At 35.3% G+C, this 72,089-nt stretch overlaps 1 protein-coding gene across 1 annotated transcript; it reads left to right on the top strand.

Moving 5' to 3' along the window:
- Positions 1–48,821: 48,821 nt before the first annotated feature.
- Positions 48,822–49,439, top strand: LOC131597940 (uncharacterized). The gene has a single exon (XM_058870596.1). The coding sequence runs from the start codon at positions 48,822–48,824 to the stop codon at positions 49,437–49,439; it is 618 nt and encodes a 205-aa protein (XP_058726579.1).
- Positions 49,440–72,089: the final 22,650 nt, after the last annotated feature.

Genomic DNA, 72,089 nt, shown 5'->3' with positions numbered 1-72,089 from the left:
CAGATTCTTAACCTTATCAGAGGCGGACACAAAATAGTTTTTAGCTCTATTTTAGCACTACTTGAAGAAGAATGATTTGAGGGTTTCTTTTGAAGCAGGCTTATTGCTCTTACTAACTCCATAGATCATGGGAGCAATTTTAGTTCTCTCAAGACATGTTGTTATAAAGCATTGAAGAGCCACCTCATGCTCATCCGCTGTTTTATCTGAAGCTTTATCAAAGAGAGCCTTATGATCTTTTTCAAGAGATTCAAATTTGTTTTGAGACAATTTTAATTTTTCTTTCAAAAGATCATGATATCTTTTTAAGATTTTCACTTTTCTTTCTTTGTCTTTGTAACGATTCATGATGTATTGAATGAAGGAAATAAGATCAAAATGAGATAATTTAGAAAATACCTCAACTTCTTTGTCTGATTCTGAACTAGAGCAAGATTCAGATTCTACGTCAGATGATGTGACAACCATTAACGCCAAATTTTCTTCTCCTTCATCTTTGTTAGAACTTCCTTCATTATCAAGTTCATCCCATGTTTCCATGAGACTTTTCTTGAATCTATTTCTGAAGATGTCATTTTAGAAGCTTCCTTTACTTAACTCGTCCTTCTGTAGATCAGGACAATCAGATCTGAAGTGACCAGGCTTATTGCAGTTGTAGCAGGTGTTTTGGTCATCTTCCTTGCCTTTAGAACTAGAGAATCTCTCGTTCATTTTGGCCAAATGTTGAAATATTTTAATTGTTAGTGCTTTTGAGGATTGGCTTTATGTTTGGTAAAGCTAATTTAGCAGCAATAGGATAAATAGAATTACAACTTGTAAGAGAAAACAGGTGGAAGTTCTATTTAATGGAAAAACATGTTGTGTTGAAATGTTTCAACATCTGGAACAACATGTCGAAGAAGATGTCGTAACATTGTATTTGAGCTAATAGTTTGGATTCTGTTATAACAGAAACAGAATATTCCTAAAACATTGAATCCTATGTGGAGCTATATCTAAGGAGATCAAGGAGCACATTTAGGAAACTAAATGTGGAAAGATTTTATTGGAGAATCTGTTGCAAAAGTGTAACAACTTATTGTTGTTACTTGGAGCATATTTTATGGAGATATTTGTGGAGAATATCTTGGAGCTTATATTGTGGAGAAATTTTAGCAACAGTTAGTTATGTCAGTTTGTTACGACTTAAAGGTCAAAAGAATCAAGACAGAATATTGAAGATCATATAGTTTCTAATTATGAAGACAATTTAGGAAACTTATGATTAAAGACCTTTATTTTAGCAGAAGAATTTTGCTGATTTGTAACAGCAAATATAGCTATGATTGTAAGCCCAAGTCAAGTTGGGATTAGGTTATAAATAGAAGCTTTGTAACCTAATAAGTAAGCTAGCCTATTCTATTCGAAGATGTAACCATTAGGGTTAGCCATGTAAGTGAACCACCCGGATTGTGGGATGGTAACTGATTTGTGCCTCGAAGCCTGTAGGCAAGAGGTTTATTTTACTCACTCAGAAGCTGCGAAGCAATGAGTGCAGTATTGTTTATGGAGGAAGATTTGAAGCAACTCCAAGTTGTATTTATTTGAGTGCTTTGAATGTTGGAAATTAGGCCGTCGATGCAGTGGCTGAGGTGTTGACTGCTAGACATCATTGCTATGATTGGAAGGGAAATGGAGATATTCCATATCTAGGGAAGACCTAGGTAGAAGGTGTAAACGGTGGAGTTTAACTTTGAACTGATACTGCTAATGGTGGACTGCATCCTTGGCTTGGTAGCCCCCAGAGTAGGTATTGTTGCATACTGAACTAGGTGAACAATTTTGCGTGTTATTTATTTTCTGCACTGTTATTTGTTTTCTTATCTTGTCTGTTTTTATAATGTCAGATCAGATGTCATGACATCCGTACATGACATCTGAGTCTGTTGTCACCAGAATTTCATTAATGATAAATGCCATTTCCTCATTATCAAAGTTATCATCTGAAACTCCTTCATCAGAAGCTTCTTCTGATTTGCTGACTCTTGAGGATCTCGAAGCTTTACCACTAAATTTTGAGCAGCAAATTTTAAAGCCAGTGAGTTGGACATCTTCACAAGCTCAACTCTATTGAGTTCCATTTCATGGCTCTGAAGGTTTTTCACCAGACTTTAAAGATTTAGAGTATTCAGGTCTTTAACATCTTGATAGCTATAATTTTAGGTCTGAATCTCACAGGAAGACTTCTTAAAATCTTCTTAACATGATCTTGTTCAAAACATGAGAGCCTGATACAAGAACTTGAAACTTAGAGAACATGGTTTCAATGCCTTCATCACCTTCATTTTGAAGAGTTCATACTAGTAAACTAGAAGGTTGACCTTAGCTTTTTGTTTCACCTGCTAGTTACCTTTATAGGTAGCACATAATAATTGAAAGATAGTCTTAGCAGTTTACTTATCTATAATTTTTATGTACTCAGAGTGAGGTAAAACATCAACAATAATACCTCTTACTCTATGGTGTTTTAGGTACACTATTTTTTGAGCTAGTGTGAGAAATTTTCTATCAGTAACCATTCCTACACCATTCACTTGAATATCAATGCCATCCTCAAGGATGTCCCATAGCTCATCATCAATCCCAATAATGTATGTGTACATTTTGCTCTTCCATCATTCAAAGTAAGTAGAATCACCACTGGATGAAGGTGGTTTAGCATAATAGTGACTCTTTTCAGGAGCACTATAATCATGTGGAATACTAGTGCCAATAACACGACTATCACCAATATCTCTCATTTAGTATACTTTTCTCTTCAGGATCTTTTTATGTACCACTGTTAAGTATTAAGCACAAACCAACTAAAGGTGGGAAAAATACATAAGAAGTGGGGTTTGAATTGTGATCTGATAACTTTTACTTTTCTAAAATCAACAGCTTCTGAATCTAAAGAAGTTCAAATTCTCAGCTACAATAAACAGCAGCGGAATAGTTTAAAGTGTAGAAGCAATAAGTAAATAACACACAACAATTATCCTGGTTTCTTTATAATGAGAGTAGTCCATTCCCGTAGTCACACAAGAGCTTTTTTCTATAATCAGAACCTGATTACAACTTTCTTAGACACAACAGTCTAAGACTTCCTGCCCAATCACACTAGAAATAGGCTTCCTTGCCTAAACACACTCGTTCAGGACTTCCTTGCTCAATTAACCTGAAAGAAACTTCCTTTTCCTAAACTCACAGCTCGGGACTTCCTTCCTCAATCTAACCAGAAAGAGACTTCCTTGCCTAAGCTCACAGCTTAAGACTTCCTTGCTCAATGTAACCGGAAAGAGATTTCATTGCTCAATCACTCAACCTGAGACTTCCTTGCACAAACACACTATTTGAGACTTTTAATAATTCTAAAGAAACTGTTTGGGACTAAAACAATATGTACCTGATATATAATCAGAGGTACCAATAATACAGCACAAGAAAAGATCTTGTTACTTGAGATTTCTTGGATATACAAGTGTAAGAAACTTTCAAGTCTATGTACAAAACAACAACTATGTATGAAAGCTTAGAGTTAGAAACAGTTTCTTGTTGTTACTTCTTTTGAATCTTCAGTTCCTTATATAGACAGGGAACAAAAGAGATGTTAGAAGCCTTCTTGCACATGTATCTTTGCTGAAGAAACAGTTTCCAAGAGAGAGACGTTGGAGTAGGTACGACAAGGATCTTCATCTTCTGAATAATCTCTTTATCCACTGTGTATTTCTCAAGTAAGGCATTCATAGGCATGTTGGATTAGATTGACGAAATCGTGTCATACATCCTTAAGCCTTGCGCTAAAACCTCATGTTGTATTAGATTGACGTAATCTTTTGCACAGATTACGGACCAAAAGGAGTTGTACTACGTTTCTAGCTTATTAGAGGCTGAGTCAAAATGGCGATAAGGTTTCATTTGAAAATCAAATTCTTGTCCAATAGAATATGAATTTACATGCGTTTTCTTTACAAGTAATTTAATTGGGTCAAAACCTAGTTAGTTACTGTCTTAATGATCCTGAACACTTAAACAAATGTTTGTATACCCTATTGTTCTTTAAGTACTTTGTTCCAACTCATGAAATTCTTGTTGAGCCAATTTTAATACATCATTATGACCTTTTGATTAGTTCCAAAATATCGTTATTTTGAGTATATATTTATGGCACTTATCGATTATATTCTTTCCGTTTTTATAATAAAATCCCAACTTTTTTGTAAATATTCGTATACTTGAGTTTTGATTCGTTTTATGTACCATTTTACCATTTTCATTCATTTTGTAGATATTGATGCATATCGGTGCCTCGAGCAATAAAGTGTCGAAGGCAGCCTGCTTAGCGAGGCCTACTGAATTTTGTGTTTATATTATTCATTTTTCACATTTCTAGGGTTATGGTTTGGGGGTTTTTATCCCAATTTCATCAATTTCATTCTTAGGTTAGGATTAGCTTAGAAAACAACATTAGATCGTGAACATGGATGACCGGAGGTGGATTATTCATCAATCAGGGCTGACAACCCGCAAGATGTTTGGTTTATCTCTTCTCCTATTTGCGTGTTTCCTTTGTGTTATGTATGTATGTATGTATATTTACTCGAATCTTATTTATATTTATTGATCATGGCATTGTATAAAATCTGCCTTACAAATCGTTATTGTTATCTTCCCTAATGTTTTTACAATTATGTTTTGGATTTGTGTTGTTATAGAGATATACCTCACAAATTCTGGTTAGGGATAGATTTTTGTTAGTTTCTAGACTCTAGAGATGGATTTAGAGCTAACAATCACTTGTGTGTTAAAGCATAATGCTTCAATGTTTGAATTTCACGCGAGAAATCGCCGACGCGAGAATACGGATGTTCTCGCAACTTTGCGTTAGAGATAACCTCAGTTATGTTACGTCTCATTTGTGCTTCAGAGTTGAACATTGATGTGAGAGACACGTGATGATAATGACGAGTATTGTAGGTTGAGTGCAACTGATCGATAGGTTTAAGTTTGCGACGAGTGAGTGTATTTGCATGCATGATAAGTTAATCTCCCTAAGAATGTATTTAATTTTCTATTTATACCTTTTTACTTTCCATTCATTTAAACCTAAGCTCGAAAATAGAGAAACTATTGAACGACATTCTAACCAACCACTCTCTGTGGACACGATAATTCCCGTAGTAATACTTCCAAATATTTGGTTGCTTACCGCTATACAACTTCAACAAAATGGCGTTGTTGTCGGGGAATGGTTTTGTGTTGGACTTGCTTCACAATAATTTTCTTGGTTTCGAGCTTTGTATATATTCTATATGTTCACTTGTATACTTTGTTGATGAATGTTGGCTAAACAAGTTGAAATTGGACCAGTGCTTTATTTCGAATCTTCCCTTTTTAAATGATAATAGTTGTATTTTTTTCCATACTTGTATATTTGTATCTTTATTTTATGTTTGTGCAAGTGTTGTATATATTTGTACCCGTAATATTTGTTAAGTGTTTTGGTTAGGACACTTTCTTTAGGTTTGTGCGATGAGACATCACCATGGCATAACAAGAGGAGGTTACTTGCCAAGCACCAAAACAATAAAGGCGTCGCGTTAACTACATAAAACGAGCGCTTGTTGGGAGGTACCCTAACGATTGTAAGTTTTGTTTATTTTTGTGTTTTCTGAGGTATTTAGGTGAAGTGGAGAGTGGGTGGAATATTATACTTTGTTCTGGTTTTTCTGAGTTTTTCTGCTACCGCTAAGCGAGGTCCGTGCTCGCTTAGGACAATTCAGCTTCTTTGCTTTGTGCCACTGGATTCACTTGGACCTCAATTTTCCCACTTTCACCAAGGTTATATAGTAGTAGATAATAATATTTATTTTTCTGATTCTTCTGTGTTTGTTTGTCATCAATTTTGTTCCGATAAGTTGAGGAATTTCTGAGGTGATTTCCCAAGGTTGAGTGTATCAACTTGCGGTTGTGTGGTAATTATGTTTTTGAAGTTATAACATTCAAGACACTCATTTATCGCTTTCTATAGCATAACATGTTTAGGAAACTTTTCATTTGTACAAGTACCATGTCATTCATTCTTTCGCATTACTTGCTTGTTGATTGAATCACTTTAGTTCCCAAATCCCAAATGTGAGGAAGCTTTCCATTGTTTATATATGATGGAGGCCACAATCTTTGTTTACTGGATTTTATTATGATTAATCTTTTATTTGTGTTGATTGTATGAAAGCATGAAAAAGATCAAGGCATTTTGTTTCATTTTGAGCACAACCACCGTACCCAAATAGTCAAATCACCTTGTGAGTGTGTGATTATTTGTTAACCCTCTTTGAGCTTTTTGTCAATTTCCATGTTGCTTTTGAACTTCATGCTTGTCTATGAGTATTTTGTACTCCTTTTTTGCATGGATTTTGATCTTTGTTTTCTTGAACCCTCAACCATGATTTTTAGTTTGAATTTTTACCTTGCCTTAGAAAGTATGGAGTATTCTCACTTTGATGTTGGTTGAATTCAAGTTGAGGAGAGAAATGTTTGCTACTTATTTGGTTGTTGCTATGAGGTTGAAAAGAAGAAAAAAAAGTGAAAATGGAAAAAAAAAGAAAAAGAATGAAAATTGAAAAAAAATTTGAAAAGGAAAAAGAATAAGAAGTATGGAATAGTTGTGCTAAATAAGTAGTATGATTGGTTTAAAAAATTAGGAATAAATAAGAAGTTTGATCGAGATTTTGTTGCTTGAAACTTTGTGGATTGATCACTCCCTTAGATTTAGGAAAGTTTTTGTTTTGATTAGGTTTAGGAATCATCCCTTGTTTGTTAACCAAGATACACTACAATCTTGAAAAGCCCTTGTAATTCTCGCTTTTGTATTTTCAATATGATTTTTGGATGAATGCATAATTTAATATTTTGTTGGCAAGATTGTTGGATGAGTGTCAAAGTCCTTAATTTTTATGTTTTTTTCACCCCTTGATGAATTTTTCTAGGTGTGATTCATGATGTGAGCTTGTATTGTTTTAGAATGTTTTGTATGATTTTTTACTTAGGATTCATTTTGTTTAGATGTTGTTGTTGTAGGATAGTGGTAAGTATTACTTTGTTTATATGTTTTTGTGTTGAGCCATACATTTGTTTTTTATTTTGAAACTTGTTGATTCACGATTATTTGGTTTATTACTTTTGATAAGTTTGATAAACAAAGATTTAAGTTGGGGAAAGTTTAATAAGTTCTAAAATGTCGTTATTTTGAGTATATATTTGTGACACTTATTGATTCTATTCTTTCTGTTTTTATAATAAAATCTCAACTTTTATGTAAATATTCGTATACTTGGGTTTCGATCCATCATTTTCATTCTTAGGTTAGCATTAGCTTAGAAAACAACATTGGATCGTGCACTTGGATGATCGGAGGTGGATTCTTCATCAATTGTAGTTGATAACCCGCAATATGTTTGGTTTATCTCTTCTCCTCTTTGTGTGTTTCCTTTGTGTTGGGTTTGTACGTATATTTACTCGAATCTTATGTATATTTATCGCTTATGGTGTTGTATAAAATTTGCTTTACAAATTGTTATTATTATCTTCCCTAATCTTTTTGCATTTATGTTTTGGATTTGTGTTGATTTAGAAAGATACCTCACAAATTCTAGTTAGGGATAGATTTCTGTTAATTTCTAGACTCTAGAGATAGATTTAGAGCTACCAATCACTTGTGTGTCGAAGTTTAATGGTTTCGTATTTGATTTTCGTGCGAGAGATCGCCAACGCGAAAATACGGATATTCTCCCAACTTTGCGTTAGAGATAACCTCGGTTGTGATACGTCTCGTTGGTGCTTTAGAGATGAACACTGATGTAAGAGACACTTGATGATAATGATGAGTATTGTAGGTTGAATGCAACTGATCGATATTCTCTCCTAAGCATGTATTTATTTTCTTGTTTATACCTTTTTACTTTCCGTTCATTTAAACCCAAGCTCGAAAACATAAAAACTGTTGAACGGAATTCTAACCAACCATTCTCTGTGGACACGATAATTCCCGGAGTAAACTTCCAAATATTTTGTTTCTTGCCGCTATACAACTTAAACAGCTTTTCCAACTTGGTCCCTTTTCTCCAAGAATTTAATCACGTCCACCTAAGCATTATCATCCTCCCCTCTTTTTACCCCAAATGTAACTGCCTTTTCCCATATTTTGCTTGGAACTTCAATATTTTTTCCTCCTAAAATCTTTTATTTCCTTGTAACATATTAGAATTTATGGTTAATTTTCATCACATGACCGATCCTCCATATAATCTATTTGAATTCAAATTTTCATGTTTTAATAATGATGATTTTGCTAAGTATTTTGGTTTACTTGTTTGGGTGGTTTGAGGGAAGAAAAGAAAGAAGTTTTGAATACTTCTAACTCTTTTCTCATTCCATCATTCTGAGAATCTTGACCAATTGTGTTTTGGGCTTTTAGGATTGAAATATGGGCATTTAACTCCGACCCAGAATTAAACATTTGAAGGCCCACTTCTTTGGATTGTGACCTTCTTGAAGCATGATTGTTTCTCCAAGGCTTCCCTACACATGGAACACATATGAACATTACTCCATGTTGCTATACCTCTTACTCATATGTTTCCCTACCCTAAATTTTAAATGCCCTTATCTTCCCCATTTTAATTTTCTTTTGTTTCACAAATCACATCACACGTTAACTCTATATGTCTCTTCTTTTCCTTATCGTCGCCTTTTAACTTTTTGTTGTTTCCCAAATATATAGAATGTACACATTGTCTCCTCTTATTCTTTTCTTAATTATATTTGTCTCCTACATTCATCATCTACTCTGTTCTCATTATCATCACAACAACAACCACTCTCCTTTGTTCATTGTGCTTATGGTAATTATTCTTCAAATTCACTTTACTTCCATTAGTAACATGTTTTTCATTCAATTAATAAGTTAGTAGTTATGGATTTGCCACACTCGCACATAATCAATCACTTACCCTGGAAGACATCGGTACCATGGTAGTAAATTAGTAGAAGTATGGTAACAACAAGTTCTGTTAATATTTTTTATTTTTTATAGAAAAAATATTAGCAAACACAAGTGCTTTTTTTTGTTATTGATGCAAGATGTGTTTTTATTTTTAAAAAAGAAAAATGCAAAATATATGTGTGTTTTTAAAGGAAAAAAAATAATGAAACATAGTGTCATAGTTTTGATTGAAAAGTGTAGATATTTTTTTAAGATTGAATCTCCGTGAATCTCTGTGGGATATGTGGGAATGAGGATGAGAAAATATTCTCCCGTAGCAAAGATTGGGGACGGGGATAGAGAATAAATTTGGGAACAGGGCGAGGAGCCGGAAAGCATTCTCCGAACATTCTCCGCCCCATTGACATTTCTACTTCTCTGATTAGATTTTGATATGTTTTGTAATTTTCCTCCATTGTTTTCCCTTCTTGTTCCATGTTTCCTCTGATCACCAAGATCTTGTCTTCTTGGAACCTTGCCGGATTAAAAAAAATCTTATAATTGCTTAAAAATATATTGTCTAGTTTGGTCGCGAACAATCTTACATCGTTAATCTCAAACCATCTTACAAAATCATAATTGCTCCTCTTATCTTTGTTCATCTGCATCCATTTAGTGATAGTTAAAAGGTTGAGTTGGGTCTAGTCCAATTATATAAAAATAAGAGTTAAATATGATTTTAGTCCCTATAAAATTACTCAAAATACCTTTTTAGTCATTATAAAAAAATATTGACTTTTAGTCCTTATAAAATTACTTTTATACTGAGTTTTAGTCTCTGCAGAGAGACCAAAAGTGAGTGCAAAAGTAATTTTATAGGGACTAAAAGTCAATATATTTTTTATAGGAACTAAAAGCCAAAATTAAGATATTTATAGGAACCGAAAACATATTTAACCCTAAAAATAAACTATATGGAATTAAGTCGAATCAATAGATATAAAAGTTAATATAATTGATAAGAAGTTGACTCATATATCGTAAAACGGTCAATCTTGTATTTTTTTTAATAGATAATCTATAAACATCTTATAAACACATTTTGAGCATTCAATGAGATAAACTTATTTTAAACAAAAATAACTAAATCTCAAATTTAATGTTTTTTCTTCAATTTCTATCCGACCTAATCCGTGTGAACATGAGTGCGAATATTTAGAACCTTCTAAACGAGAACTATTGAATAATATTTTTGCAGAATAAGAACAACCAATAAACCATCAACTTTATGGAATCATGATTTTCTTTTGGGAGCAAGCAATTGGAATTAAACAAAGCACTTACCTATCTATAGCTAGCTAGCACGTATAAACTTTGTAATCCACTCAATCCCTTAAAAAATTTAGGAATCATTGCAAAGTAAAGAAATTGCTTGAATCTTCTATATATCTTGATTAAAAAAATGGTTTCTTTTTTCCAAACGTATTTACACACGTTTCTTCTTCATTATAGTAATAATAGTAAATAAAACAATACAAAATGTTAATATAAAAATACTAACAGAAAAATTCGAAGATTCACGTGGTGAATGAACATTTTATTTCTTTTTAGGGTTTTTAATAATGATATGGAAAGAAGCTCCTTTGATTGGTCATGTTTAACAATGGTGCTTATTACTCCAATTGTACTGTTTTATTTTTATTTCAAATTGTGGGAATAGTTGGGTATTAATAAATAGAGAAAATGGATGATATATACTATCAATTAAATACGAATATTAGACTGTAATTTTTATATGATTAATTTTTAAATTATTTATATTATATAGTAAAGTGATATATGTTCATTGAATGATAAGTATACAACATTTTTTAATAGACCTCTAATAAATATATTAATATGATTGTATAAATAAAATTATCATATAATGAACATTTCAACTTACTTTTGTTCGCCAATTCAACGATTATCTTATATTAGTTAAATACATGAAAAGTGATTAGTTTAACATATTTTATGCTTCAACTACATCAGAAATACTTAATTATTTTATTTTAATGTTGTATAAACAATTCAAAATCTAAAAGATTTTAAGAAAAGTGATGGTCGAATCATGGGGAAAATAGATCATAGTTTTCTATTAAACCACATTGAATTGTGGCGGAGTCAGGAATTTTAGGTAGTCTGGGCAAAAAATTTAACTACATATTACATGTGACATAATATATAAATAGTCATAAAATATGCTACATAAAAGAGATGAAACCTAACATGCGAATATTGTGCTAAATAAAATTAGGAGGTAATGCCCTCTGCAAGACCTCTTTGCGGTGAATGTTCGAATAATAACAACATCTTTAATTGACTTGAATATCTCCCGCTCGGTGTAACATATCATCAAGTCATTGAACCACATATTGTTGATCTTGTTGAGCAAATTAGATTTGATAATCCTCATTGCTGAAAAAGCTCTTTCAACGGATGTTGTCGACACCGGTAATATCAAAGTCAACTCAATGAATTTGTAGACTAATAGAGTACTTAAGGAGAGACTGATGCAGTTGAAATGCATGTGAACTTGAACTCTGAGAAGATTCTGAGTTATTTAATTTATGAATGAATTTAATTGTCTTATGTTTAATAATAAACTTAACTAAGAAAGAATTTAAGGAGAGCTTACAAACCTTACTTTAATGGACTGTTTAACTTAGGAGGAGCTTACAAACCTCATATCCTTAGTAAACTGTTCTATAAATTAATTTATATAGGGTATATAAAACTATTAGAAATTAAGTAATTAAAAAAAAAAGAAACAAACAGTAGCAAAACAAAATTAATAAAAAATTTATTGAATAATAAAAACCTAATCAAATAAAATTACATGTTTTCTATTTTTTTAATAAAATAAATAATCTAATAATAATAAAAGAAAACATTTTTTAGTGTTTACTAAAATATTTTTTAACACTAAAATAAATTAAATAAAATAGACAAAAGACTAAATAAATTAATTCTAATAAACTAAAAGGGACTTGTTTTTGCTTTTATTTATTTCGATTTAAGTACATGCATTAAATATCTTTTGGGCTTTTTTTATATATATATTTTAACGAAGTAATACATTCATTTTATAGAATTATCATATATGTTTTGTACTGTTTGTCATTTAAATATATTAACTTACTACTTAGCCTTATTTTTATGATAGTCATGACTAATGATAAAAAATAATACTGAAGTTTAGGAATATATAAGACAAGTGTTATATATTTCTTTTAGGGAAATGTTAACCAGTGCTTCAAGAGCACTCTTTAAGTAATTAAAATGGTAAGTTTTTTCAAAAATGTGTGTATTTAATCCATTAAAAATGTATTAGAAATTAAAATATTGACTTTTATAAAAAAATATTTTCTTTATTGAGTATGCATGCTTAACGATTGTCCTGAGGACACTCGTTAGCAAGAACCTTGTTAGACGCTAGACTTAAGGATCTAGAGGGGGGGTGAATAGATGCCTCAGAATTTTTCGGATTTATTTCAAGTTTAGGCGAAAGCGTTTCGGGATCGACTCGCGTCTATTCCGAACCACTATTGAAAGGATCGGATATGTGATGAAACCACAAAATAGTTAAGAGTTAACAATGAAAAGACCACTTAGAGAATCAATCAGTTAAGCTAATGTAAATCGTTTAACTACTTGCTTGATTAACTTTGTTTGCAATGACTTGAAAATGGTTGAAGCAATATATCAAACACTTGGTAATAATGTCCAAATTGATTATGATTCAATGTGTGGTGACTTGTGATGTTTGTGCAGAATCTTATCACACAAGTTTAACACTTGAACCTTTGATCAATTTGCAATTATAACCAGAATTAAGCGAAACGTAAATGAAAAGATAAAAGCGATAAGAACACGATATTTGTTCAGGCAGTTCGTCGATCGTCCTCGCTACGTCTACATCTGCCCCCAATTTCAAACGGGAATTGGGATGTCTTTCATTATGATTGAAAACAGTTTATACAAAGAAGATAACAAAGCGATAACGATAAACCGAATATGTTGATCCTTTGAATCTTCTTCCCCTTGATCTTGAGCCAGATCAAGTATCTTCCAAGAGCTTCACTTTGATTCCCTTTCTGCAGTGTTTTGAATTGCTCGAACCCTTGTTCTTCAATCTTCACACTCAGCTGAATCTTTGATGAAGTCTCTTGATAAAACCCCCAAAATTCACCAATCTTGGAGGACAAAATCCGCAGATTTTATTCACCAAAAACCCCACAAATCTTCACCCACTAGGAATCTTCAATTCCGTTCCATGGACGTTATCGATCTTGATCGCAAACCCTCAACGCAAAAATGATTGTGTGTAGTTGTGTTGGAGTTGAGAAGAAGAACAAAGAAGAGAAGCCTTTGTGTCTCTTTCAGTTGTTGGTGTTCGAAATGAATAATTAACAGAAAAAGGTATATATAGGAGCTGGTTTGTTGATGCACAACAAACATCAATTTGGCAATTTTTGAGGAGATAGGTTGACCTACTTCATTGATTAGGTCGACCTAAATGGAGCAGATTAAGCCAAGTTGTAATTGTTGCCAGTTGGGTCGACCTGTTGGGGGTTTGGGTCGACCTAAGATCAGTTGAAACACGTTCTTGGGATTTTTCTTCAGTTTAGGTCGACCTAGGAACGTGGGTGAGTCGACCTAACAGTAACATGAGTGAATATCTTCAGTTTAGGTCGACCTAGGAACGTGGGTGAGTCGACCTAACAGTAACATGAGTGAATCTTCTTTGTTTGCTTTAATTTGAGTCGACCTAATGATTAGCTGGGTCGACCTAACTAATGCAAAACCATATGCTGAGTAACTGGAGCTTTACAGGTTGACCTGGGCACATGGTAGGTCGACCTACATTGTCTTAGATAGCCAAAACTTGCTTTCCCTTGAGTCATTCACTTGTGCTTTTGTATTTGTTCACTTATGATGTTTGCCATGAATCGAAAACTCCTTGGTGAGTATAGGCTTGTACTTACATACTCCCCCTTTTTGATGATGGCAAACATTTGATTAAATGACAAAAGCTTCCCCGGACTTGTATGCGTAAGCTCCCCCGTACTCTCAACTCATCTCCCCCTTTGACAACATCAAAAGATAGACAACAGGAGAATAGTAGAAGAGAATAACATAATAATCTTAACAAAACGATATCTTACATAACATAATAGTAGAGCAGTAGAACATAATATCCAAACATATTTAAAAGTACAAACCAAGCTTAAGTTCAAGTAATAAAAGTAAGCAATAACATAATAGAAATGAAATGCAATGCAATGAGATGACCTAATGAGATGCAATGCTCTCTAACGTTTGCCTCGCCTTCCTCTTCCTCGTTGGAAACTTTGAGGTCGATCCTCTTCAACTTGCTCAAGCAGGTCAAGGACGGATCTGTTGAGAATGTTGAAGCTTTGACTTAGACTAGCATGCCGATTAGTTGCTGTTTCTTCAAAGCGGTTCTGTCGTTCAGTCAAGTTTGAGGAAAAAGTCTCAAAATCACTCTTATGCTCTTGAGCTAAGCGAAGCATATTTGCATATTGAAGTTGATGTTCATTGTAACGATCTTATTGAAGTTGCTGCATGTTCTGAAATTGGAGCTGCTGAGCTTCAAAATTTTGTTGTTGAAGAAGTTGCATGTTCTCTAGCATTGAAATGATGTTGGATTGATCCGGCTGAGGTGGAGCTGTGTATCCCCAATGAATATCCTCTTCTTAAGAAGGTGGATATTGCCAATTTGAGTCCGCATTATGAGGGACATCTTCCATAGTGTGATCATCATCAATAGGGATATCAAGATCATGTTCTTCTTCTTCTTCCTCATTTCCTCCGATATGACCGAATTCAGCAGGGTCATCGTAATTGTAAATAATTATTCTAGTACCTTTTTGGATGAGATAGTAGGCCTGCCTATTTGGATCCCAGTGATACCCCATGAGAGTCAAAGTTGTTTGAGAAAACTCTTGAGGGTGTTTGATCCTGATGTAGGTCATTCCATCAATTTTCATACCAAAATGATTTACAATTGTCTGAATGATCGATCCATAACACAGAGCTGTAGTTTTCTGCTTGACTTCATAGAACTTGGTGGCTAGAAAATTAGGCTAGTGCACACGAGTTCTGTTTTCCAGTAAGTACATCAACACAATCTCATGGCGTTCAATTCTAGAATATCCACCTGATCGTGGCTGAATGATTCTAGAGACGATCCAATGCAATAGTTTCGGATTTCTCTTTAGGTGCCCTGTTGTGATTGTTTCATTTGGTTTATCAAGAACAGAAGGGTCCTTGAGAATTGAATTCATGTAGGCCAAGTTATCCTAGTGTGCCGGAACATCTCCATCTTCTATGCAAAGTTCATCACCATCAAGGGTAAGGCTAAAAGTGCTGGCCCAAACCTCATTATTCACAAAGTGATAGCGAGACCCCATTTTAAACCGGAAATAACAACCTTCACCTTTTTGTAACCCAGCATAAAATGCCCGAACAGCATCTTTACTATATGGAGTGTCGCATTGCAACAGAGGATGAATATTTTGATGAATAATAAGATTGGTAATTTCTGGAATATTCATTTTATCGTCTACCTTAGGGTTATAAACATATTGCCTAATAACTTTCCGCTTCATCTGCCATTTTTCAAAGTCCCCTTTACAATCGGGATGAACGAGAGCTAGAGCACTTACCAGTTGAGATGAAGAGACGGACGCAATTTCTTTCCCTTTTTTAGATTTTGGAGCCATTGTTGAAGACGAGTTGCGTGAAAGTGATGAGTTTTGGAGGGATTTGATCTTGGAGGATTAGGGTTAGCCGTAGAGAGAGTGTTTGAGATGGAGCAAGAATGGAAGTGTATGCATAAGTATGTAGAAGAATGGGCTGGGTCGACCTAAAAACCCAATTTTTGTCATTTATTACTCAGTAGGTCGACCTACTCTAAGTCAGCGTCGACCTAACAGAAGCATTGAGAAAATAATTCAGAATAGGTCGACCTAAAACAGGTCTAGGTCGACGTAACTGAACGTGTTTTTGTTATTTAAGAAAAGAGCTTCAGTAGGTCGACTCAAAGGCATAGGAGGTCAACCAAAAATGCTTCAAATGCTTGAAATGCAGTGGAGTGACTTATGAATGTAAGATGTATGCTTGTTCTACTATTGGCATGCCCAAACATGATATATTATGAGTAATGATGAGCAATATATACATGTAAATGAGATATATGGAGAGGCATATATGAAGTCACTATAAACATGTCAATTGATAGCATATTATAGCATCAATAATATTTTTGGAAGTGAACAACAAACATGTTACCATTTTCTCAACTTTCAGATATCTTGTCATCATGACGTAACGTGAAGTATATTCCTCTTGTCAATGTAGCACGATCCTTGATTGATTGCGTACTACCTTCATACTAAGAGAAATGTTAGCTTGAGCATAATCAATGTAGAGAGTTAAAAATAATTAAATAAACAAAAGAAGCATGTTTAGCACAAATTAGAGATATCTAATATCCCTAATTCTCTTCGAATGTTGAAGAACGGCTCGGTTGCAAGAGGTTTGGTAAAGATATCAGCTAGTTGTTTCATGCTCTCTACATGTTCAAATATGACTTCCCCTTTTTCTACATGATCTCTTAGGAAGTGATGCCTTATTTTGATATGTTTGATTCGTGAGTGTAGAAAAGGATTCTTGCTTAAGTTTATGGCGCTTGTGTTGTCACACATGATAGGTATTCGATCAAGCTTAATGCCAAAGTCAATAAGCTGCGGCTTGAGCCACAATATATGAGCACAGCAACTTCCGGCAGCTACATATTCTGCCTCAGCTGTAGATAATGCAATTGATACTTGTTTCTTGCTATGCCAACTTATTAATGAATTTGAGAATAAATGACATGTCCCACTGGTGCTCTTTCTGTCAGATTTGCATCCAGCAAAGTCGGAGTCGGAGAATCCCACCAAATAACATTCATTTCCCTTAGGATACCATAGGCCATATGTAGTAGTTCCACGGAGATATCGTAGAATTCTTTTTACAGCTTTTAGGTGTGATTCCTTTGGGCATGATTGGTATCTCACGCACATACATACACTAAACATAATATCCGGTCTTGAAGCTGTGAGATACAATAGTGAGCCTATCATAACTCGGTACAATTTCACATCAACTTCTTTAATTTTTTTTTCATCCATGTCTAGGTTGCTATTGGTTGCCATAGGTGTGTCAATCTCCTTTGCCTCACTCATTCCAAATCTCTTAAGCAATTCCATGCAATACTTGGTTTGACTAACGAAGGTTCCATGACTAACTTGCTTGATTTGTAGACCAAGGAAGAGGTTCAATTCTCCCATGAGGCTCATCTCAAATTCACTCTGCATAAGCTTAGAAAATTCTTCCTCTTGATTGTAGCCTTGAGCTACCAATCTAGCTTTGTTTCTAGTAATAACTCCGTTTTCATCAAGTTTGTTACAAAAAACCCATCTAGTACCAATTACTTGATGTTCTCCCGGATGAGGGACAAGGTCCCAAACATCATTCCGTTTAAATTGGTTTAATTCTTCTTGCATGGCCATTAGCCAATGCTCATCAAGTAATGCGTCCTTTGCGTTTTTCGGCTCAACTTGTGAAACAAAAGCAAAATGATGACAAAGGTTACTTATCTTGGAGCCTACATTTCCTTTACCAAGTATAGCTCCCCGATTGTTGTCTCCATAGGTGACATACCCCTTTTTCTTTGCGTGGAACTCAACAAAAAGTGATATGTCTCCCGTCATGTGTCTTGAACATCCACTATCAAGGAACCACAACCTTTCGGCAATGTCAAGACACTTTTCCTGCAAAATTAATTTAGAGTGGAAGGTCCCCAATCTTCATTGGGTCCTTGGTACTGAGTACATAAATTGTTGCACTTCGGCAACTGTTATACCCCAAAATTTGCCCACATATTTTTCAAGAAAACTCCAATCTGAAAATTAAGAGTCTCATATAATTATGGATTATTTCAACAAATATCCTGACATATGAAATACTTAGTTTTTAGAATTTTTCTTATACAGTAATTTGGCTTGCAGTTGAATTTATTCTTACGCAAACGCCAAATACTGTTTATTACTTCACACATGCTATTTATTTATTTACAGATAAATAGTACTGACACAATTGGTACAGAGTTAAATCTTTTTGCAGGCGCGGAATCAGGAAACTCAGACTGTACTGGTAACAAGTAGATTATTATTATCTTTTGTTTCCCACTAATTTTTGTACTATATTCCATTATTTTCAAAAAATCTTTTCAAATCTCTTTTTCAAAAATCAAATCTCTCTTTTTCCCAACACTATCTCCACTTTCTTTCAAATCTTACTTCCACTCAAATTTTCCTTTTGTACGGAATCACATCATTCCCCAACGTCTCTATCCTTCTTTCCATTCTATAAATACCTCTCATTTTCTTCCATAAAATCTCACATCAAATTCTAACTCATCTTTCAAATTCCTACCTCATATCTATTTTCTCTTCTTCCCTGACAAGAATGGCAAAGTGGATAGAGACACTGTTTCTTACAGTCATCACCATTGCTACGGTGATCATGACTTTCTTCTGCCTGCATAGTCCTGAAGAGTGTGGACCTGCAATGGTTGCACTCCCAATCATCTACATGTTATTGTTCATAGCATGGGTCATTAATCGTCATTCTTAAAATTTGCCGTATTTCTTATTTCTTAAATGTACCGTTTATTCGTCGTACTGTTCAATATAGTATGTAATATTTGTACTGTCAGTATTAAATATTGTACTACTTGTCATAATATTGCTTAATTACTAAGATAATATTTTGTGTGTTTTCTGCCAGTCAAATATTCCTATTTCTGTGCATTAAATGATTTTTAGGGTTATTATCGGTAATTTTGCCCGCATACCGTAAATATTAGTTATTTATTATGTCTATGTTTTTTTAACAAGTCATGTAAATAAACTTTCATTTTTCACATAAAACATAAAACAAAAACAACAAAAAAGAAAATTAACTTTGACTGTTGATTCTTCACTCTAACTGCTACGTCAATACCTGAACAGTCATTTGACAGCCAAACTGCTGGCAGTACAATTCTCAGTGTTTTGTACCATCAATCAAATCAATCTTTCACAATTCAAAATTCCAAGATTTTTGTTCTAGAAGTCTTCTGAATATCACGCGATTAGCAGAGACTCAACACTGCACAAAAATCAGGTACGCTTAACTGTCTCCTACACAAACAGTCCCTAATCAGGGTTTTTCTTGTTTTTACAGGGGCAACAAGTTTTTGAGAGCTCAATTGGATTTCATACACATCCATATATCTCAAAGTACCATCATACAAATTTTCAAACTTCAATTCACTCAGACGCACCGTCAGCAGCTCAAACAGTCAACAGACGACCCGTTTGACCAAAAAAGTCAACAGACAGTCAAAAATGAATTTTTTTGTCAAAGTCCATATTTTGTCAAAGGATTCATCATTTGATCATTGGATGATCATAATTCATCAAGGAAAGATCAAAAATCAACAAAACTCTAAGATTCAAAATTAGGGTTTTTGCCTGAAAAGTCAACTCAACTTTGACTGATCATAACTCTCCCATCCTTCATCCAAAAAATTCAAACCAAAGCTTGTTTTGAAGGAAATTCAATTATCTTTCAAATGCCATTGATCCCATGGTCATTGGATTCACCATTTGAAAAATATGATCAAAGACATTACAGGTCATTTTCAAAGTCAACAAAAAGACACTTTTTTCAAAAGGACACACAAGGAGCTTCAAAAATCATTTTGACATGAGACCAAAGGCATTGGTTAGAGGACTCTTTTAGGTTTCCAAAAAGTGCAAAATCTCCTTCATATGACAAAAATTGAAGGATTTACACCTTGTTGAAGTTGGCTAAATTTTGGGAAAATACATGAAATCAACATTGCTCAAAAATGCATTTTTTCCAAATGGGGCCAAGTTTTCAGCATTCAAACATCATTCCCATGATGATATGGGCCTCCCACGACCAAGACAAAGCCCACATCATTTTTCTCCATTTTTTGATTTAATTTTATCATTTAAGATTAAATTAAAAAGGAAAAAAGGAAGGATAAATCATAGCTTATTTTCTAAGCTAAAAGCTCACACATGTGGCTTAATTATGCAGCAAGAAAGCTGCAAGGAAAGGCTAAGGAAAGAGCAAGCCAAGGTTGCTTGAGTTCCAAGCTTGAAAGTCAAAATTCAACAAAAGCAATCATTGCTTTTAGCTTCAAATTTAAGCACTCCAAGGCCTATAAATGAAGCTGCATATTTCACAAACAAAGAGGAGCCAACATACCCACGAAATTATAGCTCAAGCATAGCATAGAAACATCATAATCCTCACAAAAATTTCCAAACTTTGTAATTTTCAATTTCAATATTCCAATCAATATTAATACAAACAAACACTTTCAATCATCTTCTAAGATCATATAAAGTAAGAACAAACTCTTTGTGTGGTCCCATGAGAGTCGTATCACGTGCATAAGCGTTCTTCATATTCATACATGAACAATTTTCGTTTTCCTATATTTACTTAACCTCAATATAAACTAATCATTCTAATGAGTTCATAAGGCCTCATAGGGTAGATCTGGGCTCTAACATGAGAGTTTCCACGTGAGAATAACTCTATGCCATTAACAAGTGTTCTTACATGCTTAAGCTTCAACCTCTTCGAATCCCTAGATACAGCGCCCAAATAACAAAACTAACACCACCATCGTGTTCAGGAGGTGATTTTAAGTAGATCTGGGTCATTTATTTTTATTCATAACGCTTATTTTTGCAGGTGTGGGAAGCTATCAAAAGTTGCGTTTCTGACGTACAAATAGGGGAGGTTTAAAACCCCCGCTATTTGTTTTAAAAATAATGCAGACGGGGGTTGAAGACGACCACGCGTCCAAGCGTGGTTCGTCCGTCAAAAAATTGACCATTCTATCTGCATGCGTGGCAGATTCCTTTCTCTTCATTAGTTGGTCAGCCAGTGTGGGTCCCAGCGTGGACTTTGAATATCTGACTAATCATATGCACTGATTTCCATATGGCTATCATGTTCCCTCATAATCTGAGCCATATGATCAATCTCAAAAGCCAATCCAACGCATCATACAAGCAGTCCATACCATGCACTTTCCAGCCCATCACACCTGATAAGTATCCCTTTTATTTCTATTTTTATTTTCTATTTTATTTTAATTTCTTTGTTAAATTAATTAAAAATAGTTTTAAAAATCCAAAAAATACACAAAAAATATTTTTAGACTTCTAAAATAATATATTATTTTCTGAAATAAAAATATTTTATTTTTCTTCAAAATTTTAATATTTTGCATAATTAATTGTTCTTTATATAAAAAATTGTTCTTTATATAAAATATTGTTTATATATTATAAACTAATTTTGTACATATTTTGAATAATTTTCTCTCTAAGTTTTAATTATTTGTATAATTATTTGTATAATTATGTATTAATTAGCTTAATCAATTTTCAAATCAATTTCAAAAAATTCCAAAAAAAATAGTTTTGTTTTAAAATTAATTGACAAATATTTTGTACATATTTTAAACTTAATTTCTAGGTTTAAATCTATTTTCATCTTTTTCTTCATTTTAAATTAATTAATTATGCATTAATTATAATTAAAATCAATCATAAAAAAATCCAAAAACATGCCTTTTATTTTTCTTGCAATTTAAATTCCTAGATAAATGTATAGGATGTCAAATTCATGTAAATAGGCTAGTTTACATTTCCCGCACAATCGATGTAATAGCGTAGATTTACTTTCCGCACTTTACATTTCCGCACTTTAATTTCCAGCAAATATAAACTGCGTGTATGTCAAAGATAAAATTGAACCGTTAGATCACTAACTTCAAAGATAAATATCTGAATACAAACACAATCACACTTGCACCTCTTAAGGTAATCCCTTCTCATTCTTTTCAAAATCAAAGTCAAAATTCCACTGTTTTGAGTACAAAATCGAACCTTGCGTTTATATCCGGTGAAAGGATAGATTTTTAAAGGAAATAGGATAAAGACCTTACAACTCAAGGTAGACCTTCTAGTTTGCTTGCTCAAATCAAAACAAACAAAATTCTCATACACTGTTGTTTTTCAAAACAAAACTTTCCAAAAAGACAATACTTTGTATACATCCAAACACGGGTTATTACAAAGTTAACGTTCTTTTCAAAATATCTTTCGAAAGATAAACAAGCATTTTGTATACATCCACACACGGATCATTACAAAATTCAATTTACAAAAGTATTTGAAACCACATATGAGCAATTTCAGAGCAATTGAAAAGTGATCGAAAAACAAGTGAGCTAAGCAAACTTAAGAGCCCATGGATAACCATGGATACAAAGGGTGCTAACACCTTCCCTTTGTATAACCTACCCCCTTACCCAGAATTTCTTAAAGGTCTTTTTTCTGTTTCTTTTATAAACCTTTCCTTAATTGGATAAAATAAAAGGTCGGTGGCGACTCTGTGAATTTTCAAAGAAATGCGAAAGCATTAAGCGATAAAAAAGAGTCAGTTCACGTATCTCTACAGAAGAGAGGTATGGCCCGGAATTAAAAAATCGGAGGTCCACAGAACTGGCGACTCTGCTGGGGAAATACTTTCAAAAACAAAATGTTTTCAAAAGGGATTACCTTAAGAGAATAGATCACTTCGATGTTTTCAATTGATTGACTTGATTGCTCTATTTTTCAAAGGTTTGTTTGGGTATTTTGCTTGTGTGAAAGATTCTAACCCGAATCTCGAGATACCTTAAGTATATGACAATAGACCAAGGAAACTGTACGGCATGTACCGATACGGTTGATCTGGTAGTCATCGTTAGTGCGATACTTTGGTTTATACTGATGTCCCTTGAAAACGATCAAGGAGTATATTAGGCTTCTGAAATGTCATTAAACACTAATTTGTCTTAGAACCTTTTTAGTTGAACTTGACTTGTGGCCTATTAAGTGGCTAGCTTTGAAATTGATCGAAGTTAGTTATCCTCGAGGAATATTTTGATCGGCCGCTCGAGCGCCGTATTGAGATGTTACTTCCAAGGATCATAGAACCCGAATGCTATTCTAGGACAGGTTTTAACCAACTCGACTTCAGTGGGGAGGGTATCACCTATCAGCTCCATGCAAGCCTTTAAACCTAAGGCTATTGTTTGATTTGTCTTTGTGTGCCACATGTTTGCATCATAAGCATATCATTTTTGCACCAAACACTTCAAGGATCAAAGAGTTTACCTTTGTTTTTTGCAGGTAATGGCTCCCGCCACCAAAGATTACATCCGAATCAACATCTCAACGGTACCATCTGAGCTAAAAGACTTAGTGTCAGAATTCCCCAGGAATGTTCAATTCACTGAAAGGCATGGTCACCTACTCCATTTGGTTACCTCAAAATTTGAAGAAGACATGATACGGGTCCTGTTTCAGTTCTTTGACCCTGAACATCATTGCTTTACCTTTCCTGATTACCAGTTGGTACCCACTTTGGAAGAATTCTCTGAACTAATGGGATTGCCTGTTCGAAATCAATTACCTTTCACTGGTTTAGAAAGGATTCCAAAACCTGAAGTCATTGCTGCTGCTTTACATCTGCGGAAATCAGAAATCGAGTCCAATTGGGAAACAAAGAGTGGAGTTAAGGGTTTGCTTACCAAGTTCTTATTGGAAAAGGCTCGACTACTGCTAGAAAACAAAAGTTATCCAGCTTTTGAGGAAATTATGGCACTTTTAATCTATGGGTTGGTTTTATTCCCAAATCCCGACCATTTCATAAGTGTACACATCATCAACCTTTTCCTAATCCGTAACCCGGTACCAACATTGCTGGGAGACATTCTACATTCTTTACACACTCGTACCATGAAGAAACGAGGAACTCTCATGTGCTGTATACCACTACTGGCTAGATGGTTTACATTTCATCTTCCCCGATCAGTGTTGAGAAATGAACAAAGAATGCAATGGTCTCGTAGGATTATGTCTTTGTCTCATTCAGATATCCGGTGGAACAACTTCTTTCAAAGAGACATTACTATCATTGATCATTGTGGAGAATACCCTAATGTGCCACTCCTTGGCATCAAAGGAGGCATCACTTACAATCCCTCTTTAGCTCTACGCCAATTCGGATATGCAAGGAGCAACGGTCCTCATGACATGATTATCCGTGGCATTGTGTTTGGTTACGAGAATGATTCTCATAGACACCGACGAAGGTTCATACAGGCATGGGGCAGTGTCTATAGAATAGAAAGCAAAACTTTGGGGCAATGGAATTCTATTCCTATGGAACCCTACCTCAGATGGGTCCGCACTCATGCTCAGAAACTCCTTATGCCATATCCTGCTGTTCTACCTGTGACTATTGAACCAGAGGTCGAAGGATATGAACCTCAAGTTATTCTACACCCGGACATGCCAACTGACCTAGAAGAGTTGCAAAAATCTTGGGTTCAACTCAAAGAGGAAAGAGACACCTTCAAATCATACTGTCAAGACTATGAGAGAAGGATATTGGAGCTCACCGGACAGCTTCAAGAAGAACAGCAGATCAACACATTCCTGGGGGCAAAGAGAAAGCGTCCACGGGAGACCTGAAGGATCATATTATTTTATTTCTGTCTTGTAAGCCCAAATGAGGCAAAGAAAAAAGAAGCAAAAAAAAAAGAATTAAATTGATTAACTAACGTTTGTTTCTTCTTTAACAAATCTAAACTCTAAGATCCTTGAAACATTGCACACACATTTCACTTCATGCATTGCATATACATACATTGCATTCATATACATTGCACATACATTTCATACATTGCATACACATGGCATCCAGTCATACACATTGCATAACAGGTTCACATGACGGATTTCTCATCTCCTCGCTGTTTATTTCAGTCAGAAGAGATGGAATCCGAGACAAGCATCAAGAACCTCGAAGCACAGAATGCCCAAGTTCAAGTGGCAATTCTGGAACTGGCAAAGGGGCAACAAGAACTGAAAGCCCTGATAATCAAGAAGAAAAAGAAGCCCAAAGGATCTGTAGGCGTGAGTCACCTGAAAAGGAAGATCAAAATCCCAGTCAAAAAGTTCAAAAAGCCACCGATCCCTGAAACAGTCGGTGATGGTGAACAAGAAGACAATCAAAGCAACCAGGGTTCTGCTAAACCCTCTCTCTCTTCAAATGAAGAAAATGATCATTCTGGGGACGAACCGGATGATGAAAAATACCAACAGCTGGAAGACCGTATGAAAGCTATGGAGATACAAAAAATACCTGGCTTAGATTTCAATGATCTAGGGCTCATCTCGGATGTTGTTATCCCTCCAAAATTCAAAGTTCCTGTCTTTGCAAAATATGATGGAGTTTCTTGCCCGAAATTACATCTGAGATCCTATGTGAGGAAGATACAACCTCATACAACGAATAACAAATTGTGGATTCACTTCTTCCAAGAAAGTCTGTCGGGTACACAACTCAAGTGGTACTATCAGCTGGAAAATACCAAGGTTCATACTTGGGAAGAATTAGCTGCTGCTTTTTACAAACAGTACCAATACAATGCTGATCTTGCACCAACCCGTACTCAACTAAGGGGCATGTCTATGGGACCAAAAGAAAGTTTCAAAGGATATGCACAAAAGTGGAGAGATATGGCTGGAAGGGTTCAACCACCCTTATCTGATCGCGAACTAGTTGACATGTTCATGGGCACTTTAACTGGCCCTTTCTATAGCCATTTGCTGGGAAGCTCATCATCAGGTTTCACTGACCTGATACTGACCGGAGAACGTGTCGAAAGTGGCATTCAAAATGGAAAAATTCAAATAGGTTCCTCCTCTGGTACTACAAAAAGGCCCATCAGCGGGAGAAATGAGGTCAATGCAACACAAATTCAGAAAAGTCGCAAAAGTGAGCAGCATCAATCTGTAGGGGCAGTTCTGATCTCCGCATCTGCACCTCAAAAAGATCAACAGCCAAAATATACGCATCGACCAGATGCACCAAGAAGAAATTTCACCAGAATCAACATGCCAATCTCTCAGGCATTGCAGCAATTGCTAAAAGCAGATCTGATCACCTTAAGAGGTCCTCCAAAGAATGTCAACACTTCCTCTCCGAATTATCGCCCTGATGCGACATGTGCCTACCACTCAAACTGTCCAGGACATGACACAGATCACTGCTGGGCCTTGAAAAATAAAATACAAGATATGATAGATGCTGGTGAAATTGAGTTCGATCCTCCAGAAACTCCAAATGTCATCACTGCACCTAAGCCAAAGCATGACAAAACTGTCAACGCTATCCTGGACACTGTTTACATCTATGATGTGAACGAATTATCAACTCCACTCTGCGAAGTCAAAGGAAAGCTAATCCGAGCTGGTTACTTTCCAGGGTGTGACCCCGACTGCTTTTATTGCTCATGCCTGCCCAATGGTTGTGAAAATCTGAGGATGGGAATTCAAAAATGGATGGATCGCCGTATCATTATGTTTGAGAGGCTCCCTTCTATGGACGTACTGTGCGAAGTCTTTGCAAACGGGATAAGAATAGAGGATGTCTCAGTGATCTCCAGCTTACCATTCAAAATCTCTGCCAAAGCTCCATTCAAAATTTTTGCTACACTCAAAGTGGCATCAGTAGTCATTGCTAGTCCAACTCCATTTCCCTACTCCTCAGACAAAGCTGTCCCATGGGGATATGACACTAATGTTTACATTCATGGAGTTAAGCAGGGTACCTCGACTAAAGAGACCGCAAAGTTAACTACTCCAACTGTGGGTAATATTGTGGGTACCAGCAAGATCACGAGAAGTGGAAGAATCTTTTCACCAGAAATTTCTCCAAATGTTGCTGCTGGTCCAGTCCGAGTCCCAGTTCCTAATCAAAATGTCAACGCTCGAGGCAAAGAGCCACAAGTTGAACAAATTCAAACCCCGGTGGAGATCACTGCTGAGGATCCGTCAAAACAAGAAATGGAGGAAATATTGAAAATCATCTGCAAGAGTGATTACAATATTGTTGAGCAACTGGGGCACACCGCTTCAAAAATCTCAATGCTATCTCTGCTAAAATATTCAGAAGCTCATGCCAAAGCTCTGATGAGGTTCCTCAAAGCTGCGCATGTGCCTCAAGAGATCTCAGTCGACCAATTTGAGAATTGTGTTGCCAATCTAACCGTGAGCAATGGTCTCGGTTTCTCTGATGTGGATCTAACCCCTGCTGGAAAAAATCACAACAAAGCCTTACATATCTCCATTGAATGTAATGGCACCACTCTATCTCATGTGCTAGTAGATAACGGTTCTTCTCTGAACGTGTTACCTAAAACAGTACTAGAAAAGCTTGACTTCGAAGGAATTGTGTTACAACCAAGTGATGTTGTGGTAAGAGCCTTTGACGGGTCAACCAGAACGGTATACGGAAAAAGTGAATCTCCCAATCAGAGTGGGTTCTCAGATCTTTGATTCTATCTTTTACGTAATGGAAATTCACCCAGCCTACTCCTGTTTACTTGGACGCCCTTGGATACATGGGGCAAACGCTGTAACTTCTACCCTGCATCAGAAGTTAAAATATCCAGTAAAAGGAAAGATTGTCACAGTCTATGGCGAAGAGGAATATGTGGTTAGTCACCTAAGCAATTCCAAATATGTCGAGTTGGAGGACGAATTCATCGAAACTCCATGCCAATCATTTGAGGTGGTCTCTCCAGATGTCTCTACCACCAAGCATATTCCTGCTACTCCAACTACAGCTATGGCTTCTCTCAAAGATGCCAAAGCCATGATTGAACAGGGTGATTGCACAGTATGGGGACAGCTTCCCGATATACCCTACAAGTCTGACAAACTAGGTCTGGGCTATGATAGTGAAAATCAAAAGAATGATCAAAGTCCTCGTTCTGAAGGATTAATGTCACACTTCGTCAGCCAAGAAGTAAACGCTATTGAAGATGAAGGAGTGTTCTTGAACCATATCATTCAGCCATATCCAGATGAAATTCCACCTATTTCCATGGGAATGTGGGATGCTGTGGGAGAACCAAACGGCGGGTATAATTATCAGTATGCCGAACCTCAGAATTCCTATATTGCTATGGAAGACCTTACCCCGACTGGATGGGGTGATCAAATTGGAAATGATCGAATTTTCACAAGTCCCGTCACTGAGCAATATCAAAATCCACCCAAAGAAGTATGGGACACGCTAGGAGAACCCAGCGGCAAATATGACTATATGGTGAAATATTCCGCTCCTCCAAGCTCACAAATTGCTATGAAGGACATTATCCCAACTGGATGGGATGAACAGTACGATGACAATTTCGCTCTTGAAAAAGCCAGGGAAATACCAAATAACGAGGGTTGCTTTCTGTCAGCATACACTCCTCATCAGGATGCACAAGTCTCTATTCAAAACATCATCCCGACTGCATGGGACGGCCTTATCGAGCATCTCGCTCAGCCAACAGAGATATCTCAGCCTGGGCTCTCGTATCCAGCAGAGTATATCCCTTATCCCGAAGGATCACCGGCTCATTTTCCCACTAATGAAATCAATGCTGTGGAAGATGAAAAAGACAACTGCAACTGGAACAGCTGGATACTCCCTGCTCACAACAGTGGATTGAACAACTGGAAAGCTGAGGATGTGATCTCCTTTGACCAGGAGTAAATGCCATTTCCTGTTTTCTTTGTGTATATTGTGCAAAGATAAAAGTGGTTCCTGAACAATCGAACCATGAGCTTGAAAGCCGTGTGCCTTAGCACACTGGTCCTTCTATAAGGGCTTATCATATCATGATCATGTGCATTCAATAAAATCATGGGACGCTTGCATATTTAAATTTTGTGATCCTTTTTCCTTCTTTCTTCGCTTTCTAATAGCTATGTTTTTTTTTTCTTCACACATACTCACATAATTAACATGTAGATTCACATACACTCTGGATCCAGTCAACAACGATTCTGCTATTGCCCGTCATGACTTTGAAAATCCGATCTACCAAACTGAGGACGAAAGTGAGGAAGATTGTGAAGTGCCAAGAGAACTTGCAAGGCTGCTAGAACAAGAAGACAAGGCCATACAGCCTCACGAGGAGCCAATTGAGGTCATCAACTTGGGCAGCAAAGAAAAGAAAGAAGTCAAAATAGGGGCTGATTTAGAACACAGCGTCAAGCAAAGACTGATTCAAATGCTGCGAGACTACGTCGAGATATTCGCCTGGTCCTATGAGGATATGCCAGGCCTTGACACGGACATTGTAGTTCATCGCCTGCCAATCAAAGAAGGTAGCACTCCGGTCAAACAGAAACTACGAAGGAGTAAGCCTGATATGTCAAAAAAGATCAAAGACGAGGTTGAAAAACAGTTCAATGCCGGATTCCTAAAAGTTGTGAGTTATCCTCCTTGGATAGCTAACATCGTGCCTGTACCCAAAAAAGACGGGAAAATCAGAATGTGCATGGACTACAGAGATCTGAACCGGGCAAGCCCCAAAGATGATTTCCCTTTACCACACATCGATGTACTGGTTGACAATACCGCACAATGCAAGGTATTCTCCTTTATGGACGGATTCTCAGGGTACAATCAAATCAAGATGGCACCCGAAGACATGGAAAAAACAACCTTCACAACACCCTGGGGAACCTTTTGTTACAAAGTAATGCCCTTTGGTCTGAAAAACGCAGGAGCAACCTATCAACGTGCAATGGTAGCACTATTTCATGATATGATTCATCAAGAAATAGAGGTGTATGTCGATGACATGATTGCAAAATCCAACACCGAGGAAGAACATTTGGGTCATTTACACAAGTTGTTTGACAGACTCAAGAAATACAAGTTGCGACTGAACCCAAATAAGTGTACCTTTGGAGTAAGATCCGGCAAACTCTTAGGTTTCATCGTCAGCAGCAAAGGTATTGAGGTTGATCCCGCCAAGGTTAAAGCCATTCAAGAAATGCCTATACCTCGTACTGAGAAACAAGTCAGAGGATTCTTGGGACGTCTAAATTACATCGCCCGATTTATTGCCCACATGACTACTACTTGTGTGCCGATCTTCAAACTGTTGAAGAAAGATCAAGTGGAAAGGTGGAATGACAAATGCCCGTTAGCCTTTGACAAAATCAAAGAATATCTCCAAAAACCTCCAATCTTGTTGCCACCTGTGGAAGGCAGACCTCTGATAATGTACCTAACTGTGTTAGAAGACTCAATGGGGTGTGTACTAGGACAACATGACGAATCCGGCCGAAAGGAGCACGCAATCTACTATCTTAGCAAAAAGTTTACCGATTGTGAAACAAGATACTCACTACTCGAAAAAACTTGTTGTGCCTTAGCTTGGGCAGCTCGCCGGCTAAGACAGTACATGCTAAATCACACCACTTTCCTAATCTCCAAGATGGATCCCATCAAATACGTGTTCGAAAAACCTGCTCTCACTGGAAGAATAGCAAGATGGCAAATGATCTTAACAGAATATGACATTCAATACACTTCACAAAAAGCAATCAAAGGAAGTGTGGTAGCTGATCATCTGGCTCATCAAGCAGTAGATGATTATCAAGCATTGAACTTTGACTTCCCAGACGAAGACATTATGCTAGTCAATGACTACAAACAATCAGGACCAGAAGAGGGACCCGAGCCAGGATCCCGGTGGACTATGGTTTTTGACGGAGCTTCTAATGCACTTGGCAACGGCATCGGAGCTGTGATCATTTCCCCCACAGGAAGTTACACACCGTTCACTGCCAGATTATGCTTCAATTGCACTAACAATATAGCCGAATACGAAGCATGTATCCTGGGTCTCAAAGCTGCAATCGATCTAAGAATCAAATTCCTGGAAGTCTACGGAGACTCGGCCTTGGTAATCTACCAAGTCAAAGGGGAATGGGACACGAAGCACCCGAATCTAATTCCTTACAAAGAATATGTGCTGAGTTTGATTCCTTACTTCGAAGAAATCACTTTCGAACACATCCCACGCGAGGAAAATCAACTAGCTGATGCTTTAGCTACCATGTCATCCATGTTCAAAGTCAGGTGGGACAACGAGGCGCCTATGATCACCATTTACAGGCAAGATGAACCATCCTATTGCAATGAGATCAATACCGAAGGAACCGAGGAAAAACCATGGTTCCATGAAGTAAAAAGATATCTCGAAGCTCAGGAGTACCCTGAAGGGGCATCCATTAACGACAGAAAGTTTCTAAGGAGATTTGCTGCCAAATTCTTTCTAAGCAATGGAACCCTATACAAACGCAACCATGACTCGACTTTACTTCGCCGTGTAAACAAGAAGGAAGCAGAACAGATCATGGAAGAAATGCACAATGGTGCCTTCGGTACTCATTCCAGTGGACATACGATGGCTAAAAAGATCCTGAGAGCAGGTTATTACTGGTCTACCATGGAAACAGATTGCCATCATCACTCCCGAACATGTCACAAATGCCAGATATACGCTGACAAAGTACATGTACCTCCAGTTCCATTAAGCGTCCTGACGGCTCCTTGGCCTTTTGCAATGTGGGGTATTGATATGATTGGAGAAATCAAACCTACTGCCTCCAACGGACATCGCTTTATCCTGGTCGCTATTGACTACTTCACAAAGTGGGTAGAAGCAGCTTCATTTGCTTCTGTTACCAAGAATGTGGTGGCCCGGTTCATCAAATACAATCTCATTTGTCGGTACGGCATCCCTGAATGGATTATCACGGACAATGGCACAAATCTAAACAACAAAATGATTACTGAACTTTGCACACGGTTCAAGATCAAGCATCATAATTCCTCTCCATATCGACCAAAGATGAACGGCGCGGTGGAAGCTGCCAACAAGAACATCAAGAAAATCATACAAAAAATGACAGTAACCTACAAAGACTGGCATGAGATGTTGCCTTTTGCTCTTCATGGTTATCGCACATCTGCGCGTACTTCAACAGGGGCAACTCCATTCTCCTTAGTCTATGGTATGGAGGCAGTTCTTCCAATTGAAATTCAGATTCCTTCCCTAAGGATTATGAAAGAAGCCAATCTAGACGAAGACGATTGGATTCAAACACGGTTGGACCAGATAAACTTGATTGATGAGAAAAGGCTCGCAGCTATTTGTCATGGTCAGCTATACCAAAAGCGTATGATCAAAGCCTTCAACAAAAAAGTCAAAAGTCAAGCATACCAAACTGGTGGCTTGGTTGTCAAACGCATCATCTTACCACAAGGTGATCCCAGAGGCAAATGGACTCCCACCTACGAGGGACCATTCATAATCAAGAAAATATTCTCCGGCGGCGCCATGTTGCTTACCACCATGGATGGCGAGGATTTCCCACATCCTGTGAATGTTGACATAGTCAAAAAATACTTCTCTTAAAAAAAAAACAGCTCGCTAAGTTGAAAACCTGAAAGGGCAACTTAGGCAAAAATGAGCGTCTCGGTGGATTGAAAACCCGAAAGGGCGGTCCAGGCAAAAATTAGAGACTAAACAAATACTATCCCGGTAGGCTGAAAACCTGAAAGGGCAGCCTAGGCAAAAGTTAGGGAATGAAGCATACAACTGTGTTCCGTTCAGCTGCCTACTCACCATCAAGATTCAATACCTCAAAGACACCGATCAGTCCAATCACTTTCTTCCAACAAGTGAGGGATGAGATGCTCAAAGACAGATTGGCAATAGCAGAGTTGAAACTTGACTGGATTGTTTTCACATAGCTATTTATCTTCATAAATATTTTCCAAAACTTTCTGACAATTTCCTACTTCTAGGATTGTTGTCTCCCTGTGCTAACCAGCCTATCATGGCTCTTTTTCAAAAATCAATGCAGCTTAGGCTCAAAAATCACTATTTTCACTTTTTCTGTTTAAATACGTAAGCGTCCCAATGATGATTTTGAATGAACATGTGCATTTGAATATGATTGATGTTTACCAGGAAAAACAGGAATAGCATTCAGGAAATGTCCCAATTATCTGGACATCATTCCATCAGAAGAAAATCCCCAAGAGAAACATTTCTCAGCAAATTCTTCAAAAAGATTTTCTCTTCAAAAGAAGTCTTATCCCCCAGCAGGGTTGTTCCAGATTACTATCTTCAGAAGGTGTGATCCCCGCGCCCGGACTTGGTCAGATAGTGCATCGGAGGATTATGCATCTTCCTCATTCCCATTTGAAAGGGCATCAGAACTTCCAGCTACCTTTCATTCCCAAGAGATATTCAAAGATCCTTCAACAGAATACCAGGATTCTCAAAGAAATTCCCCAGCCGAGGGTACTCAAACAAGACAAAAGATCATCAACGATCACAATATAGTCATGTCCAGATGACTAGTGGGAATTTATTTTTCCAACTAGAAGCTCGACATCTCACATTCATACATCACATATTCACATTCATCTCACATTCATACATCACATATTCACATTCATCTCACATTCATACATCACATATTCACATTCATACATCACATTCATATTCTCATTCATACATCATGCATCATGCGCATATTCATACGCATATTCATACACAACATAACATGCATATTTCTCCGGGAATATCTCACATTTACATGCATCATAAACATTGCATATCACTAACTTGATTTTTCAGGTAGACGGATATCTTCAACAAAGATGTTCTCAATCACATGCAGTGTTCACCTGAATTCCATGAACGGTTCTCTCAGATATAATCAAGCCGAAGATTCATTCTAATCACTTATCAACTCAAAAACAAACATCACAGATCTAAAGCGATACCTCAGACGGTTCCAAAACGATCTAGCATCACAGATCTAAAGCGATACCTCAGACGGTTCCAAAACGATCTAGCATCACAGATCTAAAGCGACACCTCAGATGGTTCCAGAACGATCTAGCATCACAGATCTAAAGCGATACCTCAGACGGTTCCAAAATGATCTAGCATCACAGATCTAAAGCGATACCTCAGAAGGTTCCAAAACGATCTAGCATCACAGATCTAAAGCGACACCTCAGACGGTTCCAGAACGATCTAGCATCACAGATCTAAAGCGATACCTCAAACGGTTCCAAAACGATCTAGCATCACAGATCTAAAGCGATACCTCAGACGGTTCCAGAACGATCTAGCATCACAGATCTAAAGCGATACCTCAGACGGTTCCAAAACGATCTAGCATCACAGATCTAAAGCGATACCTCAGACGGTTCCAGAACGATCTAGCATCACAGATCTAAAGCGATACCTCAGACGGTTCCAGAACGATCTAGCATCACAGATCTAAAGCGATACCTCAGACGGTTCCAGAATGATCTAGCATCACAGATCTAAAGCGATACCTCAGACGGTTCCAAAACGATCTAACATTGCAGATCAAAGCGATACCTCAGACGGTTCCAGAACGATTTAACATTGCAGATCTAAAGCGATACCTCAGACGGTTCCACAATGATCAACTTTCGAAATCTAAAGCAGAAAAAAAAAACTTTGGACAAGTTCCGTAACGATTGTCTTCCAAGACTTAAAGCGGTAACCTTGGACGATTCCGAAACAGTCAACACAAAGACTTTCAAATCCTTCATCAAGATATAATCTATGGATTCATTCTGATGAACAAACCCTCAACCCATTTACCGGGTGGCATCTGAAAGCCCATCTCAGGTAATGTTCCAATTTGCCAACAACATTTCGCAGACGACATTCAAATGCAACTTCCAGCATCTCTTCTGATCAAGGTAAGTGCAAATTTTCAGGGCATCTAAATATTCAATCATCTTCTACCTTCAGATTTCAGACAATCTCTTCAGGTTTAAGAAGATTGAATAGGGGCAACTGTTATACCCCAAAATTTGCCCACATATTTTTCAAGAAAACTCCAATCTGAAAATTAAGAGTCTCATATAATTATGGATTATTTCAACAAATATCCTGACATATGAAATACTTAGTTTTTAGAATTTTTCTTATACAGTAATTTGGCTTGCAGTTGAATTTATTCTTACGCAAACGCCAAATACTGTTTATTACTTCACACGTGCTATTTATTTATTTACAGATAAATAGTACTGACACAATTGGTACAGAGTTAAATCTTTTTGCAGGCGCAGAATCAGGAAACTCAGACTGTACTGGTAACAAGTAGATTATTATTATCTTTTGTTTCCCACTAATTTTTGTACTATATTCCATTATTTTCAAAAAATCTTTTCAAATCTCTTTTTCAAAAATCAAATCTCTCTTTTTCCCAACACTATCTCCACTTTCTTTCAAATCTTACTTCCACTCAAATTTTCCTTTTGTACGGAATCACATCATTCCCCAACGCCTCTATCCTTCTTTCCATTCTATAAATACCTCTCATTTTCTTCCATAAAATCTCACATCAAATTCTAACTCATCTTTCAAATTCCTACCTCATATCTATTTTCTCTTCTTCCCTGACAAGAATGGCAAAGTGGATAGAGACACTGTTTCTTACAGTCATCACCATTGCTACGGTGATCATGACTTTCTTCTGCCTGCATAGTCCTGAAGAGTGTGGACCTGCAATGGTTTCACTCCCAATCATCTACATGTTATTGTTCATAGCATGGGTCATTAATCGTCATTCTTAAAATTTGCCGTATTTCTTATTTCTTAAATGTACCGTTTATTCGTCGTACTGTTCAATATAGTATGTAATATTTGTACTGTCAGTATTAAATATTGTACTACTTGTCATAATATTGCTTAATTACTAAGATAATATTTTGTGTGTTTTCTGCCAGTCAAATATTCCTATTTCTGTGCATTAAATGATTTTCAGGGTTATTATCGGTAATTTTGCCCGCATACCGTAAATATTAGTTATTTATTATGTCTATGTTTTTTTAACAAGTCATGTAAATAAACTTTCATTTTTCACATAAAACATAAAACAAAAACAACAAAAAAGAAAATTAACTTTGACTGTTGATTCTTCACTCTAACTGCTACGTCAATACCTGAACAGTCAGTTGACAGCCAAACTGCTGGCAGTACAATTCTCAGTGTTTTGTACCATCAATCAAATCAATATTTCACAATTCAAAATTCCAAGATTTTTGTTCTAGAAGTCTTCTGAATATCACGCGATTAGCAGAGACTCAACACTGCACAAAAATCAGGTACGCTTAACTGTCTCCTACACAAACAGTCCCTAATCAGGGTTTTTCTTGTTTTTACAGGGGCAACAAGTTTTTGAGAGCTCAATTGGATTTCATACACATCCATATATCTCAAAGTACCATCATACAAATTTTCAAACTTCAATTCACTCAGACGCACCGTCAGCAGCTCAAACAGTCAACAGACGACCCGTTTGACCAAAAAAGTCAACAGACAGTCAAAAATGAAATTTTTTGTCAAAGTCCATATTTTGTCAAAGGATTCATCATTTGATCATTGGATGATCATAATTCATCAAGGAAAGATCAAAAATCAACAAAACTCTAAGATTCAAAATTAGGGTTTTTGCCTGAAAAGTCAACTCAACTTTGACTGATCATAACTCTCTCATCCTTCATCCAAAAAATTCAAACCAAAGCTTGTTTTGAAGGAAATTCAAATATCTTTCAAATGCCATTGATCCCATGGTCATTGGATTCACCATTTGAAAAATATGATCAAAGACATTACAGGTCATTTTCAAAGTCAACAAAAAGACACTTTTTTCAAAAGGACACACAAGGAGCTTCAAAAATCATTTTGACATGAGACCAAAGGCATTGGTTAGAGGACTCTTTGAGGTTTCCAAAAAGTGCAAAATCTCCTTCATATGACAAAAATTGAAGGATTTACACCTTGTTGAAGTTGGCTAAATTTTGGGAAAATACATGAAATCAACATTGCTCAAAAATGCATTTTTTCCAAATGGGGCCAAGTTTTCAGCATTCAAACATCATTCCCATGATGATATGGGCCTCCCACGACCAAGACAAAGCCCACATCATTTTTCTCCATTTTTTGATTTAATTTTATCATTTAAGATTAAATTAAAAAGGAAAAAAGGAAGGATAAATCATAGCTTATTTTCTAAGCTAAAAGCTCACACATGTGTCTTAATTATGCAGCAAGAAAGCTGCAAGGAAAGGCTAAGGAAAGAGCAAGCCAAGGTTGCTTGAGTTCCAAGCTTGAAAGTCAAAATTCAACAAAAGCAATCATTGCTTTTAGCTTCAAATTTAAGCACTCCAAGGCCTATAAATGAAGCTGCATATTTCACAAACAAAGAGGAGCCAACACACCCACGAAATTATAGCTCAAGCATAGCATAGAAACATCATAATCCTCACAAAAATTTCCAAACTTTGTAATTTTCAATTTCAATATTCCAATCAATATTAATACAAACAAACACTTTCAATCATCTTCTAAGATCATATAAAGTAAGAACAAACTCTTTGTGTGGTCCCATGAGAGTCGTATCACGTGCATAAGCGTTCTTCATATTCATACATGAACAATTTTCGTTTTCCTATATTTACTTAACCTCAATATAAACTAATCATTCTAATGAGTTCATAAGGCCTCATAGGGTAGATCTGGGCTCTAACATGAGAGTTTCCACGTGAGAATAACTCTATGCCATTAACAAGTGTTCTTACATGCTTAAGCTTCAACCTCTTCGAATCCCTAGATACAGCGCCCAAATAACAAAACTAACACCACCATCGTGTTCAGGAGGTGATTTTAAGTAGATCTGGGTCATTTATTTTTATTCATAACGCTTATTTTTGCAGGTGTGGGAAGCTATCAAAAGTTGCGTTTCTGACGTACAAATAGGGGAGGTTTAAAACCCCCGCTATTTGTTTTAAAAATAATGCAGACGGAGGTTGAAGACGACCACGCGTCCAAGCGTGGTTCGTCCGTCAAAAAATTGACCATTCTATCTGCATGCGTGGCAGATTCCTTTCTCTTCATTAGTTGGTCAGCCAGTGTGGGTCCCAGCGTGGACTTTGAATATCTGACTAATCATATGCACTGATTTCCATATGGCTATCATGTTCCCTCATAATCTGAGCCATATGATCAATCTCAAAAGCCAATCCAACGCATCATACAAGCAGTCCATACCATGCACTTTCCAGCCCATCACACCTGATAAGTATCCCTTTTATTTCTATTTTTATTTTCTATTTTAATTTAATTTCTTTGTTAAATTAATTAAAAATAGTTTTAAAAATCCAAAAAATACACAAAAAATATTTTTAGACTTCTAAAATAATATATTATTTTCTGAAATAAAAATATTTTATTTTTCTTCAAAATTTTAATATTTTGCATAATTAATTAGTATATATTTATATATTAGCTTTTTAATTATTCTAACCAATCAAAAAATCATAAAAAAAATTGTTCTTTATATAAAATATGTTTTATATATTATAAACTAATTTTGTACATATTTTGAATAATTTTCTCTCTAAGTTTTAATTATTTGTATAATTATTTGTATAATTATGTATTAATTAGCTTAATCAATTTTCAAATCAATTTCAAAAAATTCCAAAAAAATTAGTTTTGTTTTAAAATTAATTGACAAATATTTTGTACATATTTTAAACTTAATTTCTAGGTTTAAATCTATTTTCATCTTTTTCTTCATTTTAAATTAATTAATTATGCATTAATTATAATTAAAATCAATCATAAAAAAATCCAAAAACATGCCTTTTATTTTTCTTGCAATTTAAATTCCTAGATAAATGTATAGGATGTCAAATTCATGTAAATAGGCTAGTTTACATTTCCCGCACAATCGATGTAATAGCGTAGATTTACTTTCCGCACTTTAATTTCCAGCAAATATAAACTGCATGTATGTCAAAGATAAAATTGAACCGTTAGATCACTAACTTCAAAGATAAATATCTGAATACAAACACAATCACACTTGCACCTCTTAAGGTAATCCCTTCTCATTCTTTTCAAAATCAAAGTCAAAATTCCACTGTTTTGAGTACAAAATCGAACCTTGCGTTTATATCCGGTGAAAGGATAGATTTTTAAAGGAAATAGGATAAAGACCTTACAACTCAAGGTAGACCTCCTAGTTTGCTTGCTCAAATCAAAACAAACAAAATTCTCATACACTGTTGTTTTTCAAAACAAAACTTTCCAAAAAGACAATACTTTGTATACATCCAAACACGGGTTATTACAAAGTTAACGTTCTTTTCAAAATATCTTTCGAAAGATAAAGAAGCATTTTGTATACATCCACACACGGATCATTACAAAATTCAATTTACAAAAGTATTTGAAACCACATATGAGCAATTTCAGAGCAATTGAAAAGTGATCGAAAAACAAGTGAGCTAAGCAAACTTAAGAGCCCATGGATAACCATGGATACAAAGGGTGCTAACACCTTCCCTTTGTATAACCTACCCCCTTACCCAGAATTTCTTAAAGGTCTTTTTTCTGTTTCTTTTATAAACCTTTCCTTAATTGGATAAAATAAAAGGTCGGTGGCGACTCTGTGAATTTTCAAAGAAATGCGAAAGCATTAAGCGATAAAAAAGAGTCAGTTCACGTATCTCTACAGAACAGAGGTATGGCCCGGAATTAAAAAATCGGAGGTCCACAGCAACCATTGAAATACTCCTTCAGGAACTAAAATCCTCCTAAATTTGCATTTTTCAATGGTATGACCTTTTTTGCAACAATAGTGACAAGTAATATGATGAGAGTATGCTGTTTTGCTAGTTGATACTTTTGGTACAAAAGTGTATTTACTATGTAAAGGAGTATACGATATTTTGAACTTATTTGGATCAACCGCAAAAGTCACTTTTGGTTGTAGAGCCTTATCTAATTTGGCCTTTAGATCTCTTACTTCTTTTTGCCAAATATGACATGTCTCACAACCAAACCATGATGTAGGATCTTCCTCAATTTTATCCTTTTGAACATCTAGCATAGATTGTTTCAAAGCTTCCATATCCTTTTCGGTCTTCTCAACTTTTGCTTCAAGATATGAAAAAAATTTCTTATTTGAGGCCAAAAGTTTGAAAGCTTCAATTGCATCTCTATGTAGTTCTTCAAAAGCTAATTTTAATTGAGCATGAGATACCTTATCCACAAGTTCAGGTTTAAGATGACTTACACGTTTCTTTTTCTTGTGTTGATGAGCCGTAAGACATAAGTTTGCCGATTCTTCTTCATCGCTTGATGAGTCTTCACTTGAGGAATCACTTTCCCATGCTATATAAGCTCTTCTAGACTTGTTGTGACTTTTGCTTTGATTCTTGTCTTTCTCCTTCTTGAGATATGGACAAACCGGTTTGTAATGACCATCTTTGCCGCAATTGAAACAAGGACCTTTGGGTTTTCCTTTATTGTTATCATCTTGTTTGGACTTGTCGAATTGCTTCCTATAATTAATCAAGCTTTTGCCGGAGTGTTTTGCTCCATTTTTCTTTATGTACTTGTTGTATCTTCGCACGAACAGTCTCATTTCCTCATCATCCGAGTCTTCCTCATCACTAGTATCACTATCCTCTTGCTCTTGTTTTGAGATCTTGGAGCTTGAAGCCTTTAGAGCTATTGACTTCTTCTCTACCTCTTTCTCCATGTTCTTATCTTTCTTTACCTTTTTCTCATGCAAGTCAAGGCATTTAAGATGTTGCTCATGTTCTTCAAGTTTACCAAAGAGAGTGGTGATGTCTAAGGTATTTAGATCATTTGCTTCCTTTATAGTTGTAACCTTGGGTTGCCATTCCCTGTTTAAACATCTTAAAACTTTGTTAGTAGCATTTGCATTGGAAAAAGGTCTATCAAGAGAATTTAAACGATTTATAAGATGCACGAATCTCTTTTGCATATGTTCAATGGATTCACCATCTTCCATATGAAACAGTTCGAACTCTTGAGTTAACGTATTGATTCTAGCTAGTTTGACATCATCCGTGCCCTCATGGGCAACTTGCAATGTGTCCCACATAGCTTTAGAGGATCTACAATGGGAAACACGATAGTATTCATCAACTCCTAGAGCTGAGATTAGAATGTTTCTCGCTTTCCAATCGTATCCATATCTCTTTTCATCTTCAGCATCCCAAGTATTTTCTGGTTTAGGAACGATAGCACCAGCTGCATTTGTCATGGTAATTTGAAAGGGACCATTAACAATTGCTGTCCAAATGTTCCTATCAATAGCATTGATGTGAACGCACATACAATCCTTCCAATAGCCATAGTTTTCACCGTTGAAAACTGGAGCTCTATTGTGAGCCCCTTTAGGTCCGGAAGCCATCTTTCCAATAAGTGTTTCACGTAGCACGGAATAAATCAGAGCTCTTGATGCCACTTGTTAGACGCTAGGCTTAAGGATCTAGAGGGGGTGAATAGATGCCTCAGAATTTTTCGGATTTATTTCAAGTTTAGGCGAAAGCGTTTCAGGATCGACTCGCGTCTATTTCGAACCACTATTGAAAGGATCGGATATGTGATGAAACCACAAAATAGTTAAGAGTTAACGATGAAAAGACCACTTAGAGAATCAATCAGTTAAGCTAATGTAAATTGTTTAACTACTTGCTTGATTAACTTTTTTTGCAATGACTTGATAATGGTTGAAGCAATATATCAAACACTTCGTAATAATGTCCAAATTGATTATGATTCAATGTGTGGTGACTTGTGATGTTTGTGCAGAATCTTATCACACAAGTTTAACACTTGAACCTTTGATCAATTTGCAATTATAACCAGAATTAAGCGAAACGTAAATGAAAAGATAAAAGCGATAAGAACACGATATTTGTTCAGGCAGTTCGTCGATCGTCCTCGCTACGACTACATCTGCCCCCAATTCCAAACGGGAATTGGGATGTCTTTCATTATGATTGAAAACAGTTTATACAAAGAAGATAACAAAGAGAAAACGATAAACCAAATATGTTGATCCTTTGAATCTTCTTCCCCTTGATCTTGAGCCAGATCAAGTATCTTCCAAGAGCTTCACTTTGATTCCCTTTCTGCAGTGTTTTGAATTGCTCGAACCCTTATTCTTCAATCTTCACACTCAGCTGAATCTTTGATGAAGTCTCTTGATAAAAACCCACAAAATTCACCAATCTTGGAGGACAAAATCCGCAGATTTTATTCACCAAAAACCTCACAAATCTTCACCCACTAGGATTCTTCAATTCCGTTCCATGGACGTTATCGATCTTGATCGCAAACCCTCAACGCAAAAATGATTGTGTGTAGTTGTGTTGGAGTTGAGAAGAAGAACGAAGATGAGAAGCCTTTGTGTCTCTTTCAGTTGTTGGTGTTCGAAATGAATAATTAACAGAAAAAGGTATATATAGTAGCTAGGGGTGTAAGCGGGTCAAAAAAATCCAATTAAACCGACAATCCAAACCAAACCAACCCGAAATTAAACCGATTATTATTGGTTTGGTTTAAAAACCGAACCAAACCAATAAAAACCGATGTGGTTTGGTTCGGTTCTCGGATTTAGTTTTTAGGAACCGCCAATCCGATGAACCGAACCAATGGAAATAATGACGCTTTAAATATTTTATTCTACCCATCATTAAACTCAATTTTTTTATCGGTCCAACTATTATCCATCTTTGTTTACACTTCCTTCCTTTAAGCAAAACACGCATCTAGAATCAAACTCTAAAGCATAGACAATAGAAACCATAAGTCACAAAAGTTATGCTTTCACAGAACTGCTGCTCTTGCTGCCCACAACTATTGTTCCTTTCACTACTGTCATTATGATATGTTATGGTCGTCTTCTTCGTATTCAAGTTCTCTTTGTTAATTTTCATATATTTTTGTACCTTTTTTTTCTTCTTTTTCTTCATCAAAACTCATTTAGATCTTGTTACAAAATAGTTTTGATGTGTGTTTGAGGTGTGAAACATGTTAATGAATGTGTGTTTTGTTATATTCTATATGTTAAGCTTTGAAATCCCTTTCCAACTTTCTGATACTAAGTGTTAACTTTTATATTTGATAGGAAACTTGCAAAGGAAATGATGTCACTATTTCGTATGGAATAAGAGCAACTTGTAATTTGTTTGAACAAATATAGCATGAAACATATTATTTTAAAAAATAATAGTATAAAATACACCAAAAATACGATAATGGAGAATATACAGATGAATATAATGTTTAAAAAAATAATAGTATAAAATACACCAAAAAACACGATAATGGAGAATATACGGATGAATATAATATTTAAAAAAATAAATATTGTAAACCGATCAACCAAACCAAACCAAACCGAACCAAACCGGTTAGTTTGGTTCGGTTCCATTTTTGAAAAATGTTGAAAACCGAACCAAACCAAACCGATGGAAATATCATTGGTTCGGACCTTTTTTCAACCAAAAACCGGTCCAAACCGATCCGATTACACCCCTAATAGTAGCTGGTTTGTTGATGCATAGCAAACATACAATTTGGCAATTTTTGAGGAGATAGGTTGACCTACTTCATTGATTAGGTCGACCTAAATGGAGAAGATTAAGCCAAGTTGTAATTGTTGCCAGTTTGGTCGACCTGTTGGGGGTTTGGGTCGACCTAAGATCAGTTGAAACACGTTCTTGGGATTTTTCTTCAGTTTAGGTCGACCTAGGAACGTGGGTGAGTCGACCTAACAGTAACATGAGTGAATCTCTTCAGTTTAGGTCGACCTAGGAACGTGGGTGAGTCGACCTAACAGTAACATGAGTGAATCTTCTTTGTGTGCTTTAATTTGAGTCGACCTAATGATTAGCTGGGTCGACCTAACTGATGCAAAACCATATGCTGAGTAACTGGAGCTTTACAGGTTGACCTGGGCACATGGTAGGTCGACCTACATTGTCTTAGATAGCCAAAACTTGCTTTCCCTTGAGTCATTCACTTGTGATTTTGTATTTGTTCATTTATGATGTTTTCCATGAATCGAAAACTCCTTGGTGAGTATAGGCTTGTACTTACAAACCTCTGTTGTAATCATTGTTTAGTTTTAAGGGAGTTTTTTTTTTTTTTAATTTTTGTTTTGATTCATAAATAATTAATTGGGTTGGGTCTGGACCATTGATTATTCATCTGTTTTAATTTTCACACTGACTATATACTAATATTCAATGAGATAACATACAATTCTAAAATTATTTCTAACATTAGAAACATTTGAATTTTATTATAACCAATTGGCACACACATAATTGATAGTGATATATTAACAGAGTAAAATTTTATACACTTGTAGTGCTTGAAAATTAAACTTTAGTAGTGCTTGAAAATCATACTTTTTCTTATTTTAAATTAATATATATGTATGCTTTTGTACTTGAATCCAACTGGTAGTGTCCCATGTTATTTCATGAAGTATTTCAATTACATTTGTAAAATAAAGGAAAAATTATTTAAATATTATATATAAATAATTGAAAATAAATTTAAATATGATTAATAAATATAATAACATTTTAGATTTCATATATAAAAAATTATAAAATATTGGTTCTCTCTATAAAAATGAGAATAAATATGAAGAGATTCAAACATTAAAAAAAGTGAAAATGGAGAATACAAATAGGTAAATACTGCATTATTTAAATAGATGATCAAAACTTTATTATTTTAAAAGTAAGAGCTAAAAATATATTTCAACATAATTAATATAAATGTATATAATCACAACTCTTTTTAATTGATTTAAAAATAAAAAGAGAAGGAAGGTTGACATAAGGGAGAGAAAGAAAGCTGAAAATTAAAACGATTTCAAATAAATCAGCCAATGAAACGAGAACACATGGCAGTAAAGAAGTGAAAAATGTGAAATATTGTAGTTGATCAAAGGGCTTTATGAATAGTTTGTAATGAAAAAGTGGTTTAATTAGTAGGTTACAAAATTATCCTTTTTGTAGTGTAAATTTTTTTGGATGAAAGAGTAAATTAGGTAGATTGGTCAATTGAATAATAATTGGTATATAGTAGATGTGTGTGTTTTTTTTATGATATTATTTTTTTCAAAAATTTGAAATTTTTTAATTTTGTTTTTAGTCTATCAAATAAATTTATATTAAAATTAACTTTTGTAAAATATATATAATATTTAAATTTAATTTTTACCTCATTAATATTGGATGAATTAAAATCAAATATTTTATGTATCACAAAGATATATCATAATATAAATTAACTTTATAAAGACTAAAATAAAAGAACAATGATTATAAATAAAATAAAAAATATATACTTTTAAGAATTATTACTTGCTAAAAAATTACATAAATTAAAATAAACAAAATAGTATATATTTTTATGATAAGCAACTTTGTATTCAAATGTGAGTACTATGGTACTCTAACCCAATTACAAGAAAAAATGATACGAAGGAATCAATCAAGATTGTTTAAGGAAATCTAGTAGACATTTCCACCATTCATAATAAGTACAATTTAATCTTTTCTTGGAGCCTATTGCAAGCCACCACTAAATGAACTTCTTAACTTTGAATGTAATTTCTTCTAGATCGCCTACTGCATCATTCAATATTATCTCATTTCTAAGTTTCTAAATACACTAGCAGACAGCAAACCATATTACTCCCCCTATTGTTTAAAACCCTCCCTTTCAGATCTGAGACAACCTTCAATAACTAACTACAGCAATTATCTTCAGATACTATATTATTGCAATTATCTTCAGCAATTTCTTGACCTTGTTTATAAAATTTTTCTTCTGAAAGTTTCCTTTCTTTGGCTGGTCCTTCTGCAGCTCTGGACATTCAGAAATAAAGTGACCATGCTTCTTCCTATATTAAAGATAGTTTTGGCAGCAGATTTCTCAAAAATCTTGAGATACTCAAAATGAGGTAGAATATTTATCAAGATTCCTCTAACTCTGTTGTACTTCCTGTAACACCCGAAAATTCATTTAATTATTTAAATGAATTATTCAGGGATTTATATAGGAATTTGATCGAAGTTGGATTTATTAGTGATATTTTAAGATGAGGAATTGGAATAATAAGTCAGATATATGTGTGTGAGCGATTAAATTGTTTACTCGGGTAAATAGTCGAATTTTTAGCCGGAAGAAAACATTACCGGAAATAATATTAGTTTATTAAGAATATTAATTGAGTTGGTGGGTTTAAGTTATAGGTGAGAATAGCAATATTGGGGATAGCATTAGCAGGGCCATTTAGTTATTAGTAGACCTATTATTATTTTATTAGGTTATATGAGGTATATTTATTAGTCAGGAAACAAAACCAAAGCATTAAGTCACGTAGCAATACTTAAAGAATTGGGTTTGGTGCACTGTACGTAGAGAAGAGGAAAAGAACAATAGTAAGATAATTTGCTGCGATAGTGCCAAGTTCGGAAAACACCCAATCAGAGACTTTTAGAGCTGCCCTCAATCCAGGTAATGGTGGGATTCTTGCTTTATAATGGGACATATGATGTATAATATGTGGGATAGGGTTTTGTATAATTATCTCTAATCATGTTTTTGATCTGAAAAAATTGTGCCAGGTAGTGTTCCATCTGTGTTGATAATGGTCATGTACTGATATTGTTTTATTGGTAAATTACTGGAAAATACTATGTTGGTCAATTGGAATTATTTTTCTGGAAATCCGTATTGAAAATAGTAGAGAAAAATGCCGGAGAAATGGAACAGGGAAGCACTGCCGGTCGGCCGGCTGGGAAAGAGGAGGGTGGCGGTCGGCACCTTCAAGTGTGACGTTCGTCACGTTAGTCAAAGAGGGTGGGGGGGGGGGGTAGTTTTGGTGGTGGGACCAGGTTGCATCCTGTATGTATTATTTTTGTATTTAGTGTTACCTAGTGTATAATACATACCTTACATGATATTTCACGCTTAGTTTTATATATATATATATATATATATATATATATATATATATATATATATATATATATATATATATATATATTAGCAATATAACAGCTTAGTGAAATTGAAATTGATAATAAATAATAGATAGCATTATAATAGCAGTATCATTTTATAACAGAAACAGTTTTTGAAGGCTAATTCTGTAGCAGTAGCAGAGTCGAATAATTTTAGCAGAAACAGAAAAGTAGCTAGTAGTAATAGAAGAATAAAAAAAAGTGCCGATTTAAGTGGAAACTTAGTTGTCCGAAAATTAATAAAAATTATCGGGGTAAGTCGGGTATATTAGTAGATAATGTTGGTTGATTTGTTTTGTGGAAATTTGTTCGAATATGTTGATTTGCAGATACAGCTGAATAAGATGTTTTGTTCCGAATGACATATACATTTGAGTTGTAGGTCTGAATGACCAGTGTTGATTTCAAGTTTTTATAGTTGATGCATATTTTTATGTTGATGTTGTAATTTTGTGGATGTTGCCATGTTGATACATACATAACATAATGTCTTAAGTTGGCCTGGATTGGCACCATGTTGAAGTTGAATGCTTATGCCTGGTTGACGCCTCGGATATTGGCGAGTTTTAAGTTGGGAGTTTTACTCCATTGGTACCACATGCATATACATCAGTTGAGTCGCATGCCTTACTATGTGTTGAATTATTGTGTATTTTTGAGTCGCTGTGTGTTTTGTATTTGTTGTTTCATGTTGTTGTGAGATTGTGATAATTTTATATGATCCTGTCTAATATATTATTTATCATGCGTCCACTTATACGGTTCAATACACCCCTTTTCTGTTGTATTTTTCCCTCTGTTGGTAACTCGCAGGTAAGCAGGACTGAAGGTCGTTTAGCATTATGAGTTAGAGTCGGTGGTGTCGCTCTGATACGTAGCACTCGGGGGGATAATCGCCTTTTTTTAGTTAAATTCCTTTGCTGAATTTTTAAGTTGTTTGTTGAAAGATTGTTGGTTTTTAAGTTGTTTATTTGCTGAGCAAAGATGCTACAAATTCTTGAAGTTGTGTTTATGACTCGGATGTAATTTATAAAAGTTGAATTATTTCTAAAGACTAAATTACGGTGTTATTTGTTCAGTTGAATTATAAAAGTGTTATGTATCCGTTATATGCGAGGTTGTAATTTGTTTTAAAGTTGAAAATGTGACACCTCATTATTTTGTTTGAGAAACTTCGCAACTCTGATTCGATATTATTCGTGGGGTAGTTTTGGGGTGTTACATTAGTGGTATCAGAGCAGGTCGGTCCGTCCGACCAAGTTATCGAGTCGTTTAATAATCGAGGATTGTTATTTAGTACTAACTGTTGTTTATGTTGTAGTGATAAGTCGAGATGGCTGGAAGGAACGATGACGCGATTGCTGCTGCTTTGGAAGCAATGGCTTAGGCTATGCAGAGTCAACCGAACGCTGAGGAGAATACTGCGTCCAGAAGTTTGGCGACTTTCTAGAGGGAGAAGCCGCCTGTCTTCAAGGGTTTGTATGATCCTGATGGCGCATTGACTTGGTTGAAGGAGATTGAGAGGATATTCTATTTGATGGACTGCACTCCAGCGTAGAAAGTTCATTATGGGACTCATATGCTAGCAGTCGAGGCTGATGACTGGTGGCTAGAGACGCGTTCGAGGTTGGAAGCTGCAGGTGAAGAGATCACTTAGGATGTGTTCCGTAGAGAGTTCCTAAGAAAGTATTATCCCGAAGATGTTCGGGGTAAGAAAGAAACTGAGTTCCTTGAGTTGAAGTAGGGAACTATGACCGTCACTGATTATGCTGCAAAGTTTGTTGAATTGGCTAAGTTCTATCCTAACTACAATGGGGAAAATGCTGAGTTTTCTAAGTGCATCAAGTTTGAAAATGGTTTGCGCTCAAAAATCAAGAAGGCGGTTGGGTATCGGAAGATTCGTGTTTTCTCGGAGTTGGTTGATAGTTTCAAGATATATGAAATTGATAATACTGCTCATTACAAAGTCGTTAGTGAGAAGCGGAAGAAGAATCAGCAAAATCGTGCAAAACCTTATGATACTAACGAGGGTAAACTGAAAGTAGCTGAGGGAAAGAAGACTAGTGGGGGAGGTGCTCCTGCTGGTGTGACTTGTTTTAAATGTGGAAAAGCTGCTCACAAGAGTTTTGCGTGTGATGCTGAAGTGAAGAGGTGTTTCCGTTGTGGCAAGACCGGACATGAAATATCTGAATGCAAGCGCAAGGATATGGTTTGCTTTAATTATGGTGAAGAGGCACACATTGGTAGTCAGTTTCAGAAGCCAAAGAAGACTCAATCTGATGGAAAAGTGTTCGCGTTGATGGGAAGTCAGACTGATTGGCAGGACGGGCACATTGGAGGTAATGTTTCATTAGTAGTACTCCTTTAATAATTACGTTTGATGCTTGTGTTGTTTGTTGTTTGGGCTGTTGTTATTAGTATAGAATGATTGGCATTAGTATGGCTGAGTTGTTCAGGGAGTAGTGGCCAAAGAGTAGTCAAAACGAGAATTTGGAATCAGAGAAGTAAAGTGTGGAAGCAAGGTTAAGTATGGCGATGTCGGATGGATTTTCAAGGAATAAAATATCCTAGTGGGGGAGAGTTGTAACACCTGGAAATTCATTTAATTATTTAAATGAATTATTCAGGGATTTAATATAGGAATTTGATCGAAGTTGGACTTATTAGTGATATTCTAAGATGAGGAATTGGATTAATAAGTCAGATATATGTGTGTGAGCAATTAAATTGTTTACTCGAGTAAATAGTCCGATTTTTAGCCGGAAGAAAATATTACCGGAAATAATATTAGTTTATTAAGAATATTGATTGAGTTGGTGGGTTTAAGTTATAGGTGAGAATAGCAATATTAGGGATAGCATTAGCAGGCCCGTTTAGTTATTAGTAGACCTATTATTATTTTATTAGGTTATATGAGGTATATTTGTTGGTCAGGAAACAAAACCAAAGCTTTAAGTCACGTAGCAGTACAGAAAGAATAGGGTTTGGTGCACTGTACGTAGAGAAGAGGAGAAGAACAACAGTAAGATAATTTGTTGCGATAGTGCCAAGTTCAAAAAACACCCAATCGGAGACTTTTAGAGCTGCCCTCAATCTAGGTAAGGGTGGGATTCTTGCTTTATAATGGGACATACGATGTATAATATGTGGGATGGGGTTTTGTAGAATTATCTCTAATCATGTTTTTGATCTGAAAAAATGGTGCCTGGTAGTGTTCCATCTGTATTCATAATGGTCCTGTACTGATATGGTTTTATTGGTAAATTACTGGAAAATACTATATTTGTCAATTGGAATTATTTTTCTGGAAATCCGTATTGAAAACAGTAGAGAAAAACGCAGGAGAAGTGGAACAGGGAAGCACTGCCGGTCGGCAAGCTGGGAAAGAGGAGAGTGTCGGTCGGCACCTCCAAGTGTGACGTTTGTCACGTTAGTCAAAGAGGGGTGTTAGTTTTGGTGGTGGGACCGGGTTGCATCCTGTACGTGTTGTTTGTGTTTAGTGTTACCTAATGTATAATACATACCTTACATGATATTTAATGCTTAGTTTTAATATATATATATATATATATATATATAGTAGCATTATAATAGCAGTATTATTTTATATCAGAAACAGTATTTGAAGGCTAATTCTGTAGTTGTAGCAGAGTCGAATTATTTTAACAGGAACAGAAAAGTAGCTAGTAGAAAATAAAAAAACAGTACCAATTTAGCCGATTTAAGTGGAAACTTAGTTGTCCGAAAATTAATAAAAATTGTCGGGGTAAGTCGGGTATATTAGTAGATAATGTTGGTTGATTTGTTTTGTGGAAATTTGGTCGAATATGTTGATTTGCAGGTACAGCTGAATAAGATTTTTTGTTCCGAATGACAGATACATTTGAGTTGTAGGTCTGAATGACCAGTGTTGATTTCAAGTTGTTATAGTTGATGCATATTGTTAAGTTGATGTTGTAATTTTATGGATGTTTCCATGTTGATGCATACATAGCATAATGTCTTAAGTTGGCCTGGATTGACACCACGTTGAAGTTGAAGGCTTATGCCTTGTAGACGCCTCGGATATTGGCGAGTTTTAAGTTGGGAGTTTTACTCCATTGGTACCACATGCATATGCATCATTTGAGTCACATGCCTTACTATGTGTTGAATTATTGTGTATTTTTGAGTCGGTGTGTGTTTTGTATTTGTTGTTTCATGTTGTTGTGAGATTGTGATAATTTTATATGATCCTGTCTAATATATTATTTATCATGCGTTCACTTATACAGTTCAATATCTCACCCCTTTTCTGTTGTATTGTTGCCCTTTATTGGTAACACGCAGGTAAGAAGGACTGAAGGTCGTTTAGCATTATGAGTTAGAGTCAGTGGTGTCGCTTTGATATGTAGCACTCGAGGGGATAATCGCCTTGTTTGATTTAAATTCCTTTACTGAATTTTTAAGTTGCTTGTTGAAAGATTGTGGTTTTTAAGTTGTTTATTTGCTGAGTAAAAATGCTACAAATTCTTGAAGTTATGTTTATGACTCCGATGCAATTTATAAAAGTTGAATTATTTCTAAAGACTAAATTACGGTGTTATTTGTTTAGTTGAATTTTAAAAGTGTTATGTATCTGTTATTTGCGAGGTTGTAATTTGTTTTAAAGTTGAAAATGTCACGCCTCATTATTTTGTTTGAGAAACTTTACAACTCTAGTTTTGGGGTGTTACACTTCCTATAAATATTTTTTTGAGCATGTGTAAGGCTCTTTCTATCAGCCACCATACCTACTCCATCAAATGCAAAATCAATTCCATCTCAAGAATATCCCATGACACATCACAAGACCTATAATGTGAGTATATATTTTTCTTTTCCACCACTCAAACTCAGTAGAATTTCCACTAAATGTTGGAGGTTTGAAAATATAATTGTTCTTCTCAGATGTACTTGGATCAATATTGATAATAACTTAAGGATTTACCATGTTACTTTTCTCTCAGGATCTTTTTTGTACCACTGTTAAGTGTTAAGCACAAGTCGTGTTGTGATACCAACTAATGGTGAGAAAAACACAAGAATGGGGTTGGATTGTGTTAACTTTTTTTCATTTTTATGTTTAAATCTCTTATCAGATTTTGGTCACAAGGACAGATCTGAGTCCGAGTCTGATGGTGATAGTAGCGGAATAATGTTGAAGAGAAATAAAGAAGAGAGCAAGAAAATACACAAGCAATTATCTTGGTTCCTCCTAGAAATCAAGAGTAGTACAGTCCCGTTGCACTTCTAAGAGATTTCTACTATAACCAAATCTGGTTACAAATTGCTTAAGCACACAAGAAAGGGATTTCAAATTCCAATGCCTAAAGACACAATTAAGGGATTTCAATTGCTTAAGCACACAAGAAAGGGATTACAAATTCCAATGCCTAAAGACACAATTAAGGGATTTCAATTGCTTAAGCACACGAGCAATATACTTTTGATTGTTCAAGCACACAAGCAAGAGACTTCAACGCTCAAGCACATAAGCAAGAGATTTAAAAATGCTCAAGCACAAAAGCAAGAGACTTCCTACTGAAGAATAGAAAAACACTTAGAAAGGGGAGGTTTGAATAAGTGTGACATCAAAAACTTGTAAGATAAAAACAATTAACACAATTATTTTTATTTTGGTTCGTTGTTAACGAAACTACTCCAGTCCACCCCTTAGAGTGATTTACCTCAACTGAGGATTTAATCCATTAATCCAACTGATTACAATGGTTATCCACTTAGAAACCTTCCAAGTCTTCTAGAGTCTACAGATCACAACTTGATCACTCTAGGAACCTTTTACAAAACAATGTAAAAATAATGTTTACAAGAGAAGATTGCATCTAATAAAGCTGTAATCACAACAGTGATATTTCTCTTAAGTTCTAAGCTTAACACTCACTAAATATTACAAGAGTTTGTGAGGTTGAAGATGAAGTTCGTGAGATTTGATTTTGACAGCGTTTCAGTATTATGCACAAGTGTTCTTGTTTGCTTCTGATCAGAACTTCTATTTATAGGCGTTGAGAGGAAATGACCGTTGGGAGCATTTAATGATTTGTGTGAATAGTACAGCTATACATTTAATGTTTCACACTTTTTGTCAACTACCTCGAGCCTTGCTTTTCCTGCTTTTACTGACTTTGCCTTTTGTATCTTCTAACATTCCTTTTGTCAGTCAGAGATTAGCCGTTTCAGCCTTTCATCTTGTACTTTCTTCTGGACTCAGATTTTGTATATAACGTTTGAATATCAGAGTCAACAGCTTGGTGCAGGGCATCTTCTTGTCTTCTGACTTTGAAGAGCTTGAGCGTGATACCATCAGAACTTCAGAGCTTTTTCTTCTGACTTTCATTCTTCTGATGCTTTCAGTTCATGTTTTGATTCTGCTTAATCATCTTCTGATGTCTTGCCAGAGCATGTTCTGATGAAGCCATCCAGAACCTTCTGAGTCAGTTACTTCTGAGCGCTGATTTGTGCATACTCTTTATATATATTTCCTGAAATGGAAAATGCAAAGGATTAGAGTACCACATTATCTTATACAAAATGCATATATAATGTTATCATCAAAACACAGAATATTGATCAGAACAAATCTTGTTCTAACAATCTCCCCCTTTTTGATGATGACAAAAACATATATAATTGATATGAATTTGTAGCCAGAATATCAGATGAACAAAGACAATTACACAGATATAGCAAAAGCATATAATCAGAGTGTGTGAATATGTCTCCCCTTGAGATTAACAACCTCCCCCTGAAATTAATACTAGAAGAATTTATAAATAGAAGACTTCCCTGAGTATTTTTCCATTTCTGTTGAGACTTTCACGTAGAATAGAACATCAGAATATTCAGAGCTTCTCTTTAGAGCTTCCATTGGACAGCTGCAGAGCTTTGAATTTCCCTTTGTAATCAATTGAATCATAGCATACTTGATTGTATCAAAGCATTCTTAAATGTATCAGAACATTCTTAAAATGTATCAGAACATTCTTAAAATGTATCAGAGCATTCTTCTTGCTTCTGATCTTGAAGCTTCAGAGAACTTAGCTTGCTTCAATTCTTTAAGAACATGTTTCTTCTTAGAATTGCTTTTCCCCATGTATTTGCTTCTCACTTTGAGCTTTTCCAGAATGTCATATTCCTGCAAAAAACTATCAAAGATAGAAAACTTGCAAATAATGTTAGGAAATGTTGAGACTTAATCCCAGCAACTGATATTATAAACCAATTCAATTATCATATTTCTCCCCCTTTTTGTCATAACATCAAAAAGCATAAAGATTCATATGAACAAAACACACAAAGTGAAGAAAGAACAGATAATTTTTCATTGATTAATCATCAGAAGATAAGGGATACAAAAACAGATGCAATTCAAGCAGATGCAAACAACAAAGAAAAACAAACTAAGACACAAAGACAGACTACACTGGCTAAGCCTAGAAGCTAAGACGGCCAGAAGGTTCTTAATCTCAGCAGTGTCTTCAACTTGCTTCCTTGTAGCTTCCTTCTGATCCTGCATGAAGGATCTGAACTCAGCATTTGTATCCTTTTGCTTGTGCAAACGAAGGGCTAAGTTAGCTTGATTCTGTTGGAGCTCTTTCAGCGCAGAAGCAGAAGGACCAGATGAAGCAGCATTAAAGTTATTGTCCATAGCAGGAGGATTTGCAGCATCAACTTCAATCATAAGAACATCTCCTTGATTTTTCTCAACAGGAATTTCTGTAGCAGGATGTTCTAAACCTTCAAGAATTGCAGCTAGAATTTCTGGAGGTGTTAGAGTCACCGGTTCTGGAGGGTATTCAACTTCTAGATATACCATATTTGGTGCTTTTTCAGAGGGATGCTCCCTAAGCCAGTTGAATAAGAACTGAAAGTCTCCAGTCAGAACCTTGTATGGATGTGGCTCCCATACAACAATTGCCAGAGGATTCTCATCTTCTGCAAGCTCATTTACAAACTCCTACTCTTCAAGAGGCTTCCAGCTAGTGATGGGATGGTAGTATCTTCCATCATCATACTCCAGTCGGAATCCAGAAGGACCAGGAGCTGCAGCTAGACACTCTTTCTGAAGATTCAGAAAGTCAGATTGAATCTCCCTTCTGACGGTTCTCCAGATCTTGCCAGCAGCAACATGATCCAGTTTGGCATCATGTGCAACCTTCAGAGCATCTAAACATGTTCTGACCTTAAGAGTTAATAGTTCAAAAAGTGTATCAATAGAAGGTCTGGGAGGTGATGTTCTTGGAGGAGGGTTAGGTATTTGGAGATGGATAGAAGAGATTGGCTTATCTGGGTAAGATAGGGCATAAGCTTGGGGGACTCTATCCAGAACAAACGATGTTGTTTTAGAAGAGGGTGGTTGAGAGGATTCAGCTTCATGAGGCGGGTGAAAGAATCAGAATTAGAGGGTTCAGGAAATGAAGGTGTGAAAGGGCAGAGCTCAGCAGTGTCTACCAGGGTGAAATTGAGGTGAGGAGGGGGTTGAGAAATGGAGATATTAGCATGAGGAGGAATGATGGTGTTAAGGGGTGTGGCTTCAACGATAGGTTCAGAAGCTTGGGTTACAGAATCAAGAATAGGTATAGTGCCTTTAGACTTGGGTGAAGGAGGAGGTGTGAGAACTTTGGTGGTCGGAGGAGGTATAGCAGGGGCTTTTTCTGGTTGAGGTTCTGGATTTGTTTCTATTGATACATTCTTTGAAGTAAAAACAAAATCAGAATCAGGTTCATAAATGACAATACCTGGACCTCGTTGCTTCTTCTTTCTAGGTCCTTCTCCAACTGACTTTCTCTTCTTCTGTATCACCATCTTCTGCTTTCCTTTCAACTTTTCCTTCTCCCTTTCCACTTCCTTCTGCCTTTCTTTTTCAACTACATTCTTTTTCAACTTATTTTCTTCTTCTTTCTTTTCTTCCTCTTTCTTCCTCTTCTTATCTTTCTTCTTTTTCTTTCTCTTCTCTTCTTCTGTCTTATCATCCTTCTTATGTTTCTTCTTTTCAGCTTCTCTTTCTTCCTTCTGTTTCTTCTTCTCATCTTCCTTCTGTTCTTCACTGATTGTAGGAAGATCTAATTTTCTCTTTGTTCTTCTTTCTTTTTCTACCTCTACTTTTGGACCTTGAGTATTAGCAGTATCAAGTTTCTGGTTGCTTATCCAAACAGGATCACACTTAGAAACAGCTTCCTTGTGCATGGCAAGATATCTGACAATAACTTCTGGTTATTCATTCCTGAAGAACAACTCAAAGTCAACCAAAATAGGACCTCTTCTGGTTCTAACTTCTGGGTTTGCTTGAGGAATAGAATCAATTGACTTGATTATGCCCATCTTCTTCAGAGTATGAGCATTCAGAGTACTCCCAATAATAGTGTAAGGATTGTTGACTTTGCATCAATACACCACACAAACCCATCAGTGACGCATCACAAATACGACTTCAACCGTTCTAAGGTTTAATCCACCTTTACTACTAATTCAATCCTCACTAAGATACATCGGTACTCAAATCATCTTTATTACCAAACATCTCCTCAACTTATTCCTCAACAACATATTCTACTCAATTTCGTTTCAAACAATCACTGTAGTAGGCATTCCTATTCAACAATTTTTCATGCTTCTTTAACCGACCCCATAATACCTCTTCATAGGACCACTCTACTGTATTTATAACTCTTCCATAAGGTAGAACATAACCTCTCCTCTTTGTGGGTTCAAACGGCACAGTAATCCGACACTCAGAGCTCAAGATATGAATTTTCCAATCGTTGTCCGAAAATGCAACACCGACATCATGCAGCGACACGCTATACGATATATCCAAAACTCCTTAATTAGTATATTTAATTCCTAAAATTTCTTCTCAACCAACCTTTTAATTATTCCTTCAATCCGTTCAACTCTGCCTCTGATATCCCGTGCAGTACCAACAAACAAGTCCAGTTCTAAGAACAAGCGTAACTGCAACTTCACCTCTTTCCAACATCATACTGTGACAATTAAATATGTTACAGCTGCTGCAACCATTTTTATAACAAAGTTCATCTCGTTAGCTTTCTGCCGCTTCAAATGGAACTCAAATCGGATGTCCAGAACTCCAGTTATGAATTTTCGAAGTTTCATAACGGTTCAGCAACCTTCCTGCGTTTTTCTTACGGAAATTCCGCTCCAAACCTCATCATCTTCAAATCAATCACATTCTAAACAATCCTTTATCATATCTCTTCGCTCCCAAACTTCTTATAACTTAAGAGACACATTCCCTCGCCGAAGTCCGCTTTCTAAAACATTACGACCGCAATCCTCTTTGCAAACTTGCAACTGAACCTCTTCTGATAAGCAAAGCTTCTCCCCCACTTTGCTCAAACCAACTCCTGCAACAAAACAAGTAAGTATCGACAGTGATTCACTCACATGCCACGTACCAAGGGATAATATGTCGACAGTATTCAAGTGTCGCGCAACTCAACTGACTCAACAATTGGCCGGACAGACCGACCTGCTCTGATACCACTATTGTAACACCCCTCTAATACCCCACGGCAATTAACAAAATTAAATCAGAGTAAACATGCAAAGGGTGTCACAATTCAAAAATAAAAGAAAACACACGTTCGGCATATGTCATGCATTCACTGAAACATCTGAATTATAACTCATTAGATAATAATCATGTTTACACAGCGGAATCAAATCATCAAGTCAACATTACATCACTAATGTATCAGACTTCAAATAAAATAAACAATAGAGTTATAATCGAAACTCAAAACATCGCGTTCCCAGTGTTACATCTATCAGAGCATGACACCGACACAACAACTAAACCGACTTATGAGCTAATCCTCACCAAGTCGCGCCGCTATCCTCAATCTGAAAATGACAATAAGTAAGGGTGAGTCTCATCACAGTTAACCAATGTTATTGCATCATAAACAACAATATATCATAGTCATATCATTCACCCAATCGTTTCATATTCAGACACGTCATCGTCACACAACCACAAACATCAAATCATCACATAACATATATATAAATCATGTTATAAAAGTCATGCATATGTATGAAACTGACACTATGCATGTGGTACCAACATCATCAATGGGAAAACCCACCGACCGATCTATCATCATCCAGATACGGCCCTGCCAGCACAGATTCCACACAATGGGAATCTTGCCCTTCACTGAATCCTCTCATCATTAGGATACAGCCCTCATCAAATGATTATGAATGCATGCAAACATATATACAACATACTATCATCATCATACTATGAGTAACATCATCTTTACTCATTCATCATCATTCATCATCATCATCATTAACAAGTATGTTCAATATATATATAATTGCATCATTCAATAAAATCATATAACAATAGATCATACGATTTATCTCATTCTAATCATCATAATTCAAACATCAATCCAAACAGATCAGCAGTTTAAAAGTTACTCATCATCAAACTTTTAAAATTCACAAACAGCAAAATCTGTATTTCACGCTGGCCATACGCGTACCAACAGGGCCGGAAATTCACAAAGACACGCCCCATACGCGTATCATACGCGTACGAACAGAACCAATTCCCACAAAACACACACCATACGGGTATGAACAGAATCAGTTTTCCATACAAAACACACACATACGCGTACCACAAGACCATACGCGTACCAGCAGAAAGGCACATTTTGGTGCACAACGGGGAGCGTACCATACGCGTACCACCTCCCCCATACACGTATCCTACGCGTACCATACGCAAATGGGCAGCAGTTCTCAAGACCCGCGACTTACCCATTCGTCTTCCTCGCGATTTCACCTGTACAACCTGCAATTGGGATCTAAAACCAGAATTTCTGCACTTCTAAACACATGGTAATCATCTATCATCTATAGTCTATTAATCCATGTCTATTTCATTCGATCCAAACATAATTCCACTCAATCTTTTAGGGATTCATAATCATAGGTTTTAACATACAAAATCATCACATTGACACAATCAAAATATGGAACCTATTGATCTAAACAACATTCCCAATCAATATCATCATTCACAACACGATAATAGAGATTAAATGGAGAGTAACCCCTTCCTTAGCCAAGAGTATGGACTTTTCCCCTTCTTCTCCATCAAACCCGTAAGCCTCTTTTCTTCACTTTCAGCAAGAATCCCCAATCTTCAAACTCGCTTATCTCCCTCATCGAGAACCTCCCTGACACGAATTAATATATCAAATCAAAGGAAATTTCGTGTAGAATCCGAATCTTTGAGAATTACCTGATTTGGAGCTACGAGCAGAGAGTTATGGCCCGTTTTGTGAAGGCTACACCATGAGTACGAAAATGAGTCTTTTTCCATGAGCTCTCTCCTTCTTCCCCTTAGGTTTTCCTCTTTTCTTTTCCAATTTTCTTCTTTTTCTTATTTTATTAAAACATTAAATAATTTAGCAATGGGCTTACAACTTAACACCCCCTCATTGCTAAATACCGCACTTGGCCCAAAGACCAATATTTCTCAATAATTCTCATAACATCAATTATTCCAATTAAATAATTATCCTATTTAAATTAAATAATTAGAAATAATTTTCGGGGTGTTACACAAGTGTTCTTGTTTGCTTCTGATCAGAACTTCTATTTATAGGCGTTGAGAGGAAATGACCGTTGGGAGCATTTAATGCTTTGCGTGAATACTACAACTCTGCATTTAATGTTTCACACTTTTGTCAACTACCTCGAGCCTTGCTTTTCCTGCTTTTACTGACTTTGCCTTTTGTAGCTTCTAACCTTCCTTTTGTCAGTCAGAGATTAGACGTTTCAGCCTTTCATCTTGTACTTTCTTCTGGACTCAGATTTTGTATATAACAACGTTTGAATATCAGAGTCAACAGCTTGGTGCTGAGCATCTTCTTGTCTTATGAATTTGAAGAGCTTGAGCGTGATACCATCAGAACTTCAGAGCTTGTTCTTCTGACTTTCATTCTTCTGATGCTTTCAGTTCATGTTCTGATCCAGCTTGATCATCTTCTGATGTCTTTCCAAAGCATGTTCTGATGAAGTCATCCAGAACCTTCTGAGTCAGTTGCTTCTAAGGGCTGATTTGTGCATACTCTTTATATATATTTCCTGAAATGGAAAATGCAACGAATTAGAGTACCACATTATCTTATACAAAATTCATATATAATGTTATCATCAAAACACATAATATTGATCAGAACAAATCTTGTTCTAACACCTATAATATATCTATTAGATAAATGATAGTGATAAGTGATGATTACACTTGATATAGAATCAGAGGTGTAAATAGAATACAACATAGAAAACTCTAAGACTTAAGAACTTCTAAGAAAGTAAAATTGGTAAGAAATTCTAAGTTAACTTATGCTCTTTGTTTTGACATAGTAACTTATCTTTTTCTTGTCAACACGCAGTGTTGTTTCTTTTAAAATCTTTCAACTCCTTTTATAGAGATTCATGAAAGAGTTGTTGGAGAGAACTTCTAGCACAAGAGAGTCTTTGAGAGAAACATCAACAGATTTGTTGCAAAGCTTCCTAATGTGGTTAATATCGTCGCAATCCTATTTGAAGCTCATTCGCTACAAAAGGAATTATTGGTTGCAAATCTTTAGGCTTCTGCAACTTTCTGTTAAGTCTTAACGTGACCAGTAGAGGACAAATTGACCTCAGAGTCTGATAGCGACCTGTCAGACATTCCTTGGTTCTTGAGCTTTGATTGGCTTCAGGTTCTGGTAAATTATAGTCTGATTCCTAGCTTCTGATCCTTCAGACTCATAATCTTCAAAGGTTGATTTAATCAGCTTCTGGAGTCTTTAGGTTCTGGTGATCAAAAGATGACTTGATTAAAAGTTGATTCATCAGAGTCTAGTCTTCAAAATATCCCTCTTTAGAGCTTATCTTTCAATGTTTAGTGCAATATCAGAACCTACTTTCAATCAATATAATATTCTTTGTTTGTGCACACTTGAGCACACATTAGTCTACCCAATTGTTGTTTAAATACTTTATTATCATTAAAACTCTAGGGTTATGGTATACATCAATTTGGTTCCAACACAGACCCTAAGTCATATACATTCTCTACAACCTAAATAGCTCATCTCTCACTATTGCCTTAACACCATACTAATGAGAACCATATACGTGCTCCCAAGCATCAAAGGTCATCAGCAGAGCCTTTTACCTCATGTGAGCATGACTTTTAAACTACCACAAAACACCACCATAAAGGGCTTCTCCCTGTCGTGGAAAACCCTAACCACCATATTGTGTTATAAACCTAATAAGGTCTTTGAGTCTCCCAGTCCCTGTAGGGGGAACATACATACGTGTACTTTTTACCAATACAGTGGCGTACCCCATGGGGCCCGATAAAACTAACCTGGGATACACCCTCTTTCATCACCACCACCCTTCCTGCTGTTACCCTTCACTCCTACATTTAGCCACATTCAACTATGGTTAATAGGATATCTCCATCCCTTACTCCAGAAGACACATGCAGTAGAGGTGATTCTGAAGCCCTAGCAGAGATGCGTGCTACCATGGATGAATTACATCGCCATAACCAACCATTGGAAGACGATGTCCTTATTATTAGACAGCGCCAACAAGATTCCAAGCCCGTAGAGGAAATGAAATTGTTGGAACCCTAACCACTCTCAAACGAGATATGGCGGGCGCTTATCCTAGAGGGTTTCAAACCCCCTCCCTAACCAAGATTGATTGGCATAACAATCCCTACGAGCATGTTGCCTCTATCAATACGTATATGGTCATTATAGGAGCGCCTGATTCCCTGAAATTCAAATTGCTATTTGGTACTTTCATACACGCCACTCTCATATGGCATATGGTTTACCCCATGCTTCTATCTACAGTTACTCAAAATTGGTGAAAAAACTAGTACACTAGTTCGCCACCAGCCGTCACAGGAAGATGGCCACTACTAGTATGTTTAATATATGTCAGGGTCCGTTGGAGTCGCTGAGGAATTATCTCACCTGCTTCAACGGGACCACCATCATGGTCGCCCACCAAACCAAGATATGTTTTTGGGGGGCATTCAAAAATAGAATTGAGATGAGACATTTCAACGAGTCCCTCGCCCATAAGCCAACATTGTCGTTAGTAAAAGTGGTCACTATAGTTGAGTGCTACAGAAAGGGAGAGGACAACAATGTCTAAAAGAAGGCACACAATGTCAATGAGCCCATCCCCAATGCCGAGAGCTCACACTACTAGAAGAAGAGCAACTATATCTCGCCTATAAAGGACAAGTCAATGTTTAAAAGGGTATGTAAGGCTACAGAGAACTTCGAACTCTTGAACACTCGCCGTGAGCAAATATGGCGTAAGGTACTCCACTTGCACAACATCCCCACGCCGCCTGCCCCTAAAGGGGTGTGATGGGTTTTAAACTAGGAAGATGGTCCATGTTCTATAGGGTAAAGGGACATCACACACCAAGGGCTGCTATAAAAAAGGAGATTGAAAGACTAATATATGAGGGGCACCTCAAAAAATATGTGAAGGGTAACTCCTCCTGTATGTCAGGCAAATCTAGATCGCGTAGGTGAGACGCCACTTGGAGCCCCATGCCTAATAAATTCAAAGAGTCGCATCATGGCAAGGACAACAAAGTCACGTGTCACATGCTCAACACTATAGCGGGAAGGTTTGCCGGAGGTGAAGAAACTAGCACTTACAAAAAAAGGTACGCTGTCTAAATATTGGTGTAGAAAACCTTTTGGAGGTCAAGATTGAAGGTGAGCTCCAACCACCATAAGCCACAATCTCATCCTCATAGAAAGATGCAGATGGCGTCCACCCTCATAACGATGATCCCATGGTTATTACCGTCAAATGAGAATACTAGGAAATTAAAATAGTTCTCGTCGACCAAGGGAGTTTTGCAGACATATTGTACTAGAAGGAATTTGAAAGACTTCGCCTCAACCCAAAAGACCTAAACCTTTCAGAGGTTCTATGGTTGGATTCTCAGGATAATTGGTATAGGTAATGGGATATATCACCTTGAGGATCTCCTTTAAAGGAAATAAAGGTTAGGTATCTAGTTATCGATACCCCCTCTTCATATATTATGATTATAGGGCGACTGGTCTTTAATCGGTTGGGTTCCTCCTTGTTTATTCTGTGCTTGTGCATGAAGTACCAGCTCCCCAATGAGAGAGTAGGGGTTATCCAAGGAAATTAGAAGATCACCAAAAACTGTTAAAGCAGAAAGCCTATGGTTGAAGAGGATCCTCTCTCAAGGCAAAATGGCTGGAAAGATAAGCTCAGGAATAAATCTACCAGAGGAATTCCACAAATGCGAGGAAACCTCCTCCCCAACCTTTCAGGATACTGAAGGCTGAAGATTCATAAGATATACCCTCTAAAGACGTCGACATAATTTCCATTTGTTTTTATTTAATATTGTTTTATTGTTTTATTTTTATGGGCGAGTATTGTATCTCTGCTAATAGTAAAGAACAAGTTACTTTATGGGGTGCATTATTTTCCCTTTTTGCCTCTTACAAGGGGCGAGGGTTTTAATGAGGCGCCTCACTTTTTATTGTTAGGTTAAAGTCCGTATGTTTGGCTATCCATTTCTTTCCAGGAAACTTGAGATTTCAAGAGAACATTGTCCATAAAGGCGATCAATATTCGCCCATATGAGGTGATCAATTGTTGGATGTTTAAGTGGAATCCTTACCGCCCATGAGCAGATTAATCGTTGGATCTTTAAGTGGGATCCTTGCCTCCCATGAGGCAATCAATTATTGGAACCTTAAGTGGGATTTTTGTCGCCCATGAGGCGATCAATTGCTGGATCTTTAATTGGGATCCTTGCCGCCCATAAGGCGATCAATCATTGGATCCTTAAGTGAGATTTTAGCGGGCCATGTGTCAATCTATCGTTGGATCCTTAAATTGGATCCTTTACTCCCAATGAGGCGATTAATTGTTGGATCCTTAAGTGGGATCCTTGCCGCCCATGAGGATATCAATCTTTGGATATTTAAGTGAGATCTTTGCCACTCAATGAGGCAATCAATTGCTAGATCCTTAAGTGGGATCCTTGTCGCGCATGAAGCGATCAATCGCTAGATCCTTAAGTAGGATCCTTGCCGCCCAATTGGGCATTTGTATTCACTAGATCCTTAAAATGATATCCTTACATCCCACTGAGGCAATCATGACAAAAAAACACCCTTAGGTAAAAGTAAAAAACAAGCAGATGATAGAAAAGGGGTAGAAGAAATACAACCAAAAAAGGGGTAGGAACAAGAACTATTATTCATCTACCAGTTGTACATCTCAGATAAAGGATCCATGGAGCTCAATTTCATATTAGGATAAAGAAGGGTAATTTTCCTTTTCACCTCCTCAAAATGATGGACAGAGGTTCCCACGGCTTCATCCTTAAGAAGGAAGACCCGTTCATCAAACTGTTTTGATTATCACAAGCCTTCCTAAGTGATTGCTTCAAACCCTCCACTTCTGTAAGCTGGGCACAGACCTGAGTGGCCGTCCCCTCGGCAAGCGCCTTCAATGCATCTCTTCTCTCTCTCTCTCTCTCTCTCTCTCTCTCTCTCTCTCTCTCTCTCTCTCTCTCTCTCTCTCTCTCTCTCTCTCTCTCTCTCTCTCTCTCTCTCTCTCTCTCTCTCAAGGATAACCCTCAACATCTTTTTATAAAGTTTGAGTCTTTTTGCTCATATTTAAAATTATGTTTAACATTGGTCGGGGACTTTATGCGTTCATCTGAGTATTATCAAAAAATATTTCTTCAATTTTGTAGACCTCATTCATTCAATAATAAAGTTCTAAAGTGTTTCAAATCATCCGATTGATGAGTATATGGGTTATCTGAAGAATAAAAAGTATTACTCCCTCCGTTCCTTTTTAAGTGTCGTTTTAGAAGAATTTTTTTGTTCCTATTTAAGTGTCGTTTTATAATTTAATGTTATAATTTGTCATTTATACCCTTATTTTCTCAATAGCTCCACCTCAAAATTTTCAATTAATTATTGGAAAAAGAGAGTGTATGATTGAATTTATTTGAAAAGAGAAAAATAAATAAGGGTATAATAAAAAAAGTAACTCTAATAATCCACTATCTTGGTTGAAGAGTTTTTTTGTTAAAACGACACTTAAAAAGGAACGGAGGGAGTAACATTTAACAACAAAGACTTAATACTCTTTCAATTAGTGAACAAAATCAATTTTTTAACTTAGTGATGAATGAAAGTTAAGAAGTTAGTGATATTTCAATATTACTCTTTTCTATTTAACATCGCAGTTACATTATTTTAAATTTGCTTTAGGCACATCTTGTGTTTTTAGTGAATTTCTTTTTAATATATTTTTATTTTGGCTTTTTTATAAAATAATGTAAAATAATGATATGGATGTAATAATAATTTCGAACTATTGATTTTTTAAATATCTTCTACCAGTTATGCCGTATGAATTTAAAACATGTCATCACAAGATTAATTATTTATTTAATGTTATATTTTGCAAAATTCGTAATTTGAAATTCGGGTTCTACAGTTACTTTCAAATTTATTACTTTGACTTTGCATTTCTTGTACGGACTACTATAAGATTTCATTATTTATGTCTCATTTAATGTTTTTTTAACAAAATTTGAAATACTATTTAAAAAAAAAAATGCGTAAGGTTAAATTTGTAACATGCTTGTAATTTTTTCAAAATAATAATAATAATAATAATAATAATAATAATAATAATAATAATAATAATAATAATAATTATTATTATTATTATTATTATTATTATTATTATTATTATTATTATTATAATAAACATGTTTATTTTTAAAATAAATTTAAATATTATGTTCAAAATTGTAATAAATTTTGACGATAAACATTCTATTATCTCTTTTTTTTTTTATGGATTTCTTGATAAATTGTAATAAATAAACGAGTTTAGTTAAAATACAAAGAAATATATTTACTGATAGAACTCATTTAGTTAATTTTTTGAGGGCATGAATCTTTTTGGATTGAGGTTGTGATACAGTACATGTTATAATAATTTTACCATTGATAAATTTATTATTATATACTTCAAATTATAATTTTATATTTATATATTCATTTTATAATATTATGACTATAATTTTCTTATATACCAAAAATTATATACTTTTTTATATGTAAATAAATTATGTTGAGATATTGTTTATAAAATTTATGAATTGATTAGGAATATAAAATGAAATTTTTGAATTATTAAATTCTTACCACATAAATTATAAGAATTTCAGTTTTTTTTGTCAACAGATTTTAGCATTTAAGTCCCACTTAAATTACTCACTTTTGTCAAAATTGGTTATTTGAAAGTTGAGTGATATGGTTACTTTCAAATTTAATACTTTGACTTTACATAGTGTACGGACAATAAGAATTTCATTATTCAATTATTCATTTAATGTATTTTATTAAGAATTTTTATTCTTACTAAAATTTCAATTAAATTTATAAGATTGTTGTAATATTTTTACAATTTTAAAATGTTTTATTTAGAGAATTAATTATTTTATAAAGAGTCTCCAGTGCAACCATACTAATATATTTTTTACATTTAAAACATTTGAATTATGAATATTTTTTAAAGTTCTCGTATTTCATCCAAAAAAAAAAGTAGAACAAGAAAAAATTATTGATATTTTATCAAATTTAAGATGACTTTTGAAATCTTAATATTTTAAAAATTAAAATGTCTTTTGTGTATGATTAAAGAATCTAGAAGAGAATTGAATAGGTTTTAAAATAAGAGTCGAAGTGCAAGTAAGTTTTAAGAACCGTTAATATTAAGAGATGTTAACAAAAGATGTAAACAAATATGAAATAAATAAAAAAACAATAAATATGAATCAAATTGGAAGTAAACTGAGTGATAGAGAGATGACACAGAGATTTATGTTGATTCAATATCTTTGTCTTCAAAGGGAGATTAATTCAGTCGTGATGTAAAAACCATCAAAAGTTTTTGTCCGATTTAATTATGAGGTTATACAAGATTTTTAATTATAAGAATGAAGTTGCTATCAATTTATTAGAAAATTTGCTACCAACTTCTTTAAGATCACATCTTCAACCAATATGCTATAAAGCATACAATATCTATCAAATCTTGAATTTTTCCTTCTTTCCTTCAACAAACAATCATATATTTAGCCAGTCAAAAAAAAAATCATATATTCAGCATGTTACATCTAAGTTTTTTCTTGATAAGTTCCTTCAAAACCCTATAAAAAGCTCTTTGAAGAATTTTCTCTCGCTTAAAAGTAGAAGATTTTCTTTTTTTTTAAGATTCTTATCCTTTTGAACTGCTTCAGACTTAGACACTAGACTATTCACAAGGCTAATGAATCCCCCCAACATGGAAGACTTTTACAAAACAAAATCAGAAAGTATTTTGAGATTTTTCAAAGAGGAGAGTTTGAAAGAATAGTAAGTTTTTAAATCCTTAAAAAAAATTGAGCCTTTATTGTGATGTAGATAGCAAGTGCAATTTTTATCGTCTCCATAGAGACTGGTTGGATTTCAAAAGTCGTTCAATAGTTTCAATTATTTTATGTTTGATTTGTAAGATTGTTGATTGTTTGTGAATATTGAAATGTAAAATAAAAAATAATAATAATCTTTAAATTAGAGAGAGAAAGTCTAACCTCTCTCTAGAACACGTGGAAAATAAAATGATCTTTACTATCAATATTGATGCGATTAGTGCATTTTTTAAACACTTTTCTAGCATTCTACTAGAAGTTTTTGAACACTTAGAATGTGATTAGCTTTGTTAATTTTAGGCTTTGGTAACCAGCATACTATCTTGTAAACAAAATTTGGATCTTAATTATGATTTTAAAGGTTAAAACCATACTTTGGAAATGTCAAAAGCAAGCCTAAAAATCGTATGATGGACTTGAATGCCAATTCATACTCTATGGTGGTAAAAAAAGGAAGATTGTTGTAGCTGAAATTTTGTCAATAGGTTTTTCTTGTAGGATTTAATGGTCAAGATTGTAATGGTTCATTTAACACCTAATGAGTCTAACTCTGGTTTATAATTCAAAACTCTAATAGGTTTAAATTTACATTTCATTATTATAAATAGGAATCTTAGTGAACCTCAGAGAGAGAAATATCTTGCCTACCATTTTAAATATTGAGTATGCAAGGATAAAAGTCAGATGGATTCCTTAATTAGAGATTGTTTGTAAGGAAATTAAAGTTTGACTTTTAATGTTAATTTAGTTTGATGATTTTATTTATTTTCTTCCAAACCCTTGCATTTCAAGTTCAAATTTGATTGTTGGTTAATAGTTAAAAGTTGTGTCTGTTCTTACTCGGAATTAAAGTAATCAGTTGGAGATTCTATTTAGAATAAGATTATCCTGGTTAATTTAAATGGTTGTAAATTTGAATTCGAATAAGGTTTTGTGAGAATTGATGATGGTTGTTGTAGGTTTGGGAAAATTAGGTTTTGTTCATAGCAGTCTGTAACGGTTATTCAGTATAAATTCGTATAAAATTAATTGTATCAGTTGTGAAAGTGTGAAAAACACTAGAAAGGGGAGGTTTTAAAACAAAGCTTTTGCAACAAAAAAAATCCCCTATTTAAAAACAACAAATGCTTCACTCTTGATAATAGCAAAAAATTGCAAGAAGGAAAGAACGAGATATGTTTATACTAGTTCACGTGAAAATTATCAAGCTAATCTAGTCCACCCGCCAAGGTGATTTCTCCTTATCAACAAGGTCTTAATTCAATAATCTCAAGATTATTACAATGCACATGTTAACTACAAATGACTAATAATACAACCTCTAAGACACACTAATCTTAGACTTCTCAAGAAATTTTGACAAACCGGTCTCTTGAGGAACAAACAAAGAACAGTTTGAATAAAGCTTGGTTTACAATGATATGCTTCTACACAAGCTGGATGTAAACAGTAAATACAAATTTTAGACAAAAAATAATGAGAAGCTATGAACAATCTTTCAGGTCTGTATGAATGAACGTGAATTAGCATCTTCCTCTTTAAGTTTTCAAGCCTTATAAATAGCCAATATAATAATATATTCGTTGGAGGGAAAATCTTGTAATTCCAAAATTTTGGCGGCTTAAACGTAGTGGGGGATAAGATTGTACAACATGTTCATCCTTTCATGGTAATGGAGTGAAACATTCGTTTTGTACCACGTACTATGTGCTACGTAACATTATCTTCTATTCCTCTTGAACTTTAGAGGCTGAGAGCATGAGTTAGAAGAAAGAAAATAATCCTTGGGTCTTCAGAACTTCAAGTCTTCAGAACTGCGTCTTCAAAGTCTTCAGAACTTGGTCTCCAGTATCTTTTGTATTTAGAAAATAAAGTCTTCAGAGCTTCAAGTCTTCAGAGTCTTCAAAATTGCGTCTTCATAGTCTTCGGCACTTGGTCTTCACAACTTGGTTTCTTCAGACTTCATATCAGAGTCACAACTTCAGAGCCTTCTGAAGTGGTTTGCTATTGTTCATCAGAACTTATGTAGTGCAGAAGCGAAACTTGGTATCTTCTGATGTGTTGGTTACGCCTTTCATCAGATTCAGAACCTGTTTGTTAACAACTCAAAGGTAATAAACGTTAGGGCACCTAAATTGTTCATACAAACATACTCATTGTTATCATCAAAACTCAAAGATATATTATAGAACCAAATCTTGTTCTAACAAGTTGATCGATTAGACTTACACACAATAATAGGATCAAAGAATTGAATATCACTTATAAAGAGTGATGCAACCCATGATACTTAAACCTATTGACCAGTTGCACTCAACCTACAATACTCGTCATTATAATCACGTATCTCTCACATCAGTGCCCATTTCTGAAACACCTAAGAGACATGTCACAACCAAGGTTATCTCTAACGCAAAATTACGAGAACATCAGTATTCTCGGTCCGCGATCTCTCGCGCGCAACTTAAACACGGAAGCATTAAGCTTCGATACACAAGTGATTATCAGCTAATTTATTGAATGTAAGGGTGATTAAACATGCACGCCTAATCAAATAATCGAAAAAATAAATTATGCATAAATTACAAATAGTGACAAATCAAATTACACATAGATCAAATTTAAACAGAACATCAAAATAAAAGATAATATTGACCTAAAATTTCAAGTGTATGTGGATAAAAGAGTTTCATGGGAGATTTAAAAGATCATTCATTAGACCTTAAGCAATCATATAAATAAGTTGAACATTATATCTTAACTCAAAATCTTATGGGATTAAATTTATAAACCTACTTATTTCTACTTAACACGGAGTATAAAAGTGTATCACGAGAGATTAAAAAGATCAATCCATTAGACCTTAAACAATTATAGAAATAAATTGAACATCACATCTTAATTTAAAATTTTATGACATTAAATTTATAAACTTAGTTATTTTTAGGAGTCGCAAACGGCATGCCTGCCCCATTTAAATTCTCCCTGCAAAAGTCCGCAAAACTAGGGCGGGACGGACTTTGATTAGTGTATGGACCTAAAATTTTGTCCGCCCCATAAAAAAATGAGTGCGGGACGAGGCAGACATGTTAGGGGGTGTGGGTCTAAAACCTTGATCCGCCTCGAAAAAGACACAGACAAAATAAGCATGCCGGCTGGCCGGACCCGTTTTAGCAACCTCTACTTATATTTATGTAATCTATGTATTGTTAAATATCCCTGTTGTGAATTACGACAAAATTCAATATCAATTTGTGATGCAAAGAATAGTGGCAACCAAAATAAATGGTCTACATCAATAATAATTCGTGCACAGATAATATAACAAAATAAGGCGAGAAAAAGACGAAGGTATATTTACCCAGTTCGATCAAACGACCTACTCTGGGGGAGATAGCAACTCTCCAATTCACTATACTCATAAAGTTGTTACAAGAGATTATAGACGAGTTACAAGAAAATAGCATTCACAGTTCCCAAATAACAAATCCTATTTTCTACCCAAGTGTTTCCCAACCCCTCCAACTCTCAATATAAGAATCACTCAAACCCAAGATGTTTTTAAGTATTTCCCAATCCCCTTAGATAACTCCAAAGGTTTCCCAAAAACTTTTGTTTGTTAAAGGTTTCCTTCCAACAAATCCATAACAAATCTCAAAACATATCTCCTGAATTGTTAGAATAAAATATATTATTATAATCTTATAATATCTCTCAAATATTATAAATATCTTATAATAACTAAACTATTATAAATATATATATATATATATATATCTTATAATATCTTTTAAAATATCATAAATATATATTTTATAATATCTTTTAGAATATTATAAATAACTTATAATATCTATTTATATTAATTTATATAATCTCCAAATCAATATAAAATACTCTAACATTAATGAATTGATCAATTAACTGAACCGATCAAATCCAATACATGTAAATTGCTCGAATCAAATTACTTTTTGACTTTTTAATTTTTGACAATTTTAAAATATATTTTCTTTCTTTTCATCAACAAAGATTTTAAGGCATACTACAACAATTCTTTTTTTAATTATAAAGTTCGTACTCTACTCTCACTTGAAATATTATTATATTTGTTTGAAAGAGAAGAGATGATAAAAATAAAAGAGAACAAAAATAGATGAGAGATAATATAATTAAAAAAGATTTTTTTTTAAAAAGTATAGAGGATACATCATAAAATCAATCTACATCTAATGGTTCTTAGACATTTATCCATCATAGACCAATAGTCCATTCTATAAGCAACCATAAATTATAGCCGAAGGACTACCACACCCAAGTGCACGCTTGCACACAGAAGAGTCATAAAAGTCAAACTACTAAAGCATCAAATTTCCTTACTTACAAGTCATATATATTAAT

This window comes from Vicia villosa, linkage group LG4 (assembly GCF_029867415.1).
Source record: "Vicia villosa cultivar HV-30 ecotype Madison, WI linkage group LG4, Vvil1.0, whole genome shotgun sequence".
NCBI lineage: Eukaryota > Viridiplantae > Streptophyta > Magnoliopsida > Fabales > Fabaceae > Vicia > Vicia villosa.
Note: the sequence above shows the minus strand (reverse complement) of the source record. Positions and strands in the feature narration are given on the sequence as shown.

What these genes read in the sequence shown, in the direction of transcription:
- LOC131597940 (XM_058870596.1), top strand. Translation starts at nt 48,822, where the DNA reads ATGACCGTCACTGATTATGCTGCAAAGTTTGTTGAATTGGCTAAGTTC.